Genomic DNA, 72,089 nt, shown 5'->3' with positions numbered 1-72,089 from the left:
CAGCCACCAGATCTTTTGTTTCGTAAGTATATCTGACCTAGCAATGTCAGTTGTGCTGCTCTGAACATTGGCCACTGAGATTGGTCGTTTAAAGTTATCTAGAAGCACCATTTTTTCCTGCTACACAAAGAAATTTGAGCTATCAAACATTTTCATCCCTGAACCAGTGCTGGTAGCTTGTAATCGGAGACTTGGGTGGGCAGATTACGTACTACGAGATGAACACTTGATGGGTCCAGTGACAGCGTTACAAATATTACAGTTATACCCAGGTTCTACATTTAAAATAAAAGATACGTCGAATAAGAGTACATTCATTAGTGGGAAGAATGGTACAGATCTTGGGGCTTTAACGGAGACAGAATAATCTCATTGGCTCGGGCCAGACTCTCTCGGGCCACTATTATTTGGCTCCTGGGTTAGCATGCTATGAATTTTGGTGTAAGTAGGAAATAGCCTAATGCAGGACGCCAACCAACTGCTCTTCGCTGCAAAACCAAACTGTCGGCGCATGTCAACCGAAGCACGTTTTTGGGGCTGAGAAACGTAAGCGGAGATGATCGAGCAAGAAGAAAAGTATGCCAGTCATTCCAGAGTATCATGCCTGGTCTGTGAGCATCATGGGAGAGGTACGATTACAAGAACCAGAGGCACCTTGTCTCCGGCTTAGCGAGAGACCTAACGGCCATCGACTCATCTGTCTCCCGGACCTGGTTTCCTCTGTGAATCTTTGCGTTTGGCCCTGCGTTTCGGGGTTAAAGGCCGACGACCAGACTCGAGATTCTGCAAGGCAGAATTTCCTCCTCACCATGGGAGAGGAGGAAGCGAGGGAATAGTGGAAAGCGCAAACTGGTCGTCGGTTTTTAAGGAGCAGACGTATGCAATCCTGGATGTAACAAACAGCCTGTCGTGGGAAAACCAAGGTTCGGCACGTAGGGGCAAAAAAGCCTGCACACGAAATATAGGCAGCATGCCCGGCTGCCTCCTTGATACCGAAGCAAGCCCTTAAACAATCAGCAAAAGCAGAGCTCTGTGTCATAAGTGTGCCGGGACTCCTCCAACTAGACCCTGAACCCGGAAAACGCGACACTTGGTCTCCAAAAACTGAGAAAAAACAGGGTGACCAGATTCTGACAAAGACTATTTCGACTGACTAAAACAGGTTATCTACAATCAAACAGCAAAACGTGTGAAGGGGGAAATGGTGAAAACTAAGAGCTGAAGTGGAGAGGAGCAACGTCCTTTCCACAACGGGTTGTTTCGTGCGTGCCCGTTTTCTCTTCGCTGGGGCCGCGCCACTACGGGAAGGGACTGGGGAATGTCTCCTATATTTCTAAAACTTGTCGCGCAACCCGTTGCAAAATGGCCGAGTGGCTTCCCCGACGGAATGTATCCTGAATGGTCGCATGATCTGACCTAGAGACCCGTTAAAATAATTTTTGATAGGGGCTGTAGTTTCACGAAAAGGATTGGGACAGACCTCACAGGTCTCTCAAAAAGCTATGATGGGTCTCTTACACCCCTCAGGAATTGTTAAAGGGTACTCAGGCCCCTTAGAGAACTTTGACGGTCATCTAAACTATACTCGCCGTCCACGATCAAGCCCTTGCAGCATGCTAGATGAGCGCTTAGTTTCGAGGCCTTCAAAAACAAATCTCCCTTCCACCCCTCCGAGGGAAAGCAAGGTTCAACCTGTCGTGCTTCCTCCAGCAGCTGTCGATGCTCACACATCGTGGACATGGCAGGGTTAGAGATACTGTGCTTACGTTCATACTTCTTAGGCCATGCCCGTTGGCGCTGCTTCGGTTTAAAATGGTCAGTTTGGTCTACAGGGGAGATGCGAGGCACGGCACCACGAACGAGCTCCCATTTTCCTCTCGCTATTGTCGTTGCCTATTTTTTGTTTGTACACTGTCGGAACGTGCGCACTGTTAATGTGGAGACTGCACATGGTAATTTGCCGAGAAAGACTGGCGTGTGAGCAGTATCGCGAGGTCCCAAGGTGGTTTTTTCTGGATGTCTGCTGGTGGCTTAAATAAGTGATGTTTTTCTTTCTTGCTTTTGTAACAGTGTTGTTAGAGAATTTAGTATATTTTACCCCTCCATTCAATCGAAATTGTCACCGATGGTAAGGATGCAGATTTGTGGTAATGAACTGTCCTCTCATGTTAATATCTTTTCAGATATATCAGTGTTTAGAAGGGAGCTAATTTTTTATCTTTTCAATTCCTGATTGCATGTTAGTCTTTTCTTTTTTACAAATGGGGTACATTGTGTTAAGTCATGTACCACCATTTTATGTGCCACCACACATGACCTAGTGGTCGTTCTGGGGCATGATTCAAATAAAGCATTATTATTATTATTGTAAGGTATGCCAAAATGGTGCAACATCCAGAAAATTTACGTACAGTAGGCTGTGTCTTCATTTACATTTTAGCAGCACTTGTCATCTTAAGGTAGGATATTCTGGCATATGAAATGTGATTGTGTTAATGATACAAGCTCACGAGCATATTTTGTCTGGTGCATCCCGCAGAACTTGGCTTGATTCGAGCGGCAGCGTGTTCGCTGAACGGCATCTGCTGTCTCTGCAGTCTAGATCAGGAATGAGGTAAGACTGCAACGGAAGCGGCTACGTAGATGTCTGCGAGGTGAGTGATGCATGCAGCCATTTCTTTGTTTGATATTGCGTTTCAAGAGAAGATGAAGCTGCGGCATTGTCTAAAGGTCCTGGTTTCTGCTTCCGCCTGGTCAACATTGCTGCCCCATGAATCGTGTCTCATCGACTCTTATACTTTTTGCGAGCTGACGTTTGGGCTTGCTGCTTTGGATAGAATGCTATGGTGGGCTTGGCCTGGAGCCAGCTGAATGTCTTTGTCCATGAAGCCATAAACGAGGACATAATAATAATTTATTGCATATGAACAAAGCGAGGTTGAAGTCAGACCTGCCTAAGCCACATTGGGCTTGACTGGCAGCGTCTTGGATGCTTGACATGGATGCTGCTTTCCCATTTCGGGGTCGTGCTGTTTCGCCTTTTGCTCTAAGGGCTTGTTTGTACGTCTGCTTACCTGGTGTGCCCCGTGTGATAATTGCTTAGCGGAGGGAAATCTTTAACGCGGTGAGAATCTGTTTTATTTGTTTCGGCCTCCTCACGCTTCGTTGTTGTGCGGTTGTGTTGCAACCTTCCTTGCATCGTCGGATCCTTTGGTCTCTTCTGGAGACACGCATTTGCATTCTTCTTGGCTAGAAAGGTGTCACCCTGTGTCATTTTGCCTGATATGGCAGTTTGCGCAGTATGTCTCTCCTGAGTGCTTCTCTTCCGGGTGTGCTTTGCTGCACTCCTTGCGTCTTTCAGGTAAAGTTCATCTTGGTCTATATTTTTCATGATTTCTTGAATTGAAAACTGGGCTTGGACTTCTTGTAAAACTCCTTACTGCATCGTTTGGCGCAAGTCCGCAGACCTCCACTGTGTGCTCTGCTTTGCCAATCTTGGTTTGGGTTATGTGAAGTAATAGTTTCGCAACTTTAGATGGGATGCTCACTATTGCGGTGTTTTGGCTCTGGTTGATCTGCAGGCACCTGTTGGCTTGTTGCCCCATTGTGCTGGTGCCCTGAAGCTGGGCTAGAGCAATGAGGACGCTTGGAGCCGGCCTACGTTGAGTCCGTTGCATGGTCGCAAAATTCGCTTAAACTCTTCCAGGGGAAAGGGTGTGGGCGTGGGAGCAGGTCTGCGGGTCGTAGCTCTTCTCAGCTGCCTCGGCGACGAAAGCGAAGGTGGCAGCGTGACTTGCTTTTGAGTTAGGTTTAGCTGTTGCCGAGCTCGTCGACGCTGTGCCTTCAAGACTACGTTGATCCAGAGTTGCCTTGTTTTTTTCGTTCCCGACGATGGGTAATCCTGGTTATCTGCTGCACTTGCATCTTTTCGGTAGATGAAATTATTTTTATTTATATCCAAGCTGATTTCCGAGGCATACGTGACAGCCGTGCAGCCCGCATCGGTTCCACCGGGCGGGGCCTGATTCATCGCCGTATTATTAGCTAGGCCTACAACGCTAACAGAAGGCTTAGCCTTCCCGCTCGGGAAAGTCTTCCTAATTTCACCACAATTGCACTCACCGGCGAAAAACTGGTGTCTTCATGTGCCTTTTGCTTAATAGAATATGGTGGTAATCACTAATTTGTGCAGAATATGATTTTTCTGAACGTTTGGGTGTGCAACACAGAGCTCATCAGAAACACACTTTGCCTCTACGGCGGCCGTCGGTGTTCCCCCCCCCCTGTAACGGGATGAATTGATTCATTCGTTCTTGAACGATGCGAGCGAAATCGTGAACCTTTTGGGCAACGTCGGGAGCACGGAGTGATTGAGGACCAGTCGTAATTGGAGAAATGATTGTACAAACTAACGTAATCTCCAGCGGAAAGATTGTGTCTATTCACTTCAGGATGTCTCCGTGAATAACATCTCATGCCATGTCAGATAGGTATACTGATCTCCAGTGGGGCATGATGTCCGTCCGGGGGGGGGGGGGAGGGAGGGAGGGAGGGAGGGAGGGAGGGAGGGAGGGAGGAGGAGGAGGAGGAGGAGGAGGAGGAGGAGGAGGAGGAGGAGGAGGAGGAGGAGGGGAGGGGAGGAAAGGGAGGGAGGGAGGGAGGGGGGGGGAGAGAGAGAGGAGAGGAGCAAGGAAACCAAGCTTGACATACCCTCTGTTATATCTGTACAGTCTAGATTTGCGAAACATAGATCAAGCATGTTGCCCTGGGTGTTTGAGATACAGTTGTATTGTTTTAAATTTGTAAATGACGAAAAATTCAGCACGAAATTAGATTTCTGAATAATATAGTAACTTCTAGAGGACACTGAGGCTGCTTTCCAGCATATGTTACAGACATTAAAATCTCCAAGAACTATAAATTTGAATTTATTCAGGGCCTTGGTTGTACACTCAATGCCCAGTAGACATTGGCGAAAACCATCTGGAGACGTGTCAGAGGGCAAGTAATAAGCGCCCAGGAGGATATGCTCGCCATTCGCACATGGCAGCTCTATCCACACTGACTCAAACAATGTCTCAAGATCCGGACGCCTAACACGTTGTAAGGACGCATCAATTTCTCTCAGCACTCCACCCAACGTCTTTTTCCTAGTAGAGAATACACGATCACGTCTAAGTACTGCAAAATTAGGTGGGAAGACATTGGATAAATAAATGTTAGAACAAGGCCAGGTCTCGTTTAGCGCAATAATAGACACATCAGTTAGGGTTACATTAGAAAAAAAGTTAGCTTTTGTGGGAAGACCTTGGACATTCTGATAGTAAATGTCTAGGTTACGTATCTGTTCCGGCATTATGGAAGAGAGGCGCTTCGAATACCGCTTGCTATGTGTGGCTCTCATTCAGCTGACCTGTCAACTCGTTGAAAAGGCTTCCCTCTGGCCAGAGAAGGGGATCAAAAAGTTTCTCTATTTCTTCATTTGCAGCCATCACTCGTAAGGACGAGTAGCTTTCATGCCGTGTCTTCAGTCGGGTGCACGCAAGCTCGCGAAGAGTGCCCTGCTTCCTAATGTGGGTTTAAAGGCTCGGAGGATCGCAAGATGGGCCGAAATGCGTCATGTGCACAGCGTGTTGGCGACGTGGTGGAGAGGGTGGCAGTGCCACAGGTGTACAGCTGGCTGACACACTTGCACTCAACAACGGCCGTCTTGCCCTGGGGACCTTTGGCCCCTCCTTGCGGAACCCAGCCCCATTGAAGTTTGATGGAGCTTGATGGCATGGATGCCCTGAAGGTTGGACAGGGTCACCAAAGGAAGGGGATGGTGGCGGCTCATCGCCGCAGTTTAGGAAAAAGGCAGCTGTTTCCTGCCGGCCGGTTCCATTGGTTCCGAGTGTTACGCACAGCTCCGAGCTCAGTCCGCTAAGACAGTATGGCACCTGCGTGCAGCTGGGAGGTATACCTATACCCTTGGCAGAGCTGCGCGTTCTCGTCATGAAAGAGCAGCGACCTCGTGTGTGAGGAACGAGATCCCCTCGAGGGAGTTGAGGAGGAGGGCTTGTAAGGATTTCATGTCTGCATGAGGACCGCCTGGGGAAGAGGAAGGTTTCTCCGAACGAGTGGAAGCAGTGGGGGAGGGCGGTGCGGAGTGGTGGCTGAACGACGCTTCCGTCAAATCCGGCCTGGCTTCTGCTGTTAGGACTAGCAGCCCCGCTGATGTTTTGCAACTCTTGCAGATTAAGGAGCTTACCCCAGATTGCAGAAAGGTGGTCTTATTTTCCGTCCAGCAGGTATACTTGGTGTGGGCACATAGCTGGCACCCTGAACAGTGTAGAAACAGCAGTATTCCATAGAAGCAGCGGGAGCAGATTCAGCATGCGTCCTTTGCTGTGCGCAATAATAATAATAATAATAATAATCTTTTTATTCACACAACGCTTTCGGTATGTCAAATGACGGGTCCGTCTAAGCCGACAATTATTAATAATAATAATAATAAAAATAATAATAATAATAATAATAATAATAATAATAACAGCATCTGTCCTTGCTGGGAGCAATAATACTACTACTATTACTGATAATAAGATTACTACTACTGTTAGCGCGTCAGGAAATACAGCGCTTTGTAACTCGGGTTTTTTATAAGAGACGAGAAACGTGAATACATTGTTAGGGTACAGGTTACAGACGTCCGACCCTAGTCGGCGTGATGGCGTCGCGCTCGACAACAGTTGTTGCTTTGCTGGAAGAAGGCTGGCGGCTCTGGCCAGTGTTGCCGCTTCCGGCCGCAACACTTCCCCCACACTTGGTGGAATGGTGGAACTACAAGTCCAGCCGCTCGGGCGGTCGGTGTTGTTGCACTGGACGCTGCTCCTTGCTTGGCTCCACGGTGGCCCTTGAAGTCTCTGGAGCCACTGAGGATTGGCCCCATTCTAACGTTAAATCCTCATTGCGCTCACTGGGTTGGTGCAGAGGGTCAGGTGTGTTGACCTCAAGCCTCAGGCGTAGCTGGTCATGATGTCTGCGGATCATCCCACCAGGTGTTTGCACCAGCGCCATGCGGTTTCCAAGTTCTTACGTGATGGTTCCACTCAGCCAGCGGGGTTCATTACCAAAGTCCCTTGCACAAACAGCCTGACCTCGGCTGTTTAGTTGCTGGCCATGCCAGTGGCTCCCTACTCGGTGGCATGGGAGCCGCCCGTTGGCACACTGTGCACCGGTGAAGCAACTCTTCCACCTCACGGTCAATGCCTGGCCACCACACCAGCGTGCGTGCCAGTGCCTTAGTTGCATTGACTCCGTTGTGAGTATCATGAAGCTCCAATAGAAATGCCCTCCGTGCACATTCTGGAATCACCACTCTTCCACCCATGCAGATGAGGGCCCCTTCCAGCGTGAGTGCATTACGATGATGCCAGTATGGCTGAAGGCAACTGTCCAAAAGTCTTTTTGGTCAACCTCTGCTGATCGTGTCTTGTAGGCTTTGCATAATTGGGTCCTTCCCCGTCAGGTCTTCTAGCTGTCGTCTGGACACTGGGCTGGCGTCCAACATGTCCGCTGTGAAGACCCCCATATCTTGGGCTTCTTCGGTTTCTGCTCCATCTGGGGCAGTTGCCATCGGCAGACGACCGAGTGTCTGCGTTCAGGTTTTGTGACCCAGGCTTGTACTTGATCACATACTTACACGCTCCAAGCGTTAGTGCCCACCTCTAGATGCGTGCCGCAGCCATGCTTGGAATCGATTTGCTTTCTTTGAACAATCCCACCAAAGGTTGGTGGTCTGTCGTCTGTCTTTAGGGTGAAGCTCCTGCAGAGAAGGTAATCCCTAAACTTCGTTACCCCAAAAATGAGCGCAAGCGCTTCCTTCTCCAGCTGCTAATAGTTCTTCTCAGCCTTGGTAAGGGATCCTGACTGGAAGGCGATAGGCCTGTCGATGCCATTCACGCAGTGAGACAGCACTGTTCCTAGGCCTTCTGGTGACTCATCACACTCCAAAATGAGTTCCCTACTTGGGTCATAGTGCACAAGAAGGTTGGACTTCTGCAAGGTTGTTTTCGCCCCGTCGAATGCAGCCTGTTCTTCTGTTCCCCATTTCCATTTCACCTCACTCCTCAGCAGGTTGTGGAGCGGAGCCAGAAGTGTAGACATCCTAGGCAGGAAACTCCTTTAGTATGTGATGAGTCCTAAAAAGGACCGAATTTCTTGGAGGTTGCGAGGTGCAGGAGCCTTCACGATGGCGTCCACTTTCTTTTCTGATGGATGCAGCCCACGTCGGTCGATCCAATGTCCGAGGTAGGTAACCTTCACCAAACACACATTTCTCTTCCCGCAGTCGGATGCCATTTTTCCTGAATCTCTGCAGAACCTTCCGCAGCGTCTGCCCAAATTCGTCTTTGCCTTCTGCCACCAAGACATCATCCAAGAAAACCTGCGTTCCCAGAATGTCCTTCAACAACGCCTCCATTTTCCTTTGGAAGATCGCTGGTGCTGAAGCGATGCCGTATGGCAGCCGGTTGTAGCAGAAGAGACCCTTGTGGGTGTTGAGCACTGCTGCCTGTCTGGATTTTTCATCTAAGGCCACGTGGCAGTAGGCTTCCCGAAGATCCAATTTCGAGAACCAATGGCCATCCTTCAGAGGTGCAAAGATGTCCTCCACTTTGGGAAGTGGGCATTGTTCGATGTCGCATGCCATGTTCAGGGTTACTTTAAAGTCCCCACAGATCCTGAGACCTCCATTGGCCTTGGTCACTGGCACTACTGGCGTTGCCCACTCACTGTGGAATACCAGACACAATATCTCCTCTTTGCACATTCAGGCCAGTTCTTCTCCTACCCTGTCACGTAGGGCATAGGGAAGAGACCAGGCCTTGCAGAACTTGGGGTTTACCTCTTTCTTTAAGTTGATGTAGGCCACAGGTTCCTTCATCAACCCCGTCCCCGGCTAGAAGAGATCCTTGAAGTCTTCTTTCAGCTTCTTGACCGTGTCCTGCACTTGGTTGTCACTTGTTTGTATGCTCCCAATTAGATGCTCTTCCAGGAGGTTCAATGCTTAGATGACGTCTCGACCACACAAGGATAGACCCGTACAATCCACAATGTACAGTTGTCCTTGCACTTGTTTGTTTCCATACCTTACTGGCATCGCCAGGACTCCCAGCACTGGTAGTTTCCCCAGGTAGCAGTGGAGCTCCTTGGTAGTTTCCTGCAGGGGTGGCCAGACCTTACCATTCTTGGAGTATGTGTCCCTAGAAATCATGCACACGGGGGAGCCAGTGTCAACCTGCATGGTCACTTCTACTGTTCCCCACTGGAGCACTTCGTTGACTGAATCAACCGTAGCTTTTGGAGTGTGCACTGTGAACAAGTGGAAAGCCTCCTCTGCCTGTCCTAGCTGTGCTTCTTCCGTGAGCAGGTTGGCCTGCTGCTTCTTTCGGTTGACCGCCGGTGTCGACTGAGTGCGAAAGCACCGGCTCGCCAAATCTCCCTGCTTGTTACACGTGAAGCACGTCGTTTTCTTGTGTGGACAGTTTGGCTGGTCATGAGAGCTGTCTCCGCAACGAATGCAGGGCTGCGCAGTCTTCGTCCGAGACGTTTCCTGCTGACGTCCCTTGTGCTTCTTAAACCGCAAGGCATTCACGTCCCCTGCAGTAGTGCGTAGCGAACTTGAGCCAGGAAGCCGGTCGGCGTTCCGCATTGCTAACTCCGCAGCCAACGCTGTGTCCAGCGCCTCTTTGAGCGTAAGTTTCTTTGGTTTTGCCAGGAGGATCCTCTGCACCGTCTTCTCGCACCGTCCGATGACAAATCGGTCCCTTAGGTTGTTGTCTAGAGCGTCCCCAAAACCGCAGTGGTCTGCGATTCTCCGTAATTCGGCCAGGTAGTCCGCGACGCTTTCCCCCTCATTTTGCTTTAGTGACTGGAACCTGAACGTCTCATAGATCTCGGACGGTTCCGGACTGAGGTGCTGCGTAAGCGCTTTCATGATCGTGTCGAAGGTTTCGTCTCGCGGTTTGTTTGGCGCCACCAAGCTTCGCAGTCATGCATAACTTCCGGGCTAAAAGCGGATATTAGGATCGAACGTTTCCTACCGTCGTCCCTCACCCTGCTGGCGTCGAAGTATGCCTCCAGTCGCTCCACGTAGTTTGTCCGATTCTCCACCGCCGGGTCATACTGGATCGGCGCGGCGTAGAGGGCTTGAGCTTGCGCCATGGCGGCCACCGCTTCTCCTTTGTTCCCGGGCCCCACCGTCACACCGACTAACACCACTTAACGTTCATGTACTGGCGTTCGGTTGTCCTCTCCTTATCCCATCCTCGTCGTCATTGTTAGCGCGTCAGGAAACACAGCGTTTTGTAACTCGGGTTCTTTATAGGTGACGAGAAACGTGAATACATTGTTAGAGTACAGGTTACTGACGTCCGACCCTAGTCGGCGTGATGGCGTTGCGCTCGACGATTGTTGTTGCTTTGCCGGAAGAAGGCTGGCGGCTCTGGCCAAGGTTCCCGCTTCCGGCCGCAACAACTACTAATAAATTCATTACCACAGACATCGGCTCTCTTTAAGAAAACGGGCACATCAAAGCAAATAAGGTGCTTGTGTGATGCCACCCTGCAGTTAAAAAGTCAAGCATAGCATAGCATAGCCACTCTAAACCTAAAAATAAACACATGCACATAAGAGTATTGAAAAAATATATGATACTTTTTATTTCCTCTCCAGGGAGCGGAGGGGCAAGGACAAAAAGCTGCATTCAGCTACTTGACGAGGTCCCTGCCCCGATTGAAACGGCAGAGAGAGCAGTGATGACAATGTTTCCTAATCACTCATTTACAAACCAAATGAAATAACAAATACAAAACTACACACATACAATAAAATTGGAGCAGTAGTCAACAAAAGACGTGAGATTTTGTTAGTGAGTGTCAGTGAGCGTCATAAACAGGGATATCACGTGGGGCTTGGTGACAACCTCAAGTATGACGTGATATTGAATCAATTTGTTTAGTAAGTAAGCTAGATTGTGCCTTTTTGATTCATGTCCATATGTTGTTTGAGATGTCGGCACAAACCATGGTTCTGCATGTTGTGTATTATGGCTTGTGAGATGCTTGTTTAGATTAAAAAATTCAATTGTGAAGGTGTTATTTGCGAGTAGGGCAGATCTGTAAAGGCACGTGAGTCTTAGTTTGTATAGGAAAGATATATTTAGGATGTTTAACTGCTGCAAATAATTAGCAGTGCTCTCATTCTATGCGAGATTTGCTATTATTCTAATTGACTTTTTCTGTGCACGAAGGAGGATATGTGTGTTATGTTTATTAGTTGTACCTCATATGGAGATTAGAATATGTTAGGTGAGGAACAAAATGAGCCATTGTATAACATTTTCTTAATATTGCATGGTAGGCTGTATCTATATTTATTTACCAGCCCATTTTTTACCAGCCATTCGGCTTTGTTCGGCATTCGGCATTATTACCAGCCCATTTATTTACCAGCCATTCGGCTTTGTACGGATGTGATTAATGGTATGATAGTCCCATGCGAGGTGTTCTGTAAAATGAACACCCAAGGATTTCATTTCACTTACAACTTCTATTTTCTGGTTGTCTAAATGAAGATATGTTGGCCTACAAGTTAATTTGTTTCTGGGTCTATAGAAAATCGCTCTAGTTTTATAAGGGTTTATTTGCAGACAGTTTGCAATGATGTATCTTTGCAAATTTCTAAAATAGCTATTTGCTTCTGAAGCTATATCAGTCGGGTCAGTACCAGTAAAAAGAAGTCATATCATCGGCATAGGCTATTATTTTTGCTGATGTCATTATGTTGATAATGTCAATGTAAAGCATGAAGAGAAGACGGCCTAATGTGCTGCCCTGGGTCACACCTGTTGTAATAGTGTCAAGTGGAGATAAAGAAAAGTTTATACAAACAGATTGAGACCGAGGCTGTAAATAAGATTGAATTAATAATGCTGCGCTTCCTCTAATACCATAAGCGTGAAGCTTAAGGTGTAGTATATCATGATTTATGTCGTCAAACACCTTATTAAGGTCAATAAATATTCCAGGTATGAGTTCTTTCTTCTTAAATGCTTCAACAATTCATTCTTTTTGTGTTAATAGTGTGGTTTCTGTCGACCTGTGTTTACGAAAACCAAATTGTGAGTTAGATAGAATATTATGTTTGTTAACTCTTAAAAGCCCATAATGTTTCTATCAGTGATAGGAACATGAAACTCGCTAGAAATAATGTTTATTGCTGCACAAGCACAAATAATAAAAGGTATGAAAATACTAATTGAAAGCCATTAATTAGGGCATGGGAATATTCTTCCCTCTGGGCCTTCAGTGCCACACATACTCTTGGTGACACTTGGCAAAACAGGGCACCACACAAAGGTGTACTTTGCAAGTTGTGCATGTGATCTTTGATCTTTTGTCATTTTTGGCCGTGGAGCAGTACCTACACCTCTTGTAGGCTGCTTTGCCCTGTGGGTAATGTGGCCCGTTGGACAGGTGCACCTCATCTGGCACGCCAAGGTTTTTGTTGGTACTTGCTTGCTGCAAGACGCGTCGAAAAGCGGTCGTGGCTGACCTTTTCCTTCCATTATAGCCGTTGGCCAACTGGCGTGCAAGTATTAGGAGAAAACTCTGGTGGTTCGCCTCCCCCTCTGACAGCTGGTAAAGGATGAAGTTATTCACAAGAGCACAGTCCAGAAGAAAGTAGAAGATTCGCATCCACCATTTTCTTGACTTACGAGTAACGGTGTGATACTCTCGCAGCTGATCAAAGCGGTCTACTCCCCGCATGTGCTTCGTGTACTCAGGCGTGGAACGGCTGCGCCATTTGCGCCATTTTGCGCCAGACGCATGTGTCTGCGCCATCCTGCGCCATGTTGCAGAAACTGCGCCACAGCCAATACCTCGCGCCATTATGCGCCAAATCGCAAAACGTGCGCCAAAAAACTCTTTATTTCGTCTTAGTTTCGGTTTCTATCGACTCGATTGGCAACAATGAGGGCGATTAGCCTGGTCGGCCTTGTAATCCTTTGTTGTGTTTATTCCCCCTGTCTATCCCGAGTCGGAAGCGCGCGAAAAAAACTCGGATTCTAAGCGCTACACGACCTGCGACTGGATTGTTATTCTTCAACCATAAGCGGTAGGGCAAGTCGGCCGAGGTGAGGTCGAGTCGTTAAGCACCAGATTGCATGAGGCTCTGCGGCTCGGGATCGGGACGCCATCCAGTCGAAAGCAAATGAGCAAAAGATTCCTTTTAGTACTTCATCCTTAGGAGTTGGAACCGCATTCTCGTAAGATAAATCGTGATTCGATAGAACTGAAACGCGGTCCGATCCGAAACCTCTCCGGCCAGCAGCTCTTACCTTGCCGGCCAGCAGCTCTACTTATCTGCTCGGCGTACTTTAACCTTGCTCCTGCTTATCGCTTCAAATACGATAACTTCGTTAATCGTGGCCTGCTGCTTCGATATCGAGTTGCACAATGGGATAAACTCGAAATTTGTTGCTCTGCTCCTCCGTGCAACTGCATGTCCGTTGTTTACGCTCGTCACGTGGTTCGCACATATAATTACTATGTCAATCACGTGCGGGTTGTGCGATAAGTAGTGCTGGTTTGCATTTTGAGCAGCCGAAAGCCACTAAGAAAATATTAAGGACGCTATCTTCAGAAACATCAGGTACTAGCTTTTTGATTCTCATTAAGGCTCACAAAGTTTCAAGTTTTCGCATCTATTACAATGTTATCCCATCTGCCTGGGTCCCTAACCACTGATGTTCATCTCTGCTCCTCAGCAAAATTGAAATTGTTCCCGTGCTTATCTAAGACACAAGCTGAAGTGCAATGCAAACTGATCTGAGCTGCTCCTAGCCTTCTCCAGAATGTAGTTTTAGCTGCTCCCAACATGCTCTAAAACGGCTGTTTCAGCTGCTCCCGTGGCTGCTCCCAAGTACATTTCATGAGTTCCACCCCCGTGTACTGCACAATTGCTAGTGGACACTTGATGCTTCTCTTTGACGCGTCCTTATTTTTCTTTTCCACTGTTACCGTCTCTGAAGGATCGTGGTCTGTTGCTACTACGTTGGCTAGCCGCTTGTCTTGCCACTGGATCGCAGCAACATTTCCCTTCACCTTGTAGTTGTGGTCGCCTTCATTGATTTTCTTTTTGTTCTTCACAACATCAGGAAGACCTTTTCTTTGTGCACGGACAGTTCTTACGGCATATATCCCGTGGTCAAACAGGTTTTGCATGAGTTCGGGTGAACTAAAAAAGTTGTCGAACACTACCAGACACTCCGTCCCGACAAGTTCCTCAGTGAATTTCTGGATTACCCTGTAGCCGAGCCCACCGCCATCGCCCTCTTTGCCCGTGTAGACTTCGAACTGGTTAATAGAGCCAGTTGTAGCATCAGCAAGCACCCATACTTTGAACCCACATTTGATAGGCTTCATGGGCATGTACTGTTTGAATGACTTCCTTCCTTTGAACAGAATCATACTCTCATCAATTGAGTGGTATGCAGATGGCTGGTAGCTAGCTCTGAATGTTTCGGAGAGCTCTGTGATAAGAGGTCGAAGTTTGTGCAAAGGGACATGGCCGACGTCTCCTTTTCTAGTCGCTGTCTTGTTGTCGTTGGCATGCAGTGATCGAAGAACCTGAAAAAGTCGTGCTCTTGGCATCACTGGGCTAACTGATGCCACTCCGAGGTCGCTGTCCGTGGACCAGTAGTCCCGTCTCTTTTGAAGTTGAAGAATGCCCATTCTGATGAGAATATCTAGGAATCCTTTCATTTCTTCAGCTGCGGTATCCTGCCAAGCTTTCGTTTTGGTTTCTTTGGCGTATATGTTCGTTTGCTCAACGAGTATGGTCAAAGCACCTCCGAACAGGGCATCAAAGATCATTATTGGCGTGTGCGTTGGAGGAAGCTTAGGAGTTGCAGGTGTTTGGCAGCAATAATCGGGAATGTTGCTTCGGTGGGGAAGCGAACGTATTGTCCACTCACTTGCAGTCTCTTCATCATCACTGGCGTCATCACTTGAGTGCACATCATACGCACTCACCTGTGCTGCTCCTTGTGACGCTGTGCTACTCGGCTGGACTTCCGAACGGGTTACCGCACCCGACGGAACATCGTCGCCGTCTTCTTCTTCCTCGCTGTCACTTGACTGATTTGGGTCATCAGGCAGGGAGAAAAAGACATCCAGTGCCTCGTCCACTGACAAGAACTTCGACATATGTGGAGAAACAAGCGCAGGTATAATGTTCTGCTAAAGGCCCATAGGGAAATATATTCCCACCACCTATGGTCGGGAAAAACCATTACAGCATCTAATGAACGCAATGAACATGCTTATAAGCGGTTAAAATCGATGCACGAGATGCCGTAGAGACATTAATTAAATATATGCACCTTTAGAAGTTGTTTTTTGCCGTCCTCAGGCTAAAGTTTCTTCGGCAAATTGTACGAGCACAAAGAGCCGAAGCCATGCCACCTTGCCGGGAAAAAACCATTCTCGCCGCCTAGTGGATGCACCGAAAACCTTCAAAATAATTTTGTGTAGTTTGTTAGGCATGTGGCTAGATGGCGCCACAATACAGAAAAAATAAAAAATTTGCATCAGTTGTTTATGGCGCCTTTTTCGAAGTGGGAAGCATATTCCCTTTGGGCTTTTAAGGGCTAAGCAAGTTGGTTAGTCTTGAATGAATTATTTTCTCAAGACCCTTAGACAGTATCGGTAAAATTGATATCGACCTATAGTTAGGTTGTTTTTGTCACCACCTTTGTGCAGCTCCGTTACTTCTGCCTTTTGCACTTTTGGAAAAACACTGGTTGTTAAAACGAGGTTAAAAATGTACGTGAGTGGAGGAGCAAATATATCAATGGCATATTTGATGGGTTTAATTTGCAATCCACTTATGTTCTGGGATCAGCAGTTTTTAAGATTTAGGAACATGCTAATCACTTCACTTATTGTAGTAGGAAAAAACGTAGATTCATTAGGAACATATCGCGATGTTACCGACGGATCTATGCTATAATTTGCTGGTTGTACCAAATTTACGAAGTAATCATTAAAAGTGGTAGCAACCTGTAAGTCGGGCAGTTTGCTTCCATCTAGTTCAACATTATAACGAGAACATTTTTCAACTGGTTTTATAAAATTTGAGTTTCCATAAAATATCTCCCTTTTGTCTTACGGTATTATTGAACAGATTGTTATACAGTCGAACCTCGATATAACGAACTTCAATGTAACGAAATCTTCGATTTAACGAAGTATTTTATTTTTCATAATTTCTTGCCCATAGACCCCATGTATTTTTAGTCTCTATATAACGAAGTCTAAGTCTATAACGAAGTGCCATTGCCATAGAAGGCAATAAATAAATCAACTCTAAAAAACAACTTCGCAAAAAAATTGTGGTTAAAAAAAAAAATTATGCGCAAACGCGAGCGCTTGGTAGGTTACTTAACGGGGACAGGCCTTCCAACGTTCCCAGGCTGCCCGAGGATGCGGCGCCGGTAGCACCGGCGAGGCATGCGGCAAAGCGGATTCCGCGAGGTTGGCCAGAAAATGCCGAGCAAAAAGTTAACACGGCATACCAGCATCACCACTGACATTCACTGATAACCATAGTCCACTCCACTGCACCGCGGGTAGCGCGGGAGCCAACTTCAGCGGGGGAGCGACGTGATGGCGCGACCGCACGGGCAGTGCCATCTAGGAGAAGACCGAAAAGACCGATTATCGTCTTGCGAGCGTGGGCGCAAGCGGCGCAAGCATCACTGTGGGCGCAAGGGTGGCAAGGGGGCAAGTAAACTGTGCGGTGAAGAGTGCTGTGTAGGTTGGAAACATTGGCACCGCCTAAACTGCCTAAACTAAACAGCTTTATTTTTTAACCGGGCGGTTCACTTACGTGCTTGCTGCCATAAGGAAACGTAAAGTTCTTTCTTTGGATGAGAAAGCAAACGTTTTGGACGCCATCCTGAAGAAACTGCCGAGATCACGAGCACTCGGGAAGTGCTCGACGCAATGGACGTACTGAGGAGGTACACGGCGTCGCATGGGCAGCAGGATGCCGTGCAAGCGCTCTGGGCGCTCGAACGCCGTATGACGCCGCTGCTACTGTCGGACAATTCGCAAGCAAAACTCGCGGACTACTTCGCCCCTAAATAAATGTCATTTTCGGTGAGTTTTCATACCCGTAAAATGTTTCGGAATTTTTTTTCGCATGCTAAAGCCAAATTTCGATTTAGCGAAATTTCAATGTAACGAAGTAAATTGCGAATTTTACCGACTTCGTTACATCGAGGTTCAACTGTAGTAATTCAATTTAGCATGTTTCAGTACGGAATTCAGTTTGTTACGGAAAGATTTATAATCACATAATTGACTTGGATCCCTGTTTTTAATAAATTTTTTAAAAAGATTTTTTTTACGGTATGTTTATTTTACGAACTGGTTCAGGTGTGACCCATGGCGTTCTCGACTTTTTGCTTTTCCCTATTTGTTATATGAAAAACAATTTTCATGAATCCTAGTTAAAGAAGAGAAGAAAATGTTATGAGCTTCATCTGCTGTTTCTTTATGTATACTAAGCTCCAGTCAGTATTACCTATGGCATTAAAAAACATGTCCAATCTTTGGGCATTCATTTGTTGAGCAAATATTGGTTCCTGTAGTGGTATTGATGTTTTACTGCGAAATTTTCTAATAAATGAAAAAATAAAAATGGTGAAAGGGTCGCTGACATCACTGAGTATTACGCCAGAATACCCATGTTCATTATCATTATTTGTTATGAAGAGGTCAAATGTTAGACATTCGATTAAATTGTTAAAACCATTTGATTCGAGAATAGAGGTAAATAGAGTTTGCGAAGCAGATACAGTGGACAGGTCTATATTGAAGTCTCCACTCATTAACAATGTATATATTTGTTGACGCATACAAAATCAAGAAATTGCTCCAGAAACACATTTTCTTTGGCGCTGCACAGTAACCGCCCCTCTTGGCGTACAAGTGGTACAAGTACAGTGTAGCAGAGGCAACACATTGCACTCAGGAGTCAATTGAGATTTGTGTCATTGTACATTATTTATTATATCTGTGTTGTGTGGTTAAGCAGCTGCTCTCGCAAGTGTGTCGACTTGAATGTACTTTCTTCTACACTTTTTTTCATCCTGAGATGGACTAACTGCAAAGCCTACAATCGTGAACGAGTAGCTGTGGTACTCCCGGTGAACGTGCGCTCGTGCAGCCGAGGTAGTATGATTCAATGCAAGGAGCTCGCGCTTGTAACCTCACAGGCTAGTTGATGTTAGGATGAGACGAAGTATTGGTTAGTTATTCTTTATTTCAATATCTCAAGTTTCTACGTTACATAAACATATCTTGAAATTGCAAAGATATCTGTCGTTATTGCACTTATGGGCTATCGGTCATTGTAGGGCATGACTATGTTGTTTTAAGAGAGGACGAGCTGCGCTAAAGGGAAAGTCCAGTTTAACTAGGGAAGGTGTCGTTAGGCACGCTTGAACTGCACTTATTGACAGGTTTTTTTGCAGTGAACAGTGTTCCACGTGAAACAATTTTTTATTTACACAAAATATGGAGGTGTATCAAGTTTGTACAGTACTGTGTTTGGTACTTGTATGCAAGTGCATGGTTGTTCATTATGTTTCTCATTTGGTTAAACTTCCTAGTATAAAATAAACCTCGAAATTAAAAAAAAATTGTCATTGCATCGCTAAAGAAATTGCAATGCTATGTACGTGTACCCCATATCTTTCACTGAGGCACCACAGAAAGTTCTGATGATTTATGGAAAAAAATAGGTAGGTGAGGAAACTGAATAATCAACACGTCTGGTGCACTTCAGGTGGTGTCTTCATAGGTAGAGAATTTGACACAGCTTACACAAATCTGCAGTTGCCAAATTTTTGTGTTTTTTTTCACACCTGAATAGTTCTCACCCAAGATACTACGTAATGGAATGAGCTAGTGTGGGCCAGTTGGGCCTCCACTTAAATGGTAAAATCTGTTTTCTAGTGCTAATCCGTATGAGTAAAGTGAAACAAAGCATGAATGTTGTGTTTGGACCAAAAAATCGTACAGGATACTGTACACTTCTGCAGTGTGATGAGAGTACTAGAAAGTGTACAATACAAGGAGTACATAATAGTGTCATAAAAATTGGAAACATGTCAATCATTCATTCAAACCAAACGGACACAAACAAAGCGAGGGTTGAAGGTGGTTCTAAGGGAACATTCACGGACAACCACGTCCCACAGAATGTACTATATTACAATTTGGAACATGTTAAAATCGAATTCTATTTAAAAAATTTAGATCTTGGAATCCTTTCCCCCATCTTGAATTTTTACTCATGTTGGTGCAACATTGTATGTTTTCCGTAGTATGGCTGCCTTTTCCAAAACACGTCCCCGTGCACGCCAATGCTCTTGATGAAGAGGGCAGTGTCGTTTCAGCCCAGAAACATTGGATAGGCTGCAGTTGCCCGATTGTCTTTTGCACTGACCGGAGTGCCCCTTTGTGGGTGAGCCGCACAGACCCAGACCGCCAACAGATGGTGTCCCTTCCTGAAGCATGGAGCTGCACTCTCTAAGCAGTTCTAGCACTCAGGTTATCTTGGCTGGTGCAGTAGTAGGAAAAGCTTTTTCCCCTTTCAAATTCAGCTGGGACTTTTGCTTTCAGCACTCTTATTCCCAACTTTTCCCGATGTTTCAAGTCTGGGAGTGTGGTGTCTGTGGCTCTGCAATCTTTACTCACATTTGCCGCAAGATGCCCACACCTTTCCGATGGGGTGGCTACTGCAAGATCCGAGACAGTTAAGCTGTCAAGGCTCATTAATGGGCCATTCCTATAAGAGGCAGGCAGCCTGTCGAAGCACCAACCTTGGATATTCAAAATTATGGCACCAAAGTGTTTGCAGGGCAGTCTCGTCTTCTGAAAATCAGGGCAACTGCAGCTTGTTGTGGTGAACTGTGCAAGGTAAGAAGCATTTGCCGATGCAGCACTTTGAACATGAAATATGCCACTAGGCTCATCTGTGATTATGTGGTCCGCATCAATGTCCCCGGCAGCATGTAGACTTGCCATTATGTGCTTGACCACGGCACGTGGCCTGTTGTGCAGGAATGTTGGTACAGACTAGTGATAAACTCTGTGGCCTGAGGAGAAGTGCAAGTTGTCTTTTGAGAAATGTTTCTCCCTGTCACTCAGAAATGTCTTCATCATCTGCAGCAGACTTATCAGGCTCTTTCGTCCACTGTGGCATTTTAAGTAGTGCTCTTTGAGCATCTTGTTTTGGGCTTCTGTATTAGTTCTAACAGTTAGCTCACTCTTAAAGCAGGAAGCCCACATTTCTTTTACATTTAACCACTGTCCCTCCACATAGATCTGCAGCTTTCGAATCGATTTCCAGATGGTGGAAGTTAGAGGCACTCGACTTCCACCATCTGGTGGAAGTCGAGTGCCTCTAACGGCAAAATATCCCTTTAAAAAAAAAACAAGTTTTCAAATGCCCAGCCGCGTAGGTGGCTGGCGCATCTGTGTTGATCTTCTGAGAAGAGGTGGAATGCCCCCCGTGTCTTGGTCCCGTGTGCAACTAAGCGGCGTTGCAGGCGAGTTTGGAGGGCCTGCCTCCGGCGTTGCAGGATCGTTCTGACTCTCTTGAAACGTGATTGGAAAGTCGTCACTGGAAATCGGAGACGGTGAACCATTTCGCTGACTGATGCCGGAGGAAAGGGAAAACTTCCTCGATGTTTTTATGTGCCTGTGGCTCTCGTCTCGATTCATAGATATTGCCTCTTGCTCCTTGGGTATATTGTCTCGGGTGTGTGTGTGATCCTGACATTCTGCATGCCGCCCATTTTTTATGAATACGGCTGTACCTTCCCCTCTTCTGCTTTGTCGTGTGAAACAAAACTTACTAAAACCATCCAGATGATAACATTTAGTTGCTCACTCATGAGCGTTGGTCTCCGATAGTACAAACACAATAACGTTGGCGATGACACCTCTTATCAAAAAAACAGAACTGGTCCCAATATTTTCTAATGATCCGAATATTTACGTGTACCACAGTATATATCAAATTTGGGGGTTTTACGTGCCAAACCTACGACGGGCATCTGGCACGCCCCAGCGGAGGACTGAGGATTAATTTCGACCACCTGGGGATCTTTTGACGTGCAACCGAAAGCTCGGTTACACGGCGCCTTCTCCGCAATAAGCCTCCGTCATATTGCGGGCACCTCGGTCGGGATTCGAACCCGCCACCTGGGGATCCGTAGGCCGGCGCTCTCGCCTCGGAGCCACCGAGGCGGCTCACAGTATATATGATGCCGCCGTCCAGTGCCAAGTTACTCATAAGGCTCAAAAAATCCGATAGTCAGCCTAAAAAAAAAAACCTGAGACGAAGTCATCAAGTTACACTATTTCTTCCAGGTCAGCGTGTCAGTAAATTCAGATGGGACGGCCTTTCTTGTCCATCTTTGCAAAGACATTGACGTCCCTTACCTACACAAACTTCAAGTGCATTTCTCTGGCGTGGGAATGGGCCATCCAGAAGAGCTCTCGGTAGAGCCTAGTGAGGTTGCCATTGAAATACAGACGCTGCAGCGATGACCCCTTGCTTAGTGCGTGCAACCTACCGCAAGCAGTCATCCACTTTTTCTTGCCGCCAACCGGTTGGAACCTCACCAAAACTGGTGGGGTCCGCTTTTTCCACTCGGGAGGCGGTGTATGGCAAGCACCTGAACGGCCGGAAATTTGAGACGCCCGCTCTTCGCGCAATGTCTGCAATGATTTCCCCAAGGTGTTCTTGAGGTCACTGAGGCAGGCATTGAATCTCCAGATTAGGGAGGCGGCCATACTGCTCGTTGGTGTTAAGCTCTTCTTTGAGAGCCTAGATCTCTTTGGCCTGCTCATGCATATGGCCTCTCAGCTCCATCACCTCAGCCCTGACCTCGTTAATGACCTGGTCATTAGCCGTGACCGCTGCCAAAAGTGTGTTGTACTGGGCAGAAAACAATTCCATTGAGGCCTGGACTCCACTGATTGTCTTTCATCTGCTTGACGACGCGCCTTAATGCCAAAAGGATGTCCACTTTCAAGGAAGCTGCTGGAGCGAGTCTATATGCTAGCCCTCATCATCAGGAGCTCTTTCAAAATGGAAGAGAGCTGTGACGGCCATGCGTCACATTCGGTGTTCCTGGTGTCGTTTTCCCTGCAGAATGATATTAATGGCTCTTTGCCTCACCCATCCTCAGCCTTCTGTGATCCTCGAGCACATCTTCCCGATGTGGCAGGAGGCTAAGCAGAAGGCGCACCTTATCATCCTGCCGTTCCTCAAAAGGGCCTTGGAGCACACGGAACATTCCGAAGTTTGTCACGCTGCATCACGATACAAAAATGAATGTATAAAAAAAACAATAGCCAAAGACAATGAGGTGGGCCAGCTGGTTGTGCCCCTGTGAGAAACACAAATAAAAACAAAGCCAACAAAAAAACAAAAAAAGAAACAACTGTAGTTGGTCAGCTAGCTTTACCCCTGACAGGAACAGTCAATGGTTGTGGGCGCCGGTGCAACAAAATAGTCCACTGGCTCCTGCGCTCTTGCATACTCATTGCGCGCCCGAGGTCGGAGGCAATCGGATGCGAACGGCCCCGGCCTCGACTGGGCAGTGCCGCCTGCTCCCCCCGCTGGTTCCACTTTCGGTGAATGAGCCACCTCACCGCTAGCTGGACACCGTGCCGAGCAGAAAGACCCTTGCGGAGATAGCATCCACGCACAGTCAGTATGTCAATAAATCAATCAATCGCTGACAAGCAATCAATGACAATCAATCAATCAATTAGTGTTTGAGTGTCCAGGAACAACCCCTTGAGTCTTAGCTCTGGCACACTTGTGAGACAAAAAAAAAGGAAATTAAAATGGAAACACCAGGGCAATGGTGGAATGGAGTTCACCAGTCTTAAATGTACTGAGTCCTGACATGTACAGTCTTACATTCAACTGAAAAAAATAAGATGTTTACGAATCTCTAACGCAAAATTGGAGTGCAGCTCTTGAGGAGGAGGGGGAAGGGTACGGAGGGGAGGGTATGCCCCTCTTCCTCTATCCCCTCCTCTCCCGTCCTCCTCCAAGTCAGTTTCCTTGCTAACTTTAGCAAGGAAAAATAACTTGCACCTATGAAGAAATTCAATTGCTCCGCTAGATGTAGCGGGGAATTGAATCGGTGTTAAGGTCACGTGACATCAGTTTTCCCGCTAAATTTAGCGCGGTTATGCTGATATCGCAAAACATGGAAACGGGCACCTTAGAGCTGTGTTCTAATATTAAATATATTAATATTGCTATATTAATACCAGTGTGACATCAGGAAAGTCGCAAATTAGAAGACAGTTGGAGAAGTCAGAACAAGCAGATGAACAACGTAGAAGCTACAACAAAGCTTGCATATTCTAAACAAATGCAAGTACATGATATTGTAGTGACACACAAGTACTTATCAACCCTTTTCAAGCATTAACTGCCTGCAAACAGAATGACCAAAAGTTCTGCAGCACAAACAAAAAATAGAGTGCATCAGAGTACATGTTGTAGAACTCGGTCAATCTAAGAATAGGGCTTAATCGATTACAATGACGAGAGGTATAAAAGAATGATTGATGTCGTGTAAGCGCACGTGACACTCTAAGGCTCACTTCTAACAAAAGGCGGGGAGAGTTAATAAAATCGTGAAGAGCTCTGAATAAGAGCAACATGTTTACCTTAGCCCGGCACTGATGCAGGCTCAGCAAGTTCACAAGTTCAAAATCAGTTTCATAATTGAAGTTATGTGGACCACTCTTAACGTAGTGATGTTCTAAGATGGAAATGAACTTTTGAACTTTGTCGAGTGCCAAGGAGTTTTAGAAATGCTGTTCAATGCAACTGAGGCATACCCAAGTTGTGATCTCGCGAACGAATGGTGCAGTGTCGGAAACGTAAACGGAATTTTAAATTCTTTTGTTATGATATATGTGGTGCTAATGTGCTGAGAGACGAGTTCATAACTGTTTTTATGGGATCACCGAATCGTAAGCTTGAATCAAACGTAACTCACTGGTCCCTCATCTCAAATACAAGCGTTAAGAACTCACTGCGGATGCTGTACGCGAAAATGGTATTCAATGTTTTCCGTGAAAATGTCTTAACCATGGTTTTCGATTGGTTAAGACAAATATCATTAACCGAGCACCAGTTCTAAAAGGAACATGCATCCTCTTGAAGCTCAATGCAATCATCACTGCGAATTATTTGTTTGTAGAGTTTTATGTCATCTGAATACTGCAGAAATAAAGGCTTAGAAAACAGGGGGGAAGCGCTGTTTACGAAAGCAGAGAACCCGAGGGGACCTAAAACAGATCCCTGAGAAATTTCAGAGGAAGCCCTGTAGAATGAAGAGGCTATGTTGTTAACCCGGATGTACGCGATTCTTTTTGTCAGGTGGTCTTTAATCCAGTCCAGAAGTGAGCCACACACTCCATAGGCGGAACGCTTCGCTAAGAGAATAGTGTGGTTAACAATGTCGAAGGCCTTGCTCAAGTCAAAGCGGATAACGTCCAGCTGACCTTTATTACAAACGACCTGAGAAGGGGTGGACATTAATGTTGCGAGGTTTGTAGCAGTTGACCGGCCGGACATTAAACCGTGTGTGTTAGGGATGGCTATGTTGCGAAACTTAAGAGACGAGAATTGATGTATGACCATTTCAAAGTGCTTGGAAAATGAAGGAACAAGAGAGAGATAGGTCTATAGTTAAGGACATCAGCCCTATTTTCTGTCTTTAATATTGGAACCACAACAGCTATTCTTCATTTTTCTGGAAATATCCCCGACCTCAGGAAGTTATTAAGTACAGTGCACAAAATGGATAAGATTTAGTATTTCTGAGGGTATTCTGGCGCTCCAGCAGATAATGTGGCTCTCATTTTCTTAATACATAACGCAACACATTCTTTATCGACACGAATGCTACTGAGTAGGTTGCCGAACCCAGTCAAATGAAGCAACGTAGGAGACGTCGAGTCGGAGCTGTTTTTATAGACTAAACCAAGATGAGCTGTAAACAACTACGTACACTCACCGCATCGCCTCCATGAAATTCGGAAGCTATCTCCGATCTTACTAGCGTACCTCCAGAATCTCTTTGGATATTTCACAAGATCCTATTCTACAGACTCGCGGTGAAGTTTTTGATCACAGTTAATTAAACGGTTGAATTGTTTTCTACCGCTCTTAATTCTGCTTCCGACTTTGAGAGGCAGTTTTTTTTGTTTTTTTTCTATGCAGGAAGTCTTTTTTGACCAAGAGAGATTTTAGTTCTAGGGATAACCAGTTAGGAAAGTGAGAATTTTTTGACGTTCTTAAAGGGACACTGACAGGGTATTTATGCTCGCCGAGGTTTTTAGTTGTACGTGACATATGAGAGCTCAACTACCCAGAACAGAATTTGCGGCTCGAAATTCGGTTTCTTTCCGCCCGAAAACCGCCGATCAAGAACTGGCCGGTTCGAGTCTCGCTCACTCTCTTTTTCGCGGTCACGGGCCGTTTTCTAAGGTATCGATGCGACCACCAAATTTAATCAAAGTCGTGCGTCGCTGAAGGCACACACTCTATATTAAAAATAGAAAAAAATATGAAACCCATTTTTGTGGCTTCTAAATAGCTGTAAATACGTTGATTGAAAAAAAAAGTTCCACAGACAACCGGAAGCATTCTGTGTGTTCGTCGTTTCGCGTATCGTGGGACTCGCGGGGACGGCGATGGCAGCGGACGACGGGCGTGGGACCTCTATTTCAGAACTGTCGTTCGCGGTACCGGCGAATTCTGTCTACCGTTAAAAGAGAAATTTGGGACTGATCAAAAGAATTGGTATTCATCCCGTACGACACGCCCGGCCACCAAGCCGATTTGCACGAAAACGTCGCCGAGCCGTCGCTCCCTTCTCGTGGCTGAAGACATCGCTCGCGCAAACGTCAAGCACGACGTGTCTACTTCGAGTTGAGTATGCACGCGTACGATTTCTTTACTACGTGAGAATGTCACCAATGCGCGGTGCATCCCGACTTCGACCCAGGAGTGCTTTTGCTAGAGAAAAATCGACAGCAAACTTTCCAACTTACAGTTTACCGGCTGAATTGTTACTAAGGAAAGAGATCCACCAGAAAAGTGATGCCCCAGTAGCTCAGTGGGAAAGACGTCCGGTTCACACGCGGTAGGACCGGGTTCGATCCCCCGTGAAACTTTATTTTTTTTTCTTCAAACAATTTTTGATGTTTACATATATATATATATTTTTTTACAATCATCACTGAAGAAACAAACTAATGTTGTGGACGATACTTCGCTGATTTAAATGGTATGGGATTTCCGTTTTGACACCTGCGAGCTCAATGTAATCACTTTCCACAAAATGCAAGGAGCATATAAATCAGGTAACGTCCGCTTTCCGAGGAGCCCGTATATGTTCTGCAGGAATTGCAGCCAGCCGTTGGTCCCGATCCCATTGATCTTTCGGAAACTCTGTCGCACAATGCCACTTTTTTTCGGATTCAGGAAATGTGAGCCAGCTCGTCACGCAACATCTTGGGTGTATTCTTTTCGGAGCCGATCATGGAAATTCACCACGGGCACTCACTACTCATCTCCAACTCCTCAATGTACAAAACAACTCATCTTGGAGTACAGAACAACGAGCGGAACAAACATAACTGCAAAACAATCGCACGGCGAGCAGTTCCCGCACGCCCCATCGCAAGCTGCATGTCCTGTCGTCTGCTACCGGAGAGGAGAAAAAAAAAAAAAACGCACGGTCGGGTGTAGCCACGTGACTTCCGCCACTCACTCTCTTCTCTCCACTTCTCCGACCTCCGTCGGGTTTCGGTTTCGGTTTCGAGGAGTTGCGTCTTTTGGCTTTATTAAAAAAAATACGCTACTCTGTTGCAAAATATTAATTGGGTAGTCCTCCGACACCATAATGAAGCGCCTGGCAAAAAATAAAATTTTTTTTTTGGGGGGTGTCAGTGTCCCTTTAATGCAATGCATATCTCCATAGCCCCCAGAACAATTCTCGTGGGGCAAGTGACTTGCTCATTCACATTGATAGGCTTAAGAACAGATGCCCAGTTGACATCCGTAAAATAATAGTGCATTTAAATGTAGTCGCCCGCCGAGAAATTACTATACGAGGTGTGAGGAAGGCATCTTTAGGAAGGAGGAGTGCAAACTGGTGAAATACGGGAGAACACTACATCAAGTGCAGGGTGATATATATCTTCAGGGACCAATGGGGATTGACTCCGAACGATGGAAACGCGTTCCATACTAGAGAAACATGAATCTAAAGAATTCTCCTGGTTGTTAAAGGGGTACTCTGGCGATTTTTTTAGCTGCCTCAACTAACTATATTTCCTGACTCCCCGGCCTTTACCCTTTCCGGTATGCTATTTAGTATCACGAAATTCATAATAGTTATTGCCAATGCGGCAAATGAAAATGGTGCAAAAACCAACATTCAAACATACGCGCACTTTTCAGTGCCGTGACGTCAGTGGCGGGCAGGCTTGCCAGTCGAGCGAGCAGTCTAAAAAATAGAATATGCCAATCATTTGTTCCGTGCTGGAGCACGGGGATTGGAGCGAGCATCCAAAGCATTCATTTGACACCATGAAACTGCTTCGAATCAGTTGGGAACAAATTCTACAGTCCAAAGAGTGAACCCCTGCACTTTAACTGACGTCACTTTTTCGTTGTTGCCAGTAGAGACTTTCAGTTTGTGAAACACGGTGAGGACCAAAATTGTAAATTCTATAACTTCGTGAAAAAAAAATTATTTTGACCTAATATTTGGGATACTATTTTGGCGATGTTGTTTGGCGAGTTTAGCAAAATTTCAAGCCAATCGGGGACCATAAAGAAATCGCCAGAGCACCCCTTTAAGAGCATAATTGTGCTGTCTGAGATCTAAAAACGATACGAAGTTCAGTAGACGGCTGCATTTCTGCTTGCAATAAAAGTTGTCAGTGTGAACATTTAAATTTGTCCAGTTAATACCTGGAGCGTTAAAGTCCCCCATTATCAAAAGGTTGCACCTATACAACTCTTTCACTATATTCTCAATGTTACAAGACACCTGATGAGGTGTAGTTTGAGGAGGGAGATAAAACAATCCGAATAAAACACCCGCTTTGTGCACTCGATTTCAACCGATAGACACTCAGGGGACCCCTCTAAATCCTCGCGTCTTTTTGAATTGTACCGCCTGTCAACTGCAATCATCACACCACCTCCTATGCTACCTCGCAAAAAAAAGTCACGATCGCGATGAAAAAAATTTCAAAATAGGGCGGAAAGTTATCTTCAGAGCTAATGGTGGGACGCAACCAGGTTTTCAAGCAAGCACATAAAAGAATAGTTAGATACAGTAACACGAGAAAAGAAACACTCGGCCTTCGTCCGAAGACCACAAAATGTTTTGATAAGACAGCCTAGTCTTACTCATCAGTGTTTTCTGCAGTGGTTTTTGGCCACTTACCGAGATACTTTGAGCAAATCATCTTGAAGAACAGCTCTGAAGGGCTTGAATAAACCCCAGTCAGCGCAACGGTTCGAGCCCTCGGGCATGTGGACATGGGCATTGAATGGGCCGTTCGCTCGTCATGTCCGTCACCCTTGGAGGCAGGCGGATCTTCGAGCATACATTGATTGAGTAAAATTATATGCACGGGCGCGTGCACGTTGACTGGAAATTGCTATGCACACGACGTTTTGAAACCCGTATAAAACGAATGGTTAGAACGAATTTCCGAAGCGGTAGCGTAGCTAAGTGGCAAGGTGTCTGCCTCATACGCAGCGGACCCCGGTTCGGTCTGCAGTGTGGACTTACTTTTTTTTTCTCTTTTTTCTTGAACATTTTATTTTGTCGATATTTACTACATTTCTTTTTTATGATTAACACTTAAAAAAAAAATGTTGCCAACAAAATTTTGCTGAACTAAAGGGTATAAGACTTCCTTTCCGGATGTGCAATGAAGGAAAGCAGGGCTTGGGTTGTCAGCTGGACGCCGCAACGCGGCGTGTACGGAGGGGGGGGGTGCCAAGTGGGTTAATGCTTTTGCACTTAGCAGCCACACACTGTCGCTGTGAAGGGGCGTGAACGCAGGTTGGGGGGGGGGGGGGCGGGGAGCTTTACTTATATCGATTTCCACCATGCCCGTAACATTTGCGCCTAGAACCGAGAGGAGTCGGACACCCACCCAACGATTCCGATGCTAGAGATGCCGCGGATCTCCCAGCTCCAATAGTCTGTCCTCTTGGCAGCCCGAGGGGGTGAGGAATCTGAATCTGCGCATTCCTGGCTGTCAGCCATGGTGAACTAGAAGGCTGGAGGCCCCCGACACTCTGCCCGAGGGCAGACACGGGCCACGGCTGCCGGTTTCAAAGCTGCGCCTGCCTCCGCTCTCCTCAAGCCTGTGATTTCTGCAGGGCCCGCCTTTACGTCATCGCACAATGAGCAGACGAGCTATAGCGAAACAGAATAAGGCGGGTAGTGGAAAAAGCGGCGGCCTCCATGTGAGGCACTTTGTGTAGAATCTATCAGGTGGCACTGGCGTTCCATCCCGGACCACTTCTGCCGGCGGCGAGCCCGTTCGAAGCGTAGCTGGTTTCAACCTTAGTGGTTCATTACCACGGCCTGTATGTGTTTCATGGATGTTGCAACGTCTATGAATTAATGTTTAAAGTTTATTCGCGCAATGTAGCGATTTTGTGTTTTCGGTACGCTGTAGTGTTTGCCCTGGCTGGCTGGCTGGCAAACGCTCCTCCATACGGACCCGTCTACCTGCCTAGTCTTGCAAGGCACCCAGAGTATCTTGTCTTTTTGGAAATAAAGACCATAATTAGTATTCTGCTTTGATTTTCAGTTATATGCCCATAATAAATGCGTGTACCACTTTCCTTTGTTAAAGAACATGCCATTGTGAAAAATAATTGTTGAAAAGCTACACTTCCATTTGGAACGTGCTGAACGAAGGAAAAGTAGGTAAAATACTCGTAATCATTGCGGCACTCTTTGTGGCACTATTTCTGGAGTGTTGTAGCGTTCGACTTCCGCCGTCCGCCGCAGGTGATCAATCAGACGACTCTTTCCTTGGGGTCAAGCGGGGTTTATTACCATGACTCCTGGATCCCGACCTGGCCAAGACTCGGGACAGCAACTCCTGTCGGCCGCACTGGCCACCCCTTTTAAGCCCGTGCGTATGCAATGGGCACCGGGAGCCGCCCCCCCGCTAGTCGCCGGTTTGGCCGCCGTGTGGCGGGCCGAGCGCCCCACACCTCTCCCCCTTAGAGGTCGAGGTCTAAGATGGCCTCCTCGTGGGCCGGGTCGCGGAGCAGATTCGGGCGGAATCGGCGGAGCACCCGGATGGCCTCCGCGACTTTCAACGGGCGGGGAGCTGCCGGAGGTGCAGCAGGAGGTGGTGCGGCTCGGCGAGCCCAGTCCGCGGCGACGCGAGCTTGGTGCAAGGCGCCCGCCAGGTGGATGGGGTGGTGCAGTTCCGGCACTCCGCAGACGGGGCACAGCAGGCATCGAGGCTCAGGCTGTAGAAGCTCTGTCGAGCCTGCTTCCTCGCCTTCATGAGGGCCTGAAGACTGATGTTGGATGAAGCTCTCCTGTCGTCGCCGAATCCACCCTGGAGGTCGTGGAAGACGTGATCTTGCGCGAACCGTCGGAGCAGCGCCCCTGTGTAGATGCGCAGTAGGATGGATGAGATGGTGATGGGCCTGAAGTCTCCGCCAGTAGTGGCCGAGCGGGACTTGGGTATGAAAACTCTTGGCCACCTTGAGGTCCTCGGGAAGCATAGCGAAGGCCAACCAGTTGGTGAAAATGATGGCAAGAATGGCTGGTGGAATCTGGAAACCTCGTTCAGGGTAAGGCCGTCCGGGCCAGGGGCAGTCTTTGCGTCGGTGTTCTTGAGCACTCTTTGGAGCTCTCCTTCGGTGAACGGCTCCACCTCTACGTTGAGTACTTGTTCGGATGTTATGAACCCGTCAACCGGTCTTGATGGTGTAGACATGAGAAGGTCGTAGACCCGGTGGAGCTCCGAGAAGAGGACTGCTGGGTCAGCCCAGTCCAGCCCCAACTCGTCGACGAGCACCTTAGGCCCCAGACTGTACAGCCGTTGATGTTCTGCATAGCGTTCGTGACGGCGCTGGTTACGGTTCTTGGCTAAACGACGCTTCTTTTTCTTGCTGCCCTCGGTGCCTCCCCTCTCCCCAGGTCCTCTCCTATCTTGATGGGGTCCAGCAACCCTTGAGCGATGGTGACAGGGGTTCCTGGTGCGGGCTGCAGACGCACCCAGGCAGATCCGGCGTCGTGAACGCGGACCGGTTGAATAGGAACCGGCTGCTTGTGTGCCGCCGCCTTGAAGGTCTCCAGGATCTCCTTGTAATGGCGTGTATTTCGCTGCCCTGTGATTCCCTGTGAGGACTGGGTGGTGAATACCCTGGCAAAAGCAAGGTTCATATAGGGTGGTCCTTGCAGGTGATCTCTGCCCTGGCCAGTGCCGTCAGTTCCGAGACGGTCCACCGCGCGTTGAACTCTGCTGGTGGAAGAGAGTTTGCGGTGCCAATGTACGTGTGACCTCTGCGATGATGGATTTAGCAAAGGGACCAGGAACGATGACAGTTGGCGGGGTGTCTGGCGAGGGGCCACAAAGGGATGAAGTTCGGAGTAAGGGTGAGACATCCTTTCCCCGTCGCGTGCCGAGCTCCCTGCGCATCGCCTCTGCGCACTGGGGCATCAGACGGTAGTCCCGGACGCTCTGCCATGTTCTTCTTGGCATCAATGCAGCGAGCTCTTCGTCACTACGCATGCACAGAGAAGCCTGGAGCTTGCACAGCACGAGTGCATGAGTGTCCCTCTCTGTCCAGGGCCTTGCCTCCGGTGTAGGGGGGATATCTCGGGGGGTGACCGGGGTTGGAGAATGATGTATGGACTTCTCGCTTCACCGCTGTGGTCTTGGCGTGGTGAGGGGTGATGAGGGTATGTCCGTCTGCAGGCCGGAGGAATCTTGCACTGATGGCAGTGGTCCCCCTGGAGTGGCAGTGGGGGGCTCACCATGTGCAGGAACCCTGGAGTCCGGCCGAGGTAACCTGCTCCGCAGCTGTTCTTGCTGTAGCAAGTCCCTGTACAACTTCCGCCCCCTGATGCCCTTGATGGTTTGCCAAGGTACCCCTGCGTACCCCTTGGCGAGTTCTTTGTTGGTAAACTTCATCTTGGCGGGCATCGACAATTCTTGGACCGCCAAAGTCCTGACGTCCTCCGTGGTCCAGTCACCTGCTGGTGGGAGACGCAAAGCAGGGGTGCTGGTTGTGAAGGGCATCGACATGTCTGCCCTCTTGGAGTCCCGGGAGAACTCTGGGTGCTCCTTCTCCTCGGTGTGACTTGCAGGGGAAGGAGTGGAAGCCTGCGGAAGCTCGTTGCTGGCCACACTGTGTGAGTCGGCGTTCGTCACTACGGTTGAAGTGGGCGATACTAATGGTTTCTTCCGACACCTTGTGTAATGAGACGACATGGAGGTGCTCTTGGTGTACGTTTTGGCGAGGCAATAGAAGCACCTCCGTACGAAGTGACAACTATGAACATGTTCGTAGTGCCCCCCAGAGAGATGCGAGAAGTTAGTCGTTTGTCGCACAGGTGGCAGACAATCTCCTCTGAGGGATACAGCCTCTCAAAGGTTTGCTAACACGCTAGGTGATGGATGAGTCCCTGACATGCTGAAATAAATAGGAAAAAAAAATATGAAGCACTATTCCCCCAGCCGCTTGCGACACAGGGTATTTGTATTTAAGTGTAGGCTGTGAGGCCGAGAGGGAGAGCCTGGTAATGTGGCCTGTGCTGTACAGGCCACAGTAACTTGTTCAAAAGGTACAAAGTTCCCTAGAGCACTAGATTATACTAGTCCTGCAGACTACGCCACTACATGTAGTGAAAACCAGCTAGTGGTGCCCTGCGTAGCCCCAAAGCGTAGATCCGATCCACAGGGCTGCATGCCGAAGCACAAAAAAAAACAACCAAAAAACCATGTTTATTGCGCCAAAGTGCCGAACTGCGCTTGATTACGAACAAAAAACCTACAAATGTTGCTAAAAGAAAGAAAAGAAAAGTGAAAAGACGTTTTTCTCTGCTGCTAGTCTAACAGAGGTGGTGAAATCCACGGGTGGAACGTATTGCCCTCTGTTGATGGCCGGCGCAACTAAACAAAGTTGCATGCGCTCGCAGTTCGCGTGCAAAGTTCGAACTGGAAACCGGCAGAGCTGCCACGAGAAAAAAAAAAAGGATGGCAGTGGGACCAGGGACTTTTGTGCGTGGTTCGACGCACGGAGACTGAAAAAAAAAATGTTTAGTGTAGGAACCAGCGGTCCACTAGCGCCTAGCACTAACTCCAGCAGCCAAAAAACGAGTGACCGTTAAGGGGTGAAGAAAGCCTCGGCGGCCGGCTGCTCACACGTTTGGAGAGGTGCTGAAACTGCGCTGGCGGACTTGAGAATCTTCCAAGAGCAGCGGGGGGTACCCGGCGGTGTCCGGGAGCACGCAATAGTCGTGGAGGCGTGCGGACCTGGCCAAAGGCGCGATCGCCGGCAACTCGGCTCGCTAACCAAACGCAGCCGAAACGAAGCTGACTTTCTGTTTACCCACAAAATACCCAAGGCATTTGGCTTTTTTTTTTTTTTTTTTTTTTAACGAGTAGGACTTGTGCACAAAAATCGTTTCCTCGCCCACCCCTTCGCAGAGGCATCAGGCTGATCTTTGGCATGAAGTCTGGAAGTCCTTATCCTCTCCAAGGGAGAGGGACCCACCAATAGCCCCATGGCAACACACATCCGCCGGGGCGCTTCATCGCCCGTGCACCACGGAGGTCATCTGCTGATGCCGACGAAAGCACCTGACCCCCCCCGAAGGCAAAGTATAGTCAATACCTTAAAATCCTGTCTACCAAACCCTAGATTGGTAAGAGCTGCAGCACTTTTTGGCGACCAAACACTTGATATATATGTGATAGTCAAACTAGTCACAACCGGTGCAACACTATTGGCCCCTTTAATAATATCCAGAAGCTCTGGAACACTATAGTTTGCACTTTCCGCTCATGTGCGGCATCTGGGGTGGAATACGTACCCACCACCTGTGTATCAACCACAGTCATCTGACTACCTCCTGCAATAACGAGGTCTGGCACATATTTCTGTGTTGCGGTGTGGCACTCGGGTTCTACCAGCACCTCCCATCCCTTTTCTTTCAGATGACCAGGAGCATACTGCACTAAACTATCATGTCGTTTGATTCTGGCACTGTGCGTGCAGAAGCAATTTTGCGTAATGTGTCCCAGTGACTCCGCGGAGTCACAACCGGCCCGACGAGTCAAGACGTCCCGACCCCTTTTAGTCCTAGTCATGTGAGGAAGCGCATTTGCCCTCGTCTTTACCAAATCAATGAACCTCTTTCCATTCATCGGACGTGTACCTTTTCCAACCCACACCTGCGAAGACGGTACACGTGAGCACTCCTTCAGGGCAGCACCGTCTGCACTCTTGTGCCACTCTCTCGCCCAAAACCTGGATACAGCACCCCTAGATCGAAGCACCTTGCCCTTAAAGATGAACGACCGTTCTAGTCAATCTTTCAAGTCGACCATGTGCGGCAGCTGCAAGGCCACGGCGCACGCAGGATGCGATGACGTGCCCAGTGCCAACAATCTATGCAGTGCCATACCTGGTATGGCGGTACGTAAACAAGGGGCACCAAGAGAGTCATAGTTACTCCCGCCGTTTATTCGCGCTTTGATGAATCTCCTCACGTTGACATTCAGAGCACTGGGCAGAGATCACATTGCATCAACACCGACCGGAGGCCATTGCAGAGTGTGTCGGTCATATCGCTTTAGGTTCCGTCCACAGGGACCAGCAGCCATCTCCCCCTTTCAGCCTTCTCCTCCCATTTACACATAATGCCCCTTTAAATTGAATATAAATTGGAACTAAATTTATTGGTAGCTCTCGACTGAATTCAAACCCATGTGCCCACAGTTTGGAGCGCGGTGCTTTAACCACTCTGCCATCGGCAAGAGTTCATAGCCGCTTCCAAGAGCGGGGTTTTATATCCACGGTTTTTTTTTTCAGGGGAGCACTAGCAGCACTGCCAAATTTCTGAATATTTATTTATTTATTTATTCATATTACCCCTAAAGGCCCTCGTGAGAGGGTATTACATAGGGGGGGTACATAAATCGTTCCAATAGGAACTAGTGCACATTGAACAACATATCAGAATACTAGAAAACAATCAATACACTTAATAATAAAAAGAAAATAAAGGATACACTCAAAAACGAATAAAAAAAAACACATACACTCACTCATCACACTGCAATAAAGCTGAGTCAAGGTAAAAACAAAATAGTACACATTTGCTCTGCACGTTCCGGAAAAGATGAAACAACAATGTAAAACAGCAAAAGTTAGATGGCATCAGTATTTTGAATTTGTTCTTGAAACTTCGTGGTGTCTTTTTCTGAGGCAATGTGCGATGGTAGATTATTCCAATCGATTGTGGTACGTGGAATGAATGACCGGGAAAAGGCAGATGACTTACAGGTTATGCGTTTAACTTTGTAGGGGTGATCGCGGCGTGGAAAAATAACGGCAGGTGGCTCGAAGAAATCACCGTGAAGTGACGCGTGGTGGTAAAGTTTATGGAAAAGAGATAGGCGTGAAAGTTTGCGACGATGGAGTAGTTCGGGTAGCTCTGCTCGGCGTTTTAGTGCTGTGACGCTGGAATGACGTGAATAATCTGAAAATATGAAGCGAGCGGCACGATTTTGCAGTGATTCAATGTCGTTTATGATGTAAGCATGTTCGGGATCCCAAATGGCTGATGCATATTCTAATTTTGGACGTATTAGTGTGGAAAAGGCAAGTTTGCGTATGTTAGGAGGAGCCTGTTTAAGGTTACGCTTGAGAAATCCGAAAGAGCGGTTAGCAGCCGCCAGGGTGAGCTTTATATGGTAGTGCCATGACAGATCAGGTTGCAAATGAATTCCAAGATATTTATAAGTGGAGACGAGGTCAACAGTATTATTATTTAACACATAGGAGGTAGGAATCCGGGGTACGTGATTAGTAAAAGACATAAACTTTGTTTTAGAGCAATTTAGGGTCATTAGCCAGGAAGAGCACCATGCATTAATAGCATTTAGATCAGTTTGCAAAGCTTTCTGGTCATTGACAGAGGAAATTATTCGGTAAATTACACAATCGTCAGCAAACATTCTAATTCGGGATGAGACACAGGATGGCAAGTCATTAATGTAGACTAGAAATAGTAGTGGACCTAGTACGCTACCCTGTGGGACTCCCGAGGTTACTGGTTTGAAGGAAGAGTTACAATTGTTAGCGGACGTGAACTGTTTTCTAGACGAAAGGAAATCTTTTACCCATGCCAAAATGTTAGGGTGAATCTTAAGCCTGGACAGTTTGGTTAGAAGCCGGTGATGAGGGACACGGTCAAAAGCTTTAGAAAAGTCGAGGAAAACAGCATCAACCTGGGATCCACCGTCAAGAGCTGAATGTATGTCATGAATGAAGCCGGCGAGCTGCGTGTCACATGAGTATCCTCGGCGAAAACCATGCTGATATTTATGTATGATGTTATGATCTTCCAGGTAGTTAATTACTTGTGTGTGTATTATATGTTCAAGAAGTTTACAAATGGTACTGGTTAACGAGATGGGACGATAGTTTAATGGCGATGAGCGTTCACCAGACTTGAAGATGGGAATTACTTTTGCGATTCGCCAGTCATGTGGGATGCAACCTAACGATAACATTTGTGAAAAAAGGGCTGACAGTATGGGACAGATGCTAGCTGATATATTCTTTAGTATCTTATTATTAAAGCCGACATGATCAGAAGCAGTAGAAATTTTGAGTTTATTTAGTAAGGAGTATATACCCGCTTCAGTTATTATTATTTCTGGCATGCTGATATCAGGAATGAGGTTAACTTTCGGGCATGACGAGATGTCTTCACATGTGAATACTGATATGAATGCGTCGTTAAAAACCTGTGCGCACTGAGACATGGGAATGACGTCATTATTACTGGCGGTAAGGACGATATCAGGATGCTCAACAGGATTAATGACACGCCAAAATTTCCGAGGGTTATTTAGTAGCATAGATGATAAATCATGTTTGAAGAAATGACGTCTAGTTGTTGTAAGCAGTGACTGATATTCCTTATCACATGTTTTATAGCGTAACCAGGAAACTGAAAGGGGGTCTGTTTTATTGGCGTGGCGGTAAAGTCTCTTCTTTCTGTTATTGAGGCGTCGAAGCTGTTGGTTATACCACGGAGCGGTGTTTACAGTTTTGATGGTGATAAGAGGAATGAACCTGTTGATTAAATTGGTAAGTACATTTCTAAACATGAGCCAATTATCTTCCACGGACCGGGTTAAATACCCTTCCAAAAATTTATTTGAGAATGACAGGAATTCATTATTAATGCTATCGTAATCACCTCTATTATAGCACCTTATTTGCTTGTTGGTAGTTTTGCGCTTGTTAGGGAAAATCCGGACGCTTCCAGTAAGGACGTCGTGGTCAGAAAGCCCGTCAAGATGAGTAATTTCAGAAAATATATTAGGGTTGTTGGTAAATACTAGGTCTAGAACACATGGCACATGATCACGTAACATTATATGACCACATAAGTTACCTAATCACGGAGATTACGGGATCATGTGTCACCTAAGTTCAGGCCTAATTAAATCATGCAAGTGCTAAGTAGGCCAGCATGATTACAAAATGATAACCAATACAGTAAAACCTCGTTATAACAAAGTTGAAGGAGCGGTCGTAGTTATTTCGTTATAACCATTAGTTTGTTATAGCCAATGTCCATTTCTCCATACTATTAGCAAGCAAGGGGAATTATGATTGCTTTGTTATATCCATTAGTTTGTTATATCCCATTTTGTTATAACGAGGTTTTACTGTAGTGTAAGGTTACGTATCGCATGTCACGTAAGATTAGAAATAAATGGAGCGTGCAAGGCTTAAGTAGGTATGCGTTCTTACTCTTCCTTAGCGGATGGGAGTGAAGAATGCACGAAGCAAGAGGCAGGCAGAAGATGAGGCTGAGCAGCCATGAACATTGTGCCCAGCAATCCCCATATGCACAGCACGCACATCATGTGTATGGTAGAGCTTGACACATTTTGTGCTTCTAAGGCTTTGACAGGATAGTCAAGCTTGGGTAACTTTTTTAAAGTGCAGCTTTTAGACGCCCGTTTCCGGGTTGAGCGGCGTCGGCATTGGCGTAAACGCGTGTTGCATTATGAGACCTTTCCCGTAATGACGTCACACTTGAAGTCTAGCTCAATTTAGCAGAAAAAATGTAACGGAAATTTTTCTGCTAAATTTAACGGGGAAATCGACATCACGTGGCCTCAACACCAATTAAGTTTCCCCGCTGAATTTAGCGGGAGAGTTTCGGTAAATTTCCCGCTGAATTTAAGAAGAATATTTCCCGGCTTTATTTAGCGGGTAAATTTTCGCTTAATTTAGGGGGAAATTGAGCGGAAATTTCCTGATTAATGGGAGGGAAGCAGGAGAGGAGGAGGAAAGGGTATGGAGGGGGAGCAGGGACATACCCTCCCCTCCCCTCCTCAAGAGCTGCGCTCTAATTTTACATTACAGAGAATTGTAAACGTCTTTCATATTTTTTTCTGTTGATCTACACTATTGCCATCGCAACATTAGAATTGCTAATCTTGTGAAAAAAAGTTCCTAATTTACCTTGCCATCAGTGACTTCAAACAGATGCGGCTCACTGACTGGAACAGCAGTGACTGCAGCAGCAGTGACTGTAGCAGCCTGCCCTCGTTCAGGCACTGTTAATATAAGCATCATTGATGAGAGACAGCTAAAAAACTGCACTTCGAACTGATCACCAAACCTATTCGAATCCAATTAGCATAAGCCTCAAACCTAAAGATTGGGATCTGTAAGTCGTGGAAATTAGACAAAAGAAATCAAAATGAAGTGTGAACAAAGCAGATGTTACATGACGTCTGACTTTAGCAGTAATATTTCATTTTTCCCACTGCATTGAATCGTTTTCACCCACAAGGCAGGGCAAGAATAGGACAGAGCGCTCCGTCTTATCCTGGTCTTCCTATTCTGATTTTGTACAATTTTACCTTATATACCTCTTATGCTGTTTTTGCACTCATCATATACAACGAATATTAACTAGCAGAGCTTTTAGCATTATCATAAAGTTGCGGTCTTGCAGCTGAAACGTGACCCCCCCCCCCGGCGGAGGGGGGGGGGGGGGGGGAGGCAGGCGGCGGGCGGGGCGACGGGCGGCTGCTGCACTGCCACTAAGCTTGCAGTATTGGGTGACGAAAATCTAGCTCTTTCCTTCGGAGCACAAGAGACAGAGATAACAATGAGTGTCCTTGTGATCCTATATGACTCTGACTTACCGACTACTATATCTGTTGTGATGTGTCCCAGCCTATTGTGGCATAAACTTCGTCACCCTTATTATAATGATCCGCCTTCCATCTGGCCCCCTTCATGCCCGTCACGAGAAATTAAGTAAACTAGTACCACTGTATACTGGAAACAAATTAATTTTCACGAAGACCTAATTTTCACGAATCGTCTACATTTTGCAAAAAATAGGTCTCACAAACTATTTGGCTAAAATGTGAACATACAGAAAGCTGTAGTGAGGTCCTTGCGGATTGCAAAAATGGGTACCAGTAATTATTCCAGCTCTTCAGCTTCAGTCGAATTCGCGAAAAATGGAGCCCACGAAAAATAAGTCATGTACAAATGCTTTGTTTTCCCTCAATTTGAAACTTGGCGATGACACAAGCATCAGTGGCCATGGCAGAGGGTTTTGTGGTGCTGGTTGCACCATTTTACGTAAAAGCAAGTTTTCGAAACTTCGAAGTGGTCGAACTGGTCTTTTGGGGCTCCTCCCTTATCTTTCTGGAAATCTGTCTTATGCACCTTATGACCGGAGATTATGGCGAAGGTCCCCATGACCTGGAGATACAAGAAACAACCCCCATGGTTCGCCGAGCCTTTGGTACAACACTTCCTATGTGCACTGTGAAATCTAATGTTTGTGTGATTGTAATTTCTAAGCTTGACAAAGAGTCATACATGGTAGGGGCTCACTGAGCAAATGATAGCTCGATTTGCCCACCCTGTGGGGCCTGCTAAAGCGCATCACGGCACTTTTCGTGGTGTGCAGCCGCTAGCAGTTGTTAGTCACCCGGCACTTTATGTCTTTGATGTAGTCCTGGAGAAGGAGGCAGGTGTCAGTATGTGGAGCCAGCATCGAGGTGTGGTCTGCGTACTGAACGAAAGAAAATCTATCATCCTGAGGCATGTCATTGACAAGAAACCGGTACTGTGGCACACTGGAGGGGACGTTCATCGTAGCTCAGTGCACACCTTGGTAAACAAATTGTGGGATTTTTCCCTTCAGTTAGTTTGGCAGCCACTTGAGAAGGAAGCCATGAACGCTGGCGCCTGACATTTTATGTAGCAGGAGATCGATGTTGAGGGCATCGAACGCGTAACTGAGATGAAGCCGTAGAAAATCTTTCTTTTTGCGACTGCCAAGATTGTTGCTTACAAAATGACACGGGGTCGCCAGGACCGTCCCACAGCTGCGGGCGTGCCTAAAACTGTGCTGTGTCTGCAATAAGTATCCAGTGCTCTCTAAAAATCGAGGAACTGACTGTTCAGTATGCATCCTAATGTGCGGTAGATGATTAATGTTATTGAGGTTGGACGCTAATGCTTGACGTCACTTGTAGGCTTCTCTTTCCTTTCGTGAATAGGGGTGAGTAAGGCGTGTTGCCAGGTGGTAGGAACAGCTCCCTTATCGAAAATACTTTGATGTAGACAGCTGAGGGAGGGATCAAACTGTACTGCGTTATCATCCTATAAAAGGCAGGTGCCACACCATCTGGACAAGGGCATTGTGATGGCTTGATCTTAGACACGGCTGTTCACAGTTCTTCCTTTGAAAAAATGATCCCCTTCACGCATGGTGCATCATTGTCAGATGGTGTGGGTGCGAAAGCAGAAGATTGTGACGACTCCGTGGTTCGTTGGTGTTGCAGACAGTGTTAAGGGCTGGGGGACAGCAAAGGAAGGTGGCCAACTCTGCTGTTTCTAGGAGAACCTTCTTGAGGCATCTTTCGTCTTCTTCAATGTCGGTTTCAAACCTAAGTTCCCTTTCAAAAGCAAGCTGAAATATAAATATATGTTACAAAGTTTCGCAGGCACATACTGGAGTGTACACGTAACAATACTTCCCTACCTGAGAACCCAGTTTGATTTTTTTCTGGAAGCTAATTGGAAAGCCGAAATCCAGAATGGAGAATCTTGATTCAATTCTGGAAATGTCGGTTCCAGATTGGAGAATCTGGATTCGGTTCTGGAAACGTCAGTTCCTAATTGGAGAATTTGGATTTGGTTCTGGAAAAGTCAGTTCCAGAATGAAGAATCTGAATTCTGCTCTGGAAGTTTTCAGTTCCAGAATGAAGAATCTGAATTCTGCTCTGGAAGTTTTCAGTTCCAGAATGAAGGTAGTGGAACCATCACCTGAAAATTGATATCCAGTTACGCCATGTGATACATATTGTGGGAAAACAAATCCAGGAGGAGAAACTATAGTGGTCACATACTGGGTTTTTTTAAAACCACCCAGGTATCTGGCTCTATACTTGGAACCTCCATTCAGGGATCTGTTCTGTTAACTTATCCCCAAAGCCAGTTTGTGCAAACTGAAATGAATATTGAAAACAAAATGTGGTTCCTAGAAACCTGAATGTATTGTAAAAGACCCACTTAGCAGAAATTCGCTGAAAAACCCTCAGGCATCCAGGTAAAACATTTCGCGAAACAAAAAATCTCGGATATGTATGTCGTTTATATTTTTTTAGTTGTTAGGCTGGTCCAACAAAGTGCAAACAGCTATGGAAATTTAAGTTATAGGTATTACATTTGGTGGCAGAGTTGCCTATTCTGTAAAGCATATATACGAGTTTGTGGAAACTGGAAATAATATAGAACAAATGGAATTCCTGCCAACCAAAACTTGCAGTATGCCTAGAATTGAAAATGCTCAGCCCAGCTAGTGGATAGTGAAATTGATATAGAGCTGTCTTAGCTAAATGTCGACACAGGTTTTTTAGTGGCATCACCTACTGCTATTATGTCTTGCTAAGACGAGCTAAAAAAGGCACGTTCTAGGCAGATTCATGACAACTTGAAGAATGCAGCTGGCCCATCAAGTGCAGAAGGCATTTTTAGAAGCATTGAAATGAAAAAAAGTAATTGTTTTTTATAATGAAGTCGCCAAACATTTCTACCTTATTGGAATTCGTTAACAGCAGTTAGCATCCTCTGCATCCGCTCTACATTTATTTCTATACTATGATTGATCTCAGAAAAAAAATATTACTAGAACCCCCAAGACACCGAAAGGCCATTAGACACTACATAAATTTAAACCAACTTGCACAAATGCTTACTTCAAGTAATAACCTCAAAGGGCAACTCCACCCCAGAAATACATTGCTATACATTCTAATGTGCACGCTCTATTTAATAATTGTGTTTGAAAGCTCACTAGACAAGCATCAGTAACTATCTTGCTGTCCAGTTTTACGTGTGCCAGTTTAAGATTTTCACAAGTACTTGTAGGTGTTAAGAGACAAATCATCGAATGACAGTACAGTAATTAAGAGAGCCAAGAACTTATAACCCTCATACATAACCTATAGTTACTAAAACAATTAACTAGTCAAAATTAACACAGAAGTATGAAAACAAAATCAATCAAATCATATGTGAAATGCTATTAACAAAAGCCTATTTTGTGGTCCACGAATACAGAAGGTTTTTGAAGCTATTCAATTATGATGCAATGTAGACAGAATAACGAAAGGTCTAAGTCTATTTCAGTCTTTTCAACTTGCATTATAATAACAAAAGAGTGACTTTCTCATTTGCCTGCTTGCAGTTAAAAACAAGCCTACCCTACTGCTACCCCTAGAAGCTTCACACATTTTTGTCAGAAAGGTTAGGGAAAGACACATTAGGAGGCTGAGACATGGAATTGACTTACTCAAACAATAGCCATCTTCCACAGGTCGATAATCAAATTAGCCCGACTAGTCTCAGAAGAGCAAATCAAGCACACGAAGTATAACAAATTGTAAACAAAGAAAATCACTTATGAATGTAGAGTTACCTGAAGGAACACCTTAGGAGCAAAACAAGAAGTCTGAAGATGTGAAAGGCGCAATCTCGATAGATTTCCCTTGTTGACACAAAGGCAAAACAGGGACAAATTATCACACGATGTTTGTTTTGAATATTTCAACTCCTAGGGAACAGTCACTTTACTTCGGCACACCTGGTTACATTACATCAATCGCGCTCAAGAAGGTTTGACAGATCACAGACATAGCATGCTGAGGGCTTCCTGAAAGTGAGAAAAAGGCATGGTGCCTTCAGCTGCTGTGGTTTAACAGCCTGCAAGTTCACGTGAGAAAGAAAACAAAGCCTGATGTGCTGCGGGAAAGCACCTGCCAAGTGATGACAACTTCCCTGCACAGAAGTGTTACCTCACCTTTCAAAGGCAACACTCTCAAAATGGTGAAATCGCACATATCCTTTATTTGAATGACCTAGGAGTCTGTCTTTTTACTCCTGGCATAGTTTCGGCTGTGACAAATCTGCCCTTTCCATGCGAAGTGCTTGTACTCTGTAGCCTGATCAAAGGCGGCCCCAGATCCAGCGGAAAGACAACTCTGTTCCTCTTTGCTCAAGGATGCCTTCGAAGAGGAACCGAGCAGGCACACTTCGTTTGCATACTTGAAGTTTTGGTGTTTAGTGTATCCCAGAATATCACAGCACATCACTTTGACGCTGTCACTTAGAAGCGAGGACACCAAAGTTTGATCCCAACTGCTGATACTTCACTACCCTTTCCGGAAGAGCATTTGATCCTTTCAGCAGCTTCACAAGCTGCCCGTTACCGCTTTCAAATTCAAAAGCAGAATGGCCCCACAATCGCCCCAGTTGCTGCACTGCTTCCGCTAGGTGGAGTAACTGGTGCAGGCTGAACGTCATTGCTGGAGCTCCATACAGCCTCCCTGTCATGCCCACAAAGGTCCAGAGGAGTTTCTCTGAAAGCACAATATGACATTATTAAAGCTGGCCCGAAGCAGGACACAAAGAAACCGAAGGAGGAGAACTCGCGTGCAACATCAATGGATGCTGGAGTTACGGTGTCCCTCAAAAGTGCATGGACGGCCTCCACCAGCTTCTTTATGTACGGCCAGTATTGGTCCAGAAGGACCCTGTACATGCAGGGAAGCGAGTGGTACAGCAGCCAGTGGCGCCATTCGGAAGCCTTCCAGAATAGGCGTGTGCTCAGTGCCCTTGGGAGTCTCGTGGAGCTGTGTGGTGGCTTGATTTCAGCCAGCTGGCTGTTGATGACAGCAATAGAGGCAGTGTTTCCTGTAAATAAACAGATCAAATGTTACTAAATAAATGAAAGCATTTGCCAGTCTGTTTTTGAAAACTGGGGCAGAATCTTTGGCAATTTAGTATGAAACAATTGGCTTAGATAAATTATCCCTCTTAAAAAGAGTGCAAATTCTATGTGCCATTACTTCGATAAAACATACGCTTGGTTTTCTAATACAAACGTCTAGCTTTATGGTCGAATCCACCCAATATGTAAGTGAAATCAGTGCATACTGCCTGCTAAAGATGACAGAAAGTGCAGCAACAAAGAAAATAGTTTAGACGAGACATAGCACGAAATGCCTTGCGTGGTTTAGCTCCCCAGTTTTGCCCATGCTCTTTTCCCGGTTTATCTTTCTACGTTACACAATCCAGCTGAATTCTTCGTTTTATTGCTCAGTGCAGTCAGTCTGCAGAAGTCTTACGAGGCTTAGCCTCCACAATTCATTGAGCTCTTTTGCGAACTAATAAGCTAGTTAAAGTACCTAGAAGCCACACTGACAGATGTAATGATCTGGTTCCAACCGGCTTGGTGTCCTGTACTGTACTGTTGTAAAATCTCTAGAATTGCATAGCGAACTGACATAATGCCTCCTCTCCTTTTTCCTTCCTTGTGCTAAAAGTTATTTAAAGATTGTACAACATGTTTCGAAATTGGCACCCTGGATTAGAAAGAATGAAACTGGAGATTCTCCTGATGTTCACTTCCAAAGTCTCTTGTTTAAGCTACCGTGATATACTGGGCATGCACCATTGTCGCATAACTGCCTACCCCATATCACACTTTTGAACCGTTTGAAAAGTAAGCAAAGAACATGCAAAGGACTCCCATTAAACAAAAGGGGCAGAAGTCATTTCCAACGAGAAAGGAAATACCAGTGATGCTGATATACTTTTTAGTAAGCTGGTCTCCTCCACCTCTTCCATGTGACAGGGCTATATAACACTGGACGCAAATGTCACCACATGATGTGAGAAGAGCCTTGAGGAACTGACAGAATGCACTGAAAGAATAAAACACGTAAAGGACAAACACAGACACACACAGTTCTTTCAATGAGCAGCGAACATTTATGAGATGCCCATTACGCTACGACCTTGAACGACAAAGAATTGAAAGAAAACGAAAATATTCAAAATTTAATATAAAACCAATTTACTCACAAACTTTAAAAATACCAAATTAAAATGATAGCAAAAAAATTATAGGGAAAAACTTAAGGAAATTTCGTGAAAAAGGGGGAAAGGAAGAAAAAAAAGAAAGGAAATTAATGACGAAAATAATCCTGGAAAATGGGAACAAGAGGGACAAAGGACAAACACAAATCTCCAAACACAGCTAGGTTCTTGTCCAGCTCGCTTGTACCTTTACATTAACTGCATTATAATCAGGAAATTAACCCCTGAAAAGGGGGGAAAATAAATAAGAAAAGAAAGGAAAAGACAAAATTAATTGATCACAACAAGCTTTTTACGATAATTTTTACGCTAGAAATTCCAGCTTTTTTGACGACAAAGCCAAAGATGTCCCAGAGACATTGCTCACGGCATATCTGACCTTAAACGCTTCTATTGTTTCGGGCCCACATTTATCTATGTGTGAACTTAGCTGAGTGGTGTTTTCAAAGTTTGGGGTGCAATCGTGGCAGGTACGGGCATGCAGAACTATTGGGTGGAACGAGTCCGATGATGCCTTGGTAACATCTAAATGGTGTTCCCTAAAGCGAGCATTTAGGCATCTTCCGATGGCCGATGTATTCGCCTTCGCAGCTCAATGGACTCGAATCAAGTTCAATTTCAAGTTTTATTCGCCTCAAATACGTTCGTTCAAACGTATTACATGAGGGGGGGTAGAAAAATACAAACAAATGCAATGATATAATGGAAATAAAAGAACTAACTAAGGTTAAAAATTAACAACAAACAAAAACTAAAAACAAACCATACAGAATTCAGAACAAAGTTTACAGAAACCGGGCACAACAGAACTGGGGACTCAGTGCACAATTTATAGGAAACACAAGCAGACATGGCGCTGAAAACATAGTACCAAAGCCAAAAATTTTTTGCGGAATATTTTTTATCATTCTATTCAGTGACTATGTCGTTTGGGAGAGCATTCCCATTTTTAATGGACAGAGCAAGAGGAGAGTATTTGTATCTATTAGTGCGACCAAATATAGGTGCAATTTTCAAGGAATGATCATGACGCAAAGAAATGTATGAGACAGACTTACAGTGAGTGAGCATAAATGATTGCATGTTGTAATAAAAGTTATGAAAAAGAGTAAGGCGAGCGACTGTCCGACGTGATTCAAGAGAAGTTAAATTAGAAAGAACCAAGTCTAAGTGGGAGACACTGGTTTTCGTACTGTAGTTTCGATAAATGATTCCAATGGGTCTTTTTTATTTTTAAGGCCTTTTGCAAGGCGTTTTGTTCGGCCACGCTACCCAAGCATTTGCGACCTCGCTGCACCAGGATAGAAAAGTGCGTTCATTTCGCGCGTGTGGGGAAAGGGGAGGGGGTCAAAGTTTTGACTTCCCAGTTGGGGGTGGGTTTAATATGCAAGTGAAAAAAAAAGTCGAAATTTTGGAAGCCGACTTGGGGGGTGCGTTCATTACGCGAGTGCGTTCATTGTGCGAGTAAATACATACCTTACTCAGAACTGTTGCAAAGCATGACCTGATGCACACCTCCGCTCTCTTTATATAAACATTGCCCTCGTACTCCACTGAGGTTGAGTGGAGGTAAACATCCAGGAGATCCAGGAACTGACACGTGCCGTGTTTGTGGATAACGTTGTTCATACTGAAATGTTTTTGGTTGACAAACTTTATTACGAGAACGGGAACGACGCCAGGCACATAGCTGTTTTGTGGTGTAAGGCTAGCTGAGTCGCACGTGTGGGTATCAACGCCGATTTGTGAGAAACTGCGAAGTGGGCACCACCAACCATAGTTTTCTAAATACATAACAGATCCTTTTTTCCCTTTTATTTTGCAAAAAGAAAGTTTATGCGAATTTTAAGAGTTCAGAGTCCACAGATTCGGCGATACCTTGCTGGCTGAACAACTTGATGGCTTGATCGAGTGGTTTCGGGTATGCGGGACTACTGGGCAGGACATTGGTGAGGTTGGTCGTTGAACGTGAGTTGGTAGTAGTCCTCAGGGATCGCGTTGTTGTTTCAAGCGAATGGTCAGATGTGGAATCGATTTCTTCTGTAATGCCCCCCCCCCCCTCCCCTCCCCCGTCTTCCGCTCTGATTAGGTATGATCGTGGCTGTTGTCCGACTTGGACCACAATTCCGGGTTCCCATTTGTGGTTTCGACGGAAATAGACTCTCTCGCCTTGACTCAGAGGACGTAGTGGTGTTGCTGTGTGCGTCACCATGTCGGTGCTGACACTTTTGACGGAACTGAAGGCGTGCTTGAACCTCCCTGATGTTGTAGTGCTGCTCAAGTTAACGCGGAGCAGCTGGCTTGAGGGTTGTGATCCTGCGGCCCATTAGCAGTTCCAATGGGGACAGGAGCTGATCCATAGGTGTGTCCCTAAGCTCCATAAGAACAAGAGACAGGTCGTTGCCTTCCTTCGGTGCCTTGGTCAAGCTGTTTTCATTCTTTGAACTGACTTCTCTGCAAGTTCATTCGACTGTGGGTAATCAGGAGAACTTGGATTATTTGTCATGTCCAAGCACTTGAGATACCCTTTGAATGCTTCAGAGTTGAATGGCAGGCCGTTGTCACAGACCCCTTCTAGAATGCCGAATCAAGCAAACTCCTTTTTTAGGGTTGAGATCCTTTGATAGCAGAGGTGTCCCCCTTTTGCTCTATCACAATGTACTTGCTAAAGTAGTCCACTACAAGTAGGTAGGTGACACTGTGGAGATGGAAGAAGTCATTGGTGACGATTTGCCATGGTTGTGTTGGAGACCGTCTGTCACCCAGGGGCTCTCGCTGGTTCGACCGCTGGTGTTGCTGGCAGAGTTGGCCGTTGGAGACCATTCTTCTGCCAGCACACGTTCTCCGAAACAATGCCGCGGAGCGGGGCGTTTTCTGCATGGGTCTTTGCAGAAAAAAAAGGCACTCTTATGAACTGATGTGCGGGCAAAGCTAACGCATTTCTTTCTCAGAGCGGGGAGGTTCAGTTGAGAGCATATCTCCCTAGCCTCAGACCTTAAAGACCCTGAAGGTCTTTCCTTGAGTAAAGCAGTTCTTTTTTCGAGTGCAGCTTCCACCTTTTCCTCTTAGATGTCCTCGTTCATAACAACGAAAACTACCATCTTTTCTTACTCTAGCAGCTTTAGCTGGGCGTTGCGGAGCTCCTCTACTGTTGAGTATACATATGACTTGCCTGGAGGAGGCAGGTGGGCACAAACGGAATGCACAGCTGTCCCTACGAAGTTCTGACGATCCTTTTCAGGGTTACTTGCTGCTACCTTGTAAACGGATGTCAGTTGGTCTACCCTCGATGCTGGAAGGTCTAGGGCGAACTTGGGCCCGTGAGACAGAAGTCCCACCGTGTCCGGGGAAAGCTGTTTGTCCAAAAGTACAACAGGGGGTTTCAGTTGAAGTCCGAAGCCTTCTGGCAAGACTTGCGTACCTCCCCAGGATTTTTACCCCTGCGGCCTCCAAGAGCCCGACTGCAGAACTCCTGAGGAAGAGGAACGAGGGTCTGTGGCGTAAAACGTATCGAGGAGTGCTGTCGTGGCCGGGGAGAGTCATTCTCATGAGTCGAAGTTCCTGGGATATCTCTATTCTTGAAATCTGCATGATCCTGTAGCTTGACAACCAAGTATGGGAGTGGAATCCCAGCACAAAGTCCACGGAGGCGTGGGCCACGTTTTTTCGCAAGCAAAGCCCCAGGGAGCGTAGACGGAGCCGCAGAAAGTTAATTATTGAGATGTAGCTGACGGCTTGAAAGAAGTTGCGGGGATTGAACACAGGGTGACGGGCGGACGTACTGAGTCAGGACATGAAGCTCACACAACTTGAATTAAAATTTAGGGAGCTTGTTTATAGAGACTTACAAACACAGAAAGAATAAACCCAAAGAGGTCAGAAACAGACAAGTACATATCTTTCTTTTTTAAAGTTATTATATGGTTTTCCTCTTATCTTTTATCACGGAGACAGTATAGACCTTTGCAGAAACAGCTCGCTGGCCGCCGCCATTTTGCGACTCGAGTGACCCCTATTAGCCAAAAATTTCTGCCACCCGCCTGAGCTGTGGAAACCCGATCAGCGCGACTCCCCACCTGCATCGTGTGTTCGGAGTTCGCCGGCTTTCCTTCTAAGTGTTTACTCTATTTGCCTGTTCAGGATGCTTGCGTGTTTTTGTAATCTTCCACTGTGAGAACTTGGGAATACCAGGACTTATAGCCTTCTGGACCTTCGCAAGAAACGAGCGAAGAGAACGGGCGAAGAAAGCGAACGTCAAGCAGCCCGCGACGCAGGCCGTTCGACGTTCTTCGAGGATTATTTCCGTTGAGATAATCTCCGAAAAGCCTTCCCGGATATGTTCCAGGTCTTGGCGAGAAGTAGCTGATAGGGTCCGGGGAATGGGAACTAAATAGACACGTTCGTTCATTCGCACTAGTGCTGTGTATAAAAAACATCACTCTTCAAAACGTACCCCAAGACAAGCCGGATTCCGTGCGATCGTCGTGAAGTGACTGTCGTCGACACTGTATTTTGGATATGCTGTGTTATTTGAGACCTTTCTCAAATCATGTCCGGATAACGCGGCACCGTGGGGTACGCGTACAATATATGTTGTTCGATTCATGAGACTCGTTGAATTTCAAATAGTGAGGGGGCAATACCCATGCAGTTCGGCTATCCTCTGGTGTGGTCAAATATATTAGGCAGTTAAGGTTGACACGGCTGAGTGTATAGTGCCGTTATAATCGCCACAGAACACAAAAGAAAAAATAAAGTGAGGCGATTTTGCCGCCACCAGCATTCAAAATTGCTCCTACGCAGGCTGCCACAGCCTACTGACGAGAAAACCCACAGCTCAGCGCAGTCGGGCAACACTGACGTACAGTCTCAAAACCAGGGATGCTTGCTGGAAATCGCTTCGTTCGAGACTGCCGCTGGAAAGGTCTATATCGAGGTCAGGGGGAGTAAACCTTGTGCGGTTTTTGATCTGGTCTGGAAACTTCAGGGAAGTGTTCTATGTCTCTTTTTATTTTCGATATTTATAAACAATCTACCCTATGACGTTTCAGTTCAAATCAAACTTTTTGAAGACAATTGTGTGGTTCATAATAAAATGAAAACAAAAGATGATCAGATCAAATTAAACCGTAATTTACAAAAAAAGAAAAAAAAAGAAAATAGGCATTGGTGCGACAAATGACGAATCGTGGGGTTTCCACACCATATCAAAAATCATTATTTATGTCTATAACTAAAACAAAAAGTCTGCTGGCCTATAATTATGACATGAATGGTTCTGAGCTTTAAGAGTTAAAGAATTTAAGTACCTATATGTAGTATTTAATCTTGACTTAAGATGGAATACCCATATAAACAACGTGTGCATCAAAGCTAAAAAAGCACTGTGGGGCGACAGACGCAACTTTGCTGAAGCGACTCCTGAATGCAAATATGCTCCAAAAGCCAGGGTAGTCATAACGGAATAAGTTTACAGTGGCTTAACACAACAACAAAAAATTAACAACAACACAGACGTTTCGCCACCTATCCGGGTGGCATCATCAGTGTGAACTGGCCCGGTGGTTGGGAGAGTCAAAACCAGTCGACTCTAATCTACAAGTCCCCGTAAACGTCCGGTGGGGGGCCCCGGTTCGTCTTGCACGCCTCGGGGTCTCGGCGGATAAACCACGATTCCACGAACTTCCTCGGGCCTCACCTCTGCTCACGAGCAGCATTGTCCAAGTCAAACGTATGCGCAGTCGTCCAGCTGTGGTCAACAAGCTCAGACTTGCTTCTCGTGGCATGCGTGGCCTTCACCACATCCCTTCTGTGTTCCTCAAGTCGGAATGTACCACCACCTCTCAAGCTGAGGGGCAACATTCCGACGTAGTCTCCTGCCGAAAAGTTATACAATGCTTGCGGCGGAGAGGCATCAGAGTTACTGCGAGTTGGGTAATTAAAAATAGAGATCACTACATCAAGCGCGGGGTGGTACATATCCTCAGGCACCATTGGCATTTCACTCCAAGTCACACGTACACCGTTCGTATTTGAAAAACATAAATCTAAAGCATTGCCTTGCTTATTAAGAACATTGTTGAGCCGCTTCAGATCCAAAAAAGAAGAGAAGTCTAAAAGACGGTTGCATTTCTCCTTTCAATAAAAGTTATCAGTCAAAACGTTGCACGCCTGTAGCTCGTTGAGTTTTTCTAACCCAACCAGACAACGCTGAAAATCACCAGGTGGCTTTTCTGGGGGGAGATAGAACAGACCAATAAGAACACGTTCTCTCTTTGCATACTCAATTTCGACGAACAAGCTCTCAGGAAAGTTTTCTAAATCTTGACGCCTCCTTGAGCTGTCGACCGCGACCAACACACCGCCTCCCGCTCCAGCTCCTTGAAACAAGTCACGGTCGTGCCGGTACACAACAAAACCAGGCGGAAAGTAATCGGAGGACCCGATGTTAGGACGCAACCAAATTTCCGTTAGACAGAAGATTGCATAATTAGACACTGTAACGTTACAAAAAAAAGCAATCGGCTTTTGTGCGTAAGCCGCGGACGTTTTGATATAATAAATCTATGCCAGGCATCACTTGTCAGCGGTTGTGGGATGTCCCTCTGAAGCGTGGAGCATGTCTCTCTGAAGGGTTCCTCTGAAAGGTTTAAAAAGGCTGGATTTAGGCCACACAGCTGGATCAGCAAGTTTCTCAAAATCCTCCGCAGCCGCGGCCACATGAAAGGAGCCGTAAGTGTCGAAACGGGTATTTAGGTGACGGCACTCCACTTTGTCGATTCCAACGGAGGACAGGCGCGAAGAGTCGTCCTTGCAGATAATATCCGGCGCCAGCTTCGTAACAAACAGCGCTCTCAGACTCGTTGACGGCGAAACAACGCACAGCTTGTTGGTCTTGAATGCCCCGGTCAAATAATAATAAATGTAATAATAATAATAGTAATACTAATAATAGTAATTAGACGAGCCATACACGAAAAATATGTATTTTTAGCTCACCGTTTGGACAAAGTCTACAATGCTGTCCGAATGTACTTCTATGTTGCATTCAAGTGCCGTTTGATGGTTCTGCTACCGAGGACCCTCCTCCCTCAAGGCACGGGAGAAGAGGACGCCAAAGCGGTGTTTGCAAGCCGACAGGAGGCTAAATATGTTTAGTATATAGAGACATGGGCCGCCTTTCCTTTGGGGAAGGATCTCTACGATGTCGTGCTCCACGTCGACTCCGCCAAGATTTTTGTACGAAGCGGTTAGATGTCTACGAGTGAGGATGGCGGTATTGGGTTCCTCGTTGTCAGGAGTTTGGAAGGCTCTATAGATGGCTAGTTTGACCGCGCGGCGGGTTTTCTGAATCAATATGATATCGGGGGGAGTTTGGAGGGACTGGAGGCAGTGTTAAAGATAGCCACGCTTCAGTCGGAAGCTGTGGTAATTCCATTGCCAGATAGTGGTTTGGTGCCTACTGAGGCGTGGCGGGCGTGGGAGAGGTAAAGCCATATTGAGGGATGCACTGTTAGAGGTAGGGTATGGATGGTGGGGGTGGTGGAGGAGTTTAGGACCCCAACTGGGATGAGATGTTGGTGAGTTGGTTTATTTGACTGGTGAGTTGGGCCAATCTGGAGGAGTACTTTGAGACAGCGTTTTCTATCGCCGTACAACGGCTGTAACGTTTTGCTCTAAGGTTTGCAGTCTGGCACTGAAAATGCGAGACATTTCGGTCATTGACGCTGAGTCGGTGTAATTTGTCTACGATTTTGAGGCCATAGTATTGATTACTCTACGCTTGACAGACTGGGCGGTGCTGTCAGGTGAGGATATGGCAACTGCAACGGGTTGTGGGGGAGGAGTAGGAGTGGGCGCTGGAGGGGTAGGAGTTGGCGCTGGAGGGGTAACCTTTCTGTTTAAGGAGGGGTCGTAAGTCTGCATTTTCCTTCTAAACGGCAGTGATTTATTGTGTGAGGGTTTGGACCTTTTGCCGTAGAGTTTGGACCTTTTGCCGTAGGGTTTGGACCTTTTGCCGTAGAGAGGGGCGGTGATGAGAGACATCCGACGGGCAAGGAGAATAGCCGGGTCGTGATTGCAGTCGATTAGGTATTGGCTGATGTTCTCCGGTGGACCGTAATCTGGCACATTAAAGATGATTCCGCGTGAGATCTTCGCAGGATTTGCCATATATGTGGCCAGAAAATAGTTCTCTTCGCCCTTCAGAGGGGGTGCTGAGTAGTATAGTTTTGAATGGCATTGATTCGAATTTTATCATCGCGTGCCACGTTGTAATTGGTCTGGGCAGTGTTAAAGACGAAGTCTTGGAGCTTGCCTGTGCTCATCGAGCTTAGGTTGAGGCCACCACGTGCACGGATGATGATCTTGTAGTAGTCAGGGAGTCTTGCGAGCTGCGGCGGGCGCGTCTTGAAGCCAGGCCTTGGCGAGCTGCGGAAAACCGGACGCCAAACGCGCCTCGCCGCTCGACTTGGTCGTTTACGTCGCCATCCGTTGTTTACCCTTGCAAGTTTTTTAGCCCTATGTTTTGCAGAAAGGGAGCTACGCTTTGTAATTTTACAAAAACCAACCTGTGAAATATACCTTTGACACAAAGTTCAGATTGCTATGTGCAGGCGCCAATTTTTATGGCCCATTTTAGATCGAGCCTGGTTATTTCAGTCACCCTATACTTACTGCCAGGTTGGATCACATTGGCATCTTATTAGCCTTCCTTTTCTTCACTTGGCTTTTACTAGTATGCTTTCACAAAAGTAGGAGTGAGGTCCTCGGTCGACTTCGGCGCGAACCTTAGCATGAGAGAAAATGGCAAAATGGCCCGTTTCCCGCCTTTCATGTACTTTATGTACCCGTAGATCATTGTGAACACTACGAATTAGTTTTTAACCTCTAGGTGGTAGTGGAACGACTGGTTGGCAAGAAGCTATCGAAGGAACAAGCGAAAGTGAGAAACCAGAGCAGCCAAGGCGAGCAATGCTGGCGACACGCACGGAGTGACAGCGGATTGGATCTCGGATTGGATTGAAAGTGTCAAAGACAGTTGGTTGTAAATTAGAACGGAGCAGTAACTTGTTACCAGTATAGGGTTGTTGCACAATACCATGGTTCAATGCTGCTACCTCTTCGTGGATCTGATCAAAACCCACTGGAATCCATGTTGGAGGCATTCATTGCTGTTATCCTATGTTTTGTGTCCTTTGGGGCCTTGTCTGCATGGTACTTTGTGCACCCACTCGAGGTTGAAGACAGTCAGTTGCTCTGTGATTGTTTTAGCCGTAAAACTTGGTGTCAACGGAGCCACGGCCAGCAATATTGGTTTTTCTAGAATTCCGGAAATCATTAGGAACCAGGACAAGGCGACGCTCGAGCAATCGGTTTGCCGACATTATGAATGGCTCCCAACGGACACGCCGGCACAACCTCAACCAGGCGGGTAAAGACAGGAGTAGAACACGGCGTCCTGGGCGCTAACATCTCCAGTCCCGAGAGAAAGAGCGAAAAAAGGCAGAGAAATAAAGCAAACAAAAAGTTAGGCGTGTTCGTTTTGCCGCGACAAGTTGAAGTTGCTCGAGCACTTGTCAGGTTTATTTAAATTTATCACTGCGCGACTCCTGTGTTCTTCTGCAAAGACAGAAAATAACAAGGTAAAGACTTTACTGGTGATGTTTGGCTGCATCTTGGTGCATATAAAGGCTTCGGCAGCGATAGGGCTCATCGAAATCGCGAACTGGGACCGCCGATCTCCACTTCTATGTTCCGCCATTTCGAAGCGGCCAAACGCAGGGGACCTTTCGTTTCGGATTATTATGTTAACTCTACACTCTTAAAAAAATAATTAAAAAAGGAATGGACGGGTGTTGAATGTACTCTTTTTGGAGAGAATCCGGGTTATCGCAAGCTATACTCTCTCTAGGGACCAGGAATATGAAAAATACATGCAAATATGTATCAAAATACAAATACAAAAATACTTCGTCAAAAATGTATTTAATTACGAGTCTAATTACATTTAAAAAAATTGCGGTGGCTTAGCTCGGCTATGCCAGGATATACGCAGCGTGAGCTTAGGCGCATAAAATGAGAGGTGCTATCAAGCAGCTCCGGTGCAGCGTCAGACTTGGCTACTGCGCAACGGAGGCACATAGCTGGGCACGCGGCGCCGCCAGTGCGTCTGCCGTGGCTGTGACGTCACTCCTCTGGAATGCGAAGACTGGCGAGGCGAGCGCGGTGGCGGCGGATCCCGCGGCGACTTGGCCTCCGCCCCGCCAGCTGTGCGCCGTGCGACGTCACTGCTCCTCGCACTTGCGCAGCACGGAGCATGGCTCATTATGCCAGCCACGCGAAACTGCTCAATTTCGGCCAGTGTAGCTCACGCTACAAAAAGCATTTAAATACAAGATACAAATAGAACCAAATGTATTTGTTCTCTTCCAAATACTTTTCTAAATACATTCCTCAAAATTTGCGAGAGCGACTTCAGGGCACCTGCAACGGGTTTCTACGTATCTCTACGCACACTCTGGAGTAAGTTTGCGAGGCTCTAGTAACGTAATAGAAATATAATCACAAAAAATGTAATCAGCTTGGACGTAATAGGTGAAAAAGTACAGAGCCTCAAGCAGCTTTTTTTGTCGATTACATGTTGGTATATACCAACAAAGAACCGAGACGACCAAGGCACGGAGCACTAGCTAAAGAATTTTTTATTGTTGCAACTCGCACCAGTTAACGAAAATCTGGACGACACGCGCATTTAGAATGTTCCAGGCAAAATTATGGATGGAAATCAGGCTGGAAAGCATCACAAGTTGTCACAGGCGCTTATTTAGCCAGTCTGCCTGTGAACGTCGATTTCATCCCTATTCTTGCCCTGGACTAGCACCGTAATCACAAAGTCACTAAACGCTTGTGCTTGATTAAGAGACACTGCATTCGGTGCAGAACGTAGTTTTCTTTCTGCTCTGGACAGTGCCAATAAATTTGAGGGATGTATTTTCGCCCACAAAATTGTATTTAATTACAATTGTATTTGAAATACCCACCTTTTAGTATTTAAATACACACGTCAAATGCATTACCCAATTTGTAATTAAATAAAAATTCAAAATACACAAAGTATTTGAAATACATATTTCAATTACTTGTATTTGAAATACCGCCTATCCCTGCTAGGGATAGGTAATCGTTACCTTTCCACGACTAGTGTATGTTTTACTCTCCCATACGAGTGCTCACTTAACTTTTCTATAGTCACACAAATGGTTTTGCAAGAGTCAGGACTGTCTACAGGTTTTGAATTTCAGAGTTTGGTGCATTATTTTAACTGCCCTTTTTTGCTCCTAAATACAATTGTTTAAGCGACAACCAGTCTGTCGTATGTAAGAAAAAGTGTTGCCTGAACTCTGTACTAAAGAGTTAAGCACGCTCTCCAGGAAGAGTTATTGTAACCTTAGAAGTGGTGCCTGCACTCCGTATTAAAAAGTTTAGTGTGCTCTATAGCAAGAATTAATATTACATAGCAGCAAACTTAGCAGTTTATATGATCCCTTCCTGGAGACTGCTTTACTCTTTCATACAGAGTTAGGCAACACTTGAATTGGGGATTTAATTACTCGCACTAAAGAATTTTGTAGAGTAAGTACAACCCCATTTGGAAGTGTTGCCTAAACTCAGTAATAAACAGTTAAGCACACTTTCCAGGAAGGGTTCACACGAACTCTGCTCAAGTATAGTGTTATGTGCTGAGTGTAAAATCACCCAGTAAAAAGTAACGTAAATGCCTGCTAACAGAATTAGGGGAAGGGAAGTGTACAATTGGCTCCTTGTTAGTCAAACGTTTGCTGAAACAAAAAAAACTCTACTGGCAAGTGGCATTTTTAGCCTGTTGAAGTGCGACCACTGTACTTTTATTTTTGCAGCTGTTGTATCAAATTTCAATACCTCCCTTGATTTCTCTGTAATGTGGAATAGTACTTCTGTCCTTATTATGGGAGCTGCTACATACAACTTGAGACAACTCAAGCACTTTGCAATGAACAGTAGCCCTAAAATCTAAAAGCAGCTATGTATATGTTCACAAGGGGAGGGTTGCATTGGAAATGTGGAAGTGCAGCTGAAAAAGGACATAAAAGAGGGAGCATGAGCCTGTTCGGAGGCCATAGGTTTTCATGAAAAGTCAGCATAGAAAGGATAAAAAAAGTAGAATAGAGCTCAATAAGCCAACACTTTAATGTTAGGACATGGGAAAAAAAGGCAAAAATGGCACAGATATTCCCTCTGGTGAACAAGTTTCTTACTTTGTGATGAGATCCAAAGCCAAGGCAGACTTTATATCGTACTTCAAATCAATGAAGTGCCCAATCCGTCCGTCACCTCAAATAAGTGGTTCTCCAACACCGCAGTTATGGCCTTTGAGTCCTCTTTGTCAATTCGCATCAGCGGATAGGTCAATCTGTCGTGTCGGTCCTCCTGTGAAGAATGAATGCTTAAATGTAGACTCAGCAGTATGAGAAGGGAGGAAGCAACTCACTAAGTGTAGAAGGGTATGCACTTGGGCTAGTTGGTGATCCATATTTCCGAGGGAAAAAGCGCTAAAAACAATGAACAAGTAGAAGTGTTGTTGGTTTCTGTTACTTTTCCATTGTTTTTAGTCTTTTACCCTCGGATATATAGCTCGCTAAGTGCCCTTAGTTAATAGGAGTGCATTCATTTGTAAGACAAGAGACCATTTGCGAAAATCCCAGGAGCCATTCACAGGATACGTTCCAATAGTTGTCTGGTACTTGTTTTCTTGCCGATTAAACGAGAGTCCGAATCGAACACTTAGGCAGCACTCACTGCTGGCTCACTCAGCCGCAACTACCCACGACTGTTTGTATCCCCTCTGATATGAACATCTAAGAGAAAAATGAACCACATCTCTCTTTTTTTCCTTTGTATGCAGTGGCAGCCATAAGGGGTTGCATTTATTTATGGCAGGGAATCCCCAAGTTTGCATACCCTATTAGTGGCATCGGAAGAAGAGGGCAATGCAAGGGGGGCAATTGCCTCGCCCTCCCGCTTCTCTCTGACTGACATTTTAAACTATTATAGCAGACAATATGGGAGACAGGGACGGGGTTTAGCTCCCTAGCACATCACCCCTCCACCTTCCAAGCAATACAAACTCAGCTGGCTCCTGCCCATAGCGATGAAAGTCATAGCTCTATATAGACTAGCCTTAGGGGTAGGATGAATGGAAGTTCTTAACTTGAAACTTGAGATCATGGCCGGTTTTCAGTTTTGAAGGCGTGAGGTCGCATCCATGGATAAGGACATAGGGGGGCTCCGAATGCGGCCGAAGCGCCACCGGCTTTCACACCCGAACTCCGACCAGGCAGCGTTAGCTTTATATGAACGGCGGGTGCTACGGCCGGGGACGCCCCGGGCACGTGACGGTTAGTCTCCCCTCTGGCTAGGTCAACGAAGGCCACCAGGCTAAACCTGCTCTCCGCGAACCCCCTCTCAGCAAGGCCCCCCGGACAGCCCGACGCGCACCACGTATGGCTACCTTGGGCCCGACTTCCTTCGTTCACCTAGACACCGGCGCGGCCGCGCCATCGCCCCCAACCCCATCCCGGTGTCCGGCCGACTATCCGCCGACCCTCTTGGTCCACACCGACATACGAAGGGACCAAGCACCCCGCTGGGCCAGGAGTGACAGGCACGAGGAGATCGGGGGGTATGATATTGCCCCCGATCCGCTTAAGGCAGGCCATGGCAGCTAGGGCCACCTCCTCAGCCGTCCGGGAATAGCCCATCGGAAACGCCTTTGAAAACTTCTCCTTCTGCTCTTCGGGAGAGCCAGCCAGGCGGCCTCACCGTCTTCGCCTCCTCGGAATTTGAGGCTCTCCGCCGGAGAGAGCGAGTTATGATCTTTGGCGACAAGATCCCTGACATTGAACGACAAGGGCAGGATCGGGCAGCCCCCCTCCTGATGTTTCCCCGCCGTCTGCACCAGCCGGAGCAACGGGTCCGAAACGAATGGGGCCCGCGGCGGCGGCTTAGGGCTCCTCTCGACCGCGAGACTCCGACAGTCTCGCTATGACGTCGAGTCTGCTGTACCCACTCGGCCGGGAAGTCTGGTATGTCAACGGTGGGACCGTTGATACATTTAAACAAGTCGAAGGTCCCGACCACCTCAAGTTGATCTCCCTTCCACGTCACTGCTAGACCCCGCTGCGTGGCCACTGCCGACAAGGTCGCGCGAAGAGCTTCCTTGGCCTCCCCAATGTCTGGCAGCGTCACGGACCCGCGTTTGCCAGCAAAGAAGTCGTCAACCGAGATATCGGCCAGGACTGGGTCTGGTAGATCCGGAAAGACACGACGCACTCTGTGAGTGCCAAAGGCACGAGTTATAGTGCTGGACAAGGCCATATGGTTAATGAGGCTCGGGTCGGCAACCCAAGCCGCTCTGGCCTCCAGCAGGTCCCTGATGAGCGGGTCCTGCTCTGCCTCAAGTGCCTCGACACGCTTAGCAAACAGATCATCTTCCCATGATCGTTGCAGGTCTATGATGCCAGTCAGATTGTTGGTGCAAAGGGGAGTCAGTGGAAAGCGCCGAGTGCTAATACGCGTGGACTCTACCAGACGGTGCCGGACAGCCCACATGACAGTAGCAAACGGGTCATCGTCAAGCCTGGCCGCATCTCGGCCCTCCACTGTTCTAAGTTCGACGGCATTCCCCTTCCCACGGAGAATGAGGCCATACTGCCTTTTGAGAAGAGATTTGAAAGAGAACATGGGAGTTCTTAAAAACTTATTCAATGTCCTCTCTCTGAGACTCAACCACGAACGGATAAGAACAAAGCAGCCTCACGAGCAACAACTGTTCTAAACCGTAATTCGCGTAGATGTACGACGCTACCTCAAGTGCGTCCAGGATTTCTCTGGAACGTCCTTCTCCGACCCTTCTCCCACAGATCAGATGTCTTCGATATCGGAGGCCCCCAATTTTTAGATTGGGGCCTCCGACATCGGAGACATTCGGGGGATATCGGGGGGCATTCGTCCAATTGGTATACAATATGTTAGGAACGTTCTTAATATTTAATTAGTTTGAGCAACCTATTGTATTTCAATGCTGACTACCGTATATCATAGTTTATTTCACAACTTTAGAAGTTAGCAAATGCAGGTAACCTCTAAGTTTGGGGACACCATTGATTAAATATTGTAATTACAGCTCTACATGAAGCTAATTTAATATAAAGTACCATTAAACCTTAATAATATAAAAAAAAAACTGTACCTACTGAAATTCACAAACTCAAAAAAAAGAAGCAAAATAAATATAACAGTAGCCCAACCAAGAACATACAGCTTCGATTGGTCAGTGTTAAAAAAATTGAAAAAAGTGCCACATTCCAAAACAAAGCACGCATCGTGGCGAGCCCAAGCTGTGCCATAACTGAAACTACTAGATAGCTAGTGAGCTGCTCACATGCACCACTCCATCATGCATGTGCACAATAGATGTGGGCTCTGAATTTCTGATTTGCATGTGGCATGGACTGGTTGCACCACTCTGAAGGCAGGTGTGGGCACGCGCATTATGTGCCAGAGCGCATCCTTCAGTATGTCCAGTAATGCTGAGGTGAAGTTTGCCCAATAAGTTGAGTTTCTACATGGCTTCATCTGTTGAAAACTGCTCTGCCAGCATTTTGTGATGCTTTGTGTGTGTTCATCAAATTGAAGATTATATATTTATGTCAGAACCGCTGGAGCCTCCTGCTAAACAGGCGTGTTAGTTTTATGAAGGCAACAAGGGCGGCAGTGGCTCCCCGCCCCTGTCTGCTCCCCCATCGGAAAGCAAAGAAAGTTCTGTTGAGAGCTGGGGTCTTAAGAGATCGGCAGAAGTTCCATACCATAATTCCTCGACAAGACAAGTTGCGAAGTCCTTCTAGATCATGAGGGTTTTGATTAGCTCCATGGCAGGAGCTGCAAGAACAGCAGTTTCCCTTGTTTAGTGAGCAAACATTATCTCCAGCAGTCACACTGTAATCAATAAATTGTTCATATGCAGTAAGGTTCAAGGTTCAAGGTGTTTAATGGCACAACTTCCACACAGCCGAGTGCCTGAGGCAGCCAAAAGGCAGAAGCCCATACAACCAAGTGCTGGCTGCTTCCTCTCTTTCTCCCCAACTGGAACAAGTTTCTGCACTCTTGGCATTCCTAACTAAGGAGACAATCAGGTCTTTATATGACTTTGATATGGAAACTTGTCATCAGTGTAAGATGGCGTGCAAAACGATGACACTTGAAGAGGAGCAGCCAGACGCTGAATTCTTGTATCCCTCACCATGGTCGCTGAGCAGGTGGCACCATGGTTACAACTGATCCTCGGCCACAGCAGTAACGGTATGACCTAGGACGGTACCCTGGACTAAAGGGTATTCTGCTGCGGTTCGGATCCAGCCTGTGCGGGAAATTGGCACCTTAGAGATTTCTTTTTCTAGGACAGGGTTTATGCATGTTGAAGCATGGCATCAGAAGTTGAGTTGTATCAAGAGCGTTGAGAGTAAGTGCTCGGAGAGCTTGTCCAGTTAACTTCTTGTCCCAGCATCTCAGCATGACTGTAATCTGCTTCAACATTAAAAATAAGTCTGTAGGTAAGTAGCTAAACATTCGGATGGTTACTAATCTGCTGCACCTCTTCTTTTTGTGGAGTGCATGACGACACTCAGCTTAAAAAGAGCTACTAGAATACGAAGATGCCATCAGTACAACGAGAATATGGTGAATGTAGGCATAACGGAATGGAAGTCCTTGGTACACCTGGTCCACAGATCACGGAAAGTTCGTCGGAGTGCTTTTCACTCTGAATGGCATGCACACGAACTCGCAAACCGAAAGGCATTGTTAGGCTCCTTTTGAATTACCAATGGCTTGTCTGGTATTGGTGCTAGGACTTACCAGATCGACCTTGGAAAATATGGCAAGCTATTGTTGAGCAGTGTAATGAAGGTGCTGATGCAAAAGAACTGTGTTTTTCTGTTTTGTAGCAGCTGTATATGGCAGAACTACATCGTACAGCGCATGAATTATGTGCAAAACTAGCTTTTTTAAGTTGATGAGTATAATCAGTGCGTAGAAAGCACACATTCATACATGGATATGTTAGCAAAAATAAAAACTAATGTCTCGTTGCAAGGACTCACACAAAAAGCGGAATTTGTTGAGAACCACATGTAAACTGGTAAAATCACTGCAGTACACTAACAACAACAAAAAAGCTATTTTTATGTTGGCACACCACGCTTCCTCCGCATTAAATTGTGCATACGACCGCTGCTGGAAATTCTGAGGAAAGCAGTCTGAGTAGCCACAGTCGGCAGCGACCCCAGACATGCTCAACGGGGTGCGAACCGGACCTGGATTGGCCTCGACATCATTGTCGTCGCACCCGTTTCGCACCCAGGCGGAGCCTGGGGCGCTCAGCACGTACTGGGCCGTGGCGGGCAGCTGGGCGAAGAGGTCAATAACAGCTGTACGTGTTGAAGTCTTGGAGAAAACACAGACGGCAAGCGTCGACGAGTGGCTTAAGGCTAGGTACTTCTAGCAGAGTGTGTTGGATAGACTGCAGCTCACGCAGGAAGAACTGTGTCTGTTCCTCGTCTATTTTCAGTGTTTTTATTCTCACTGTGTGAACTGTGGCCTAAGGCTTCAGCGTCACGTGGCGAGAGTAGCAAGGGGGCGTTGCCACTCGCAAGCTTGTGGATGTCTGTCGAAGGGCAGCGGGTAAAGATGTATTTAGGAAGTTGTTTGAGCTTGCCTGTCCATAGTCTCAATGCTCTCTTTAAAGCGGCGTAGGACTGACGGGATCATGCAAGCCTTCTTTTTCGGGCTCTTAGAAGGCCACCTCTCCTGAGACTCCACCTCACAAGCCTGAGCCTCGCGGCTCATCGCTTCGGGACAGGGGCCCGTTCGTCTGCAGCTCCGCAGGGTGCGCACTGGAACCCGATACCCGAGCAAGCTGCCTTTAATATTCACCACTCCAGGCTTCTTGCGCATCTCGATGAACTCTGTTGACTTTGCGCTTGAGAGCGGCCTTTTCTTCGTTCACCTCACTACATCGCACAGTTCTTCAGATTCTGGAATTGTTGAATTAAGGTGCATTTGGTTATATGCACTTCGATCAACCAGTTACTTATAAAAAGAGGAATGCTAGGGGGGAGAATTTTCGGCATACCTGGCACGTTGACAGTCTGCGCGTGGTAGTAGCCCCCCTTGGTTGTTATGTTGCCGCTCCAGAAGACATTGTACAAAAAGTCTGGGTTGAAATCCCCGCACGTAACGGGGCGGAAGTCTTATATTTCTTCTAGGGACAACCGCTGTCGTCACGGTCTATCTTATATCCCACCAACGCAAATAATTCGCACATCACTAATCCAAGCTCTATGTATAAATGGTAACAAAGCTTCCATGGAAGCTCATAAGGCGCGAATATGGCGGCTCATTGGGTGCAGCGCCATTTGTGAGGTGTGCGGCATTGCCGCTAGTCATGCTGGCCTGCGACGTACGGGAAGTGACGCCTTATTAAAAACAAACAGAAAATGACGCAATTGCCTCTTGACTGCAACATCACGATTGCTCTTCGCTAGTGACACAAAATTTAAATGCCTTTCGCCAGTGACACGAAATTGAAATGCTTTTTTTATGTGTTCTACATGCCTGCGCAACTACTGTCCTTCATAACTTGCTTCATACAAAGTAAAGTGAATGGTACTTAAGCAGGCACATAGAATACGGAAGAAAAACAATTAGACACGTTGGGATTGCTACTTGTAGTGCATTAGACATTGGAATCTATCACTTCCATATAATCTCTTTAGCAAAAGAACCACTTTTTTCATCAGTTCTGGGAACCACCAATAAGTTAATATATTTTTGAAATTATCCAGTGTGTTACAGCACGTCAATGAATGGATGCTTATTATTCAAAGTGTCGGAGGGTTAGGCGAGTGGCCAAGAGAAGGCGCCACCGCTTGGGAGACGGGGGGTGCCCGGAAAAAACAATAAACGCAAACTCGCCGGACAGTACTGACTCCCTGCCCAACCGGTACATGGTGGCATGTTCGTAGTTCTTGCCTTCGTCCTCAGTCAGCTTCAAAGAACAAAGAACGTCCTCCCCTTCGCGGCCCATGGCGTAAACGTGTTTACTTGCGTTTCTTGAGAGCGGAGACGCAACTCGGTGATTATCCTGTAGCGTTGCCATCTCGTGAACCACGTCTTCCACGTGTGCGGCTGGTGAAAGTCGAACTTTTCCAGCAGTTGTGTTGAAATCGGGTTGAAGTAGCTGCTTCCCGCTTGAACCGCTGCTTTTTGATCCGTCATGTTGGACCGGCGTTGTTGCGCAGTTACGCGTGTCCGCTGCTCCCACTGCTGCTTCGGTTGTGCGTGCCGTGCCCGCTACTGTTGCTCTTATCGCTGACAAACTAAACCACTGAGAGACCTACTTCGTCATGATGCAGTCTGGTACTGGGGAGAGGCTCAGCAGCAAGCCTTCCAGCAGACCAAGGCAGCTCTCATCACAAACTCGGCATTGGCAATGTACAACCAAAGAGACCACTTGACACTCTTGGTCGGTGCCTCATCCTATGGATTGGGTGCTGCGCTCCTCCAGGAGTCCCAAGGCGAGCGATGACCAGTTATGCATCCAAGGCACTAACGGAAACTGAGCAACGCTATGCCCAGATTGAGAAGGAGGCACTAGCCATCATGTGGGCTAGTGGCCATTTCCGCACATACTTCCTAGGGCTCCAATTTCATATTGACACTGACCACAAGCCCCTTGTGCCACTTCTCACCACGAAGCGTCTAGATGAACTCAGACCTCTTCTGCAACGTTTCCGCATGCGACTACTGGAGTATGGCTTAACGATCTCCCACATCCCGGTAAAGAAGATCCACCCGGCAGATGTGCTGTAACGCAAGCCACTTACTGGAGCAGGAGAAAAGGAAGCTGCCGACCTGGAGGAAGCCGTTCTGGAGTATGAAGTTCTCACAGTGGATCTGTTACCTGCGTCAACAACACGCTCTCACGGATCAAAGATGAGATCGGGAAGGATCCTGTCACGTCTGGAGTTCTGCTCTACGGGCTGGCCGAGCATGAGAGCTCTACCACCAGAACTGCGGCGATACTGCGAAATAGCAGGTGAACTCGAGGCTGCATTACTGTTTATTGGTCTGGGGGACGACTACAGCAAGTAATATTAAGCAATTATTTACATTGCAAAAACGCGCAGTTAGGTCAATTGATAATTTACCTTGGACTGAATCGACTTCCCCTAGCTTTATTAAACATGGAATATTAACGTTAGACAATCTTTTTTGCCTAAAGGTTGCAATTTTAGTTCATACTCAAATAAACAGGAATCCCGCAATATTTTACGAAACATATTTATTTCAGCAAACAAATTACAATTTGAGACACCAGCAGTTTTCAAAACCTAAAATAAGAACTAATTACGGTACACAAAAAACATCCTACCAGATACCCGATCTTCTTAACAGAAATTATTGTGTATTCGAATTAGCCCAGACAATAGCGTCCGTGTTTCTTTTCAAAAAATACCTTACGGTATACTTCAATGTGCCTAGTGTGTATTCCTATTATAGTTCACATCAAAATAGATTGTACATTTTTGAGTGTCATATTTTTATCTTCTCAGATATTGTTTTATTTTTTATTTATGCTGTTTTTGATTCATTTCCTGTGCCCTGCTGCTGAGTGCTGTAACGGGGGTTGGGGACCTAGTCAGGTGATTCGTTTTCGCCTTTTGTCCCAACCTCCCTGACCTGACTGTCCCAACCTCTCTCGCCACGGTGCGAGCTTGAAACGGACATCGTCCCATTAAGCCCATTTCCATGCTTTAAGCAGTAATATCGTCCAGTTATTTTAATGAATATTTGTCCCGGGTTTCAGCACCAATATTCTAAATATTCCACCGACGGTGTCTTATTCTCTGTATGTGGATGATGTGCAAATTTCAGTTTCTTCTTGCAACCTGTATAGTTGCGAACGTCAACTGCAACTGACAATCAACAGAATGAGCAAGTGGGCAGCCGAAAATGGGTTTCGTTTCCCCCCGACAAAACCGTATGAGTTCCGTTTGCGCTGCGTCGAGGGTTGTCACCAGACTTGTGCACGTTACTGAAAAATAGTAAGGAATTACAGTTACAATTACTCAAGGCTAAATTGTAATTTATTACAATTACAATTACCCTTCCATAAAAGTAAGTGACCGTTACCCCAAAAAGTAATCCGTTACTTTCGTGGCGTTACTTTCAAGAATATTGCCTTCAATTAAGAAACAAAAGGAAGAGGGTTATTCAAGTTTTTATTGTTGCAACCTGTCCCATTTGCGGACAGGCGGCGGCGGAGTATCGGGTATCGTTAATGGAGTGATCGGACCGATCGACTAAAATTCTCGATTCTCAAAATCGCAAAGCTGTAGAAGTCATCATACATCTAGCCAAAACTAGAATAAGAGTTGATTTGTGCCCATCTTACTATACCGGCATATATTGCCAGGCAATAGCAAAACATCGTTGTAACAGTAAGGTGATAATTAAATAGTAAATAAGGTTTGGCTCGATATTCTCCTTCCTTTGGTTCTGAACAGGTCGAGCCTCGGTTGAGACGTTGGTGAATAAATAAAAGTTTCCAGTAAATGAATATAGTAATCGAAAAAAAGGAAACTCATAACAACAATTAATTAGAACGTCGGTTAAAACAAGGAAATGTAAACGCACGTTTGTCGTGTGTACCTTTTTTGGTGCCGTTTAAAAACGCACGGAGCACGAATCGACTGCATTTTACTCCGGTGTTCTCCAGATAGACGTCCGCTGATGCCACGGGCAGCGAAGGGCATAGAACGAAGTAAGCCGCGCTATGGCCCCACTCTTGAGTTTCACTCTCTCCCCAAGCCCAGAATATCAAGTCTACGTCAGCCACCATTATGTTTTATTTGTAAGAATATCTGCTTGAGATAAGATGCGTCCTGCTGGGGGAAAAACGGGAAGAAGAAGAAAGGAAGACTATTACCATTTTGGAAAGTGCTCACAAAAAGCTGACTCACAAAAGGGGTGACTGAGATGCAGATAACCTGGCTGGAATTCACAAATGAAGTGGGCCAACTCTAGAAGTTGGACTACAAAAAATTAAGTAGCTTTTAAAACAGGGTAAGGTGAAAGAAACAGAAGAAAAAATACATCCTGTTTTCGAGAAGATAAGTGTGCAGCAACGAACGAGGATGCTTGTGGCAATAGCACTTTCGGTTTCGGAGCTGGCAGGAACGAGGCCATGTGCTCACGAAAACCTTTCTTGATGCAGGCGATTGTTCCGTTCTGCCTCGTCACCGCTGGCATCAGTTTCCTGAGTCCAACGTCAGCGCAGCGTCAGCTGCATGCGACGTCAACGACCTATCAGCCTTCCCGTCAGACGATTCCAAGTTCTTCGGAGTTCTTCAGGGTTCCACCCGTCCCACCCTCCAGTCAACCGAGTGGACTGTTCGAGTCAGCATATAAGCCGACGCGTGTCACGGAATCCCTGGGTTTCGGAGCTGGCAGGAACGAGGCCATGTGCTCACGAAAACCTTTCTTGATGCAGGCGATTGTTCCGTTCTGCCTCGTCACCGCTGGCATCAGTTTCCTGAGTCCAACGTCAGCGCAGCGTCAGCTGCATGCGACGTCAACGACCTATCAGCCTTCCCGTCAGACGATTCCAAGTTCTTCGGAGTTCTTCAGGGTTCCACCCGTCCCACCCTCCAGTCAACCGAGTGGACTGTTCGAGTCAGCATATAAGCCGACGCGTGTCACGGAATCCCTGGGTTTCGGAGCTGGCAGGAACGAGGCCATGTGCTCACGAAAACCTTTCTTGATGCAGGTTAGTGATTTGCCATCTGGCCCTTTCCGATCTGTTGGTGGTTTCCTGCCAGCTCCACCCAACCAACTATTCTTGATTGCGAGCACTAGGAATAAGCACTTTCATGCCATAGTGGGTAATAGACGCAAACTATATTACAGGAAAAAAGTGTTATTTGTGCTCTTGTTGCTGTTGTTAAGTGGCGACGTAGAAACTAATCCTGGTCCTGCAACTAAGAAACAAATGGAACTCATACAATCTATGTTCACTGAACTGCAAAACGGTCAAAGAAGTGTCCTCTCGAAGTTAAATGTTATTGAAAGCAAACAAACGGAGATTCACAATAAAATAGAGAATTTAATTGCAAAAAACGAGCAATTTGAACAACGGATCTCAGATGTTGAAGTAAATAGAAGAAAGCTGGAAGCAAGACTAGACGACCTTGAAAATCGGAGCCGCAGGACAAACTTGGTGTTTTTTGGCATACCTGATGACACAGTGCGAGAGTCATGGGAGGAGTCAGAAACTCTTGTTAGACGCATCTGTAAAGGTAATCTAGATATCGATGTCACCTCAATACAAAGGGCCCACCGTCTAGGTACTTTCAAGGAACGTAGCTGTCGGCCGATTATAGCAAGCTTTCAAAATTGGAAAGAACGTGACAACATCATGCGCAACGCCTTTAAATTCAAAAACTCTGCTTACAGCGTTTCCGAGGATTTCAGTGCACTTGTCAGAGAGAAAAGGCGCAAGCTATGGGACTATTCCAAAGAAAAACGACAAGATAAGAACAACAAAGTATATCTTACCTACGACAAGCTCGTTATCAACGGAGACACGTACGCCTGGGATTTCGAACAAAGCATGCCTATACTCGTTCGTAAAAAGGCTCCACCGATTCAGCAGGATTGACGCCGTGCGAGAGATATCTGTCAAAATGCCGCTTTATCAGATGTAGATGTCTCGGTATTACTTGTGAACTTCCGTAGCATAAAAAATAAAGTGGTCGATTTCTTATCTCTAGTCGAGACAATCAGACCCAAAGTTGTTATGGGAACGGAGACATGGCTGCATGACTCGGTTTCTAATTGCGAAGTTTTTCCCCCTGGTTTTTCCGTATACCGCAAAGATAGAAATGGACACGGAGGTGGTGTCTGTTTGCTAATTTAATCAGACTGGAGTAGTAGTGAACTAGTTTTTTCCGAAAACGACACTGAGTCTGTATGGTGTCGAGTAGTTTTACCTAAGGGGACCACTTTAGTTTTTGGTACATTTTATCGCCCCCCAGATAGTGATGCGTACTCGATAGACAAATTGGGTGACTTGTTGACGACAATTCCAGATAGTGTATTCTTGGGAGGAGACTTTAATCTACCAGGGTTCAACTGGTCTGATGAAGTTCTTGATACAGATGGACCCCGCGCTTACTCGATGTTTGCTGACATAATCAGTGTATTTGGATTTGAACAATATGTTAAAAAACCGACGCGAGAAAATTCTGTCTTGGATTTAATTTTATGCAATTTTCCTGGCGTTGTATCCGAGGTCACTGTACTTCCCGGCATAAGTGATCACTGCGCGGTTGTTGCTAAGCTCTCGGAGCCCGGAACGCGAAAGCAAGCGGAGTGTCCACGGAAAGTATTTTTGTACGACAAAGGTAATTACGAAGCGATCGATGCAGAGCTTGAATCCTATTTTTATACATTTAGTCGTCTGTCCGAAAATAGTGACGTCGAAACTATATGGCATGCTTTTAGAAATAAAATATTAGAGCTTGCGGAGGTGTATATTCCATCGAAACAAATGAGGAAGCGTAAAAAAAATAAGCCTTGGTTTAATGTAGAAATTCGCAGACTTATAGGTAAAGCGAGACGTGCTTACAAAACGCTGACCAAAGGTTGGTCAGTCCAAACTGAGCAGAAGTACAAAGAGATTAACAGGCTTCTGAAATTGCAAATAAAATTAAGCAAAAAAGTGTTCTTTGACAAGTTTAACGAAAATCTAAAAAGAAACCCTAAAGAATTCTGGAAGTTCGTCAACGCGAACAGAAAGGAAGATACTTCTATTCCTGCGTTGAAAGTTGATGGTAATACTGTGGTGTCTGATAACGCGAAGGTTGAATGCTTTAACTCGTATTTTAAGTCGGTATTTTCGGAAGACTCTCCGCATCTGCTATCTCCAGTGGCTTGCCGAACGCAGCAAAGCGTAATGCCCAGCATTACAATTGACATGAATGGTATAGTGAAGTTGCTGCGCGGAATTGATGCAGCCAAGGCTGTCGGACCTGATGGCATTTCCCCTGTTATTTTTCTTAAGTGCAGTGAATCCATAGCGCGTTATCTTTTTGTTATATTTAGTGAAACGTTAAAGACGGGGATGGTTCCAATGGATTGGAAGATGGCAAACGTTACACCAGTTTTTAAATCGGGTTCTAAAGCCAGTGTTGAAAATTATCGCCCTATTTCATTGACATCGATCTCATGTAAGTTGTTTGAACACATTATTTACAGTAACCTTTACTCGTTCCTGGATTCATTACACTTTTTTTCCCCCTCACAGCATGGTTTTCGAAGCGGCTACTCTTGCAACACACAGCTGGTAGAATTTTATCATCATATATCCAGATCACTAGACAGCAGGAAATATGTCGACTGCGTGTTCTTAGACTTTCGAAAGGCATTTGACACGGTCCCCCATCAGTTATTATTGTATAAATTGGCTTTGCTAAACATAGATCCCAACGTCCTGAATTGGATACAAAATTATTTAGAAGGTCGTGAGCAGCGGGTTGTTTTAAACGGTACTATATCCACATCAACTCGGGTTACGTCGGGAGTGCCACAAGGGAGTGTCTTAGGGCCTTTACTTTTTCTCATATACATAAATGATATCACCGAAAACATACAGTCTCATATTAAACTGTTCGCCGACGACTGCGTATTGTACAGGGAAATAAACACGTCAGACGACCTGGCCATGTTACAAACCGACATAAATATTTTATCTTCTTGGTGCAATCAATGGAAAATGAGCCTAAATTTAAGTAAATGCAAACATATTCGTTTCTCGAGAAGTAAGCTGCACGATTCTTATAGCTACCTAATCAACGGGACTGTTTTATGTACTGTGTTTGAGTATGTTTACCTAGGAGTGCTATTTGCGGATTCCCTAAAATGGAACAGCCATATAGAACGTACAATCGGAAAGGCTAGTAAAATGTTTTATTTTATCCGTCGAAATTTTAGATCCGCGTCGCGAAACGTCAAAG

At 46.2% G+C, this 72,089-nt stretch overlaps 2 long non-coding RNA genes across 2 annotated transcripts; one reads left to right on the top strand and one right to left on the bottom strand.

Moving 5' to 3' along the window:
- The first annotated feature begins 32,069 nt into the window (after positions 1-32,069).
- Positions 32,070-32,417, top strand: LOC121833872. Its single transcript, XR_006076914.1, has 3 exons — positions 32,070-32,089; positions 32,160-32,248; positions 32,330-32,417. It is a non-coding gene; the product is annotated as an uncharacterized LOC121833872 (long non-coding RNA).
- Positions 32,418-44,295: 11,878 nt separating this feature from the next.
- Positions 44,296-58,452, bottom strand: LOC121833871. The gene is made up of 3 exons (XR_006076913.1): positions 58,212-58,452; positions 45,630-45,740; positions 44,296-44,727 (listed from the first exon to the last, which is right to left on the bottom strand). It is a non-coding gene; the product is annotated as an uncharacterized LOC121833871 (long non-coding RNA).
- Between the last annotated feature and the right edge of the window lie 13,637 nt (positions 58,453-72,089).

Source organism: Ixodes scapularis, unplaced genomic scaffold, assembly GCF_016920785.2.
Source record: "Ixodes scapularis isolate PalLabHiFi unplaced genomic scaffold, ASM1692078v2 ptg000005l_1___fragment_1__unscaffolded, whole genome shotgun sequence".
Classification (NCBI taxonomy): Eukaryota; Metazoa; Arthropoda; class Arachnida; order Ixodida; family Ixodidae; genus Ixodes; species Ixodes scapularis.
This window is presented reverse-complemented; position numbering and strand designations above follow the sequence as displayed.